The following is a 72089-nucleotide window of genomic DNA, read 5'->3' on the forward strand; positions in this document are numbered from 1 at the left end:
CCTGTCTATGGTTATCTTGACACAGGAAAAGAAAGTTCTCAGGTATATGTACAGCAGCAGGCCTAATCTGTCAAGGGCCTGGGCTCCTTGGCCTCCTGAGTTTTCAGAGCTGTGTGAAATCTATTTTTTAAAACCTAGGAAGGTAGCAGAGATGACACGCAGCAAGAGAGAATGGCTTTCCTTGGGGACACATTTGTGACAAAGTAGTCTAATGCATCACACAGAGGGAGGCGTGGGATGACACAGGACCGGAAGAAGCTCAGAAATGCACAGACAGCTTCCAACTGCCAGACCAAGGTCAACACACCAAAATGAATTTTCAGCTGCCCTTTCAGTTCTAAACTTGGAAAAGTGAGTCAGGAGAAAGACGTGAGAACATTTCTTTCTTGCTTGAAGAGAACATGCATAACTTTCAGGGGAAGTCAGGAAGCAGTTAAAATACCATCTCCTCTCGAAGAGGAGAAGAGACACATGTACATTATCTGGGTAGAACTTCCAGAGAGCTTAAGAGTCATGAAAAATAACTGAAGGAGCACACACCTAAATTCTACACTCAGCCACAAGTTACTGACTGCCTGAAAGAATGGAGAGCCTGTCTCAGCCTCTACTTCATAAAGTAATATGGGGCTTTTAAAGCTGCAAAAGTTTAGGTTTGAGCTTCAAATGTTTTCTTAATTAAGGAAACCCATAATGCTGCTTGTGTCTGAAGAGCTGCGCCCTACCCTACTGACTGAGTTTAACAGTGTTAACAGAGGGAATTGGTGGTGATATGTTCAACACTGATTTTAGTAAGTTAATTATTTCTAAGTCATTGTTCATGTGCTATGTTTTAATCTAGGGACTGAAATAAACTAAGTAATAGAGAAGACAAAACTCCTCCTTTCAACAGCTTACATTATTGTGGAAAGGTGGACAAAGAAACATCAAATCGTATAATACATACAGTCACTGCTACTGGTCAAAATAAAGAAGGGATCAAATGTTGACTAGAAGAAAGGGAATGTGGTGAAAAGCCTTACCAAGAATATGAAATTTGGGTAAAGACATGAAGAAAACAAGAAAGTAGGTCAGGCCAAGATCTTAGAAAAGCAGGGGCAAGGCACAAAGAGGGCTGATACCTGCCCTGTGAATTGTTCTAGTGTGGGCAAGGAAATGCTAAATTCAATGGAGAGATAGAGTCATGTAAGCTGATGAAGGGAAAGAAGAGCTAACAGTCATAAAACTTAAAGAGAAAGACATATAAAATAAAAACTAGACGATATCAAAGAATGAGTCACATTGACTCAGAATATCATTGAAAAAAAAAAAAAAGGAAAGAATCACAGACTGGGCCTTGTGGTATAGCTCAGCAGATGAAGGTGCTTATTGCAAAACCCAATGACTTGAGTTAAATTTCTAGGATCCTCATGGTAGGAGAGACCTGACTCCCAGAAGTTGTCTTTTGGTATCCACTAACACACCATGGAACACACACACACACACACACACACACACACACACACACACACACAGAGTAAATAAATTTAATACTATCTTTTAATTCACCAATAATAAAGACAGTTATAGCACACATGGAAAATACAAAGCCACCCTAGACTACTCGGAAATTATAGTTTGTCCAGTAGAGTTACTGTTTAAGACTCTACCTCATTGAGTGGAAGGGGAAGAGGAAAGAAGGGAGCATACAGCAGATGCACTATTTGAAATGCTTACCACTAGGATGGGGGATGTGATGAAGATGGTCCGCATTGTCTTCACTTCATTTTCAAAGAGTTACACATGGTCAGAAGATATTATTCCAGCACGGCACACAGTGTAACATCTAATGAGAGAAGTGTGAGATAGTGTATCTAGTGGAAAGCTATAGAGCAGAAATGATGGATGCAGTTACAACATTAGAGAGGAGACAAGCTTTAGAAGGGATAGTTACTTGGAGACTGGTGGTTTGAATAAAAAGTTTCCCCTGCGGGTTCAAGTGTTTGAACACGTGCTCTGAAGTTGTTGGCACTGTTTAGGGGGCCAACGGCTGGATGCCACTAATTGCTGTTAATATCAACTCTAGAATGTAGGATGTAGATGCTGCAGGAAAAACATCACTTTGACCCTAATAAGGACAAAAAATATGATATCCTATGAGTGAGCTGAGGCCATCTCAAAGCGTTAGATCGCTGTCTTCTTTATTTTTCTGTGGCTGCTGTAAAACACCATGACCAACAGCAACTTACAGAGAGAAGAGCTCTTTTGCCTTTTGGGTTCCAGAGGGATGAGAGTCTGTCATGGAAGGAGACATGGCTGCAAGCGGTAAGCATGGTGGGAAGAGAAGGAAGCCAAGAGGACATGTTTCCACACGCAAGTTTGAAGCAGAGAATGAGCTGGGAGTGGAGAGCGGCTTTTCAACTTCAAAGCTCCCTCCCAGTGACACACTTCTTGCAGCTATCTAAGGCTCTAAAACCACCCCAAACAGTGCCAGCAACTAGGGGCCAGGTGTTCAAATACTTGAGCCCACAGGGGACGTTTTTCATTCAAGCCACTGTCTCCAAAGTAACCTTCTAAAGTGAGAGGGAAGCAAAGTTACTTTACTTATCTGGTAGAGTACAGTAAGCCGGCAAGAGCAGCCAGGGAGGCTAATATGAGAGATTAGATAAGATAGAATCTGGACAGTAGGGTCAGCAAACTTTCTTCAGTCCTGGATATCGAGCTGCATGCTCCATGTTCCAACTACTCATTTCAGTATGAGGCAGCCAGAGGTGTGCCTAGGCAAGTGAGAGCACTCATAGCCAGGCTATGATGAAGCTAAAGATACCCCTCATCTTTAGAAGACAATATTATCCTCCCATCATGCTGCTACTGCGCACAAGAGCTCCCAAACTGCCTGTCTTAAACTGCTTGGCTGATATTGCAAAATGTTATAGGCAGATATTTCCTTCTCACAGCCCTGAAGGCAAGTGAGGCCAAGATCCAGCTCCCTAACAAGGGCTCTTCCGGGATTATGGACAATAGCTTTCACACTGGGTCTTCACATGCAATCAGAGGAGACAGTTCTAGCCTCTCTTTCTTTTCCACTTCCCGATAATCTCACTTGGGTGCCTGAACTTTCATGCTCAAACTGTGAAAGGACAGAAGCTGTAATCTCACTCTAAGTCTAGAGATAATATGTACAGTGTCAACTAGTCAGGGTTTCATCTCTGAGTGGACAGAGGATTCTGCATCCCTATGGACAATATGTGCTAAAAGGCTCCTAGCCTTTCTCCTGAAGAGCCTTATGGCCACATACTCGGTGACCACACTTAAGAGAGAAAATACCTACATCTCACCTCATGAAGACCAGGAGGAAAAAAAAAAAAGAACTGTGTGGCAACAATGGAAAGAGTGCACAGTGCCCTCATAGTGTGATTGCTGGACGGAGAATATGGTATATGGGAGGAATATGGTCCTGGCCAGACCTCTTTCCAGGTACACATTCAAGGTATCAGTTGGGGTTCAGGGAAGATGTCCCCAAAGCTTCTGGAAAGACTAGCAAAGATTTAGATTTAGATTTAGAATCTGTTGCTTTTTAATGGGTGCTGTTCATGGAGCTCCACAGACTCACTCTTGGTGGCTATCCTGTGTCTGCTGTTGGTCAGCAGGAGCCAACAGTGCAGACAGTGAGGCCAAAACAAAGTCTGTGGAAGCCTGCATGTATGTCAACATATGTTTCCACTATTGCTCCTTAAGGCCCTCTGTCTCCTCTGCCTTCATGCACCTCTCTGGAGCCTCTTCCATCCAGCACTCACCTAGGAATGATGCTTTTTTTAATTTTTTTATTTTTAGCTTGTTTAGTGCTCTGAATAGGGGAGGATTTTTCTCCTGCCCCACTGGCTTACTGATTTTGTTGTCTGCTTATTCACCGCAGACTCACAGGTGTTTATTTCATATACTGGATTGTCATCAGGAACTATCTTACTTTTCCTGCTCAGATTGCTCCAGACGAGTCTACTGGAAGCTCCTTCGTTAGGCTTATGTGTTGTTTTAAAAATGACCCTCAGCAAGTCTTCTTGGAGATGAACTACCATAAAGAAGACTCTGTGTAAGCCAGAACTTCTACAAAAACCGAGGGCCAATGCTATGACTTACTGGCTACTGCACAGCACGGAGGAAGCACTCAACAATTAATAGGCGATAACTTCTTGAATCTACTAGTTTCAAGGACATTGATTCCTCAGAAGAGATCTGCCTGCTATGGGAGAATAACCCACTTTTAAACGCATCTTACCTCAATTCTCAAGCAAACATAAGATTTCCAATAACTGTGAGTCTGTCTATCTGAGATCTGCTAAGTGATGACCCACTGAACTGCAGCTACTTAAAAAGTCCCGCCAGGATGTGTTTTAATGGCCTCTTTTAATTAAGACTCTAAGTCAATTCTTTATTCTAGGATGTAACTCTTCTTGAATGTACAGCTAGCGCTGTGTCCATTAGTGCAGACGAGGCTGTGGCTAGCAGGCTGGGTCTCCACTTCTCTTTCCAGAACTCCTAGAAGAGTCCAGAATAGTTATGAAGGGCAGATAGGCAGACTACTAGGCATCGCCAGCCACTAGCAGATCCACCCAGCCACAGCCTCCACCTTCCAGGGTATATCACTGCATGAAGAATCAAGCCTAGAGCCTTTGTGCGGAATACTTTCATGTAAGTTATCTCCATTAATATTCATACATGAAGAAGGAAGAACAACTATTTCCAGATTTTTAAAAATGTGCTGAATCAGAACAAGCAGGTTTGATCAAGGTCACATGCTTCATTAATTTCTTAAAACCTACCCAGCCTACATCTGTTTTTACTGTTATTCTTCTGCAAAACAGAAAAAAAGAGTCAAGGCTCCGAAAAAGACTGAATACTCAAGGGCTGTCACTGTTACACTCATCTTCCATTCTGGTAAAATAATTTACTGGAGTTTTATCCACATTCTCCCCTTAAATGCATTGTATAGTTACTTTAAAAAAATCAATAACCATTTAAATTATAGCAAAACTGTCTGCAGATTGCCACTTTCATAGTTAGCATGAAAGACTAAAATCCTTGAGCAATAGAAAACATTTAATATTCATAGACACAGTAAAATGGTCTACAGAACAATAATTAATAGTATCATGACAATCTGTCATGTTTTATTAGGTAAAAATTATTTGACTTTGCTTTTAATATCCAGATTTATATACGCTGATGGATGGAATATTCATAATGTCATTTTACTGTTAAACTCTCCAAGTTTCACTTCATATTTTAAACTAAACAATTAATTTTGTCTGTGTGCACCCTATCTGAATAGACTGACATGAATTTGTCACTTACTCTAATTATGCATGCAAAATAAGTTGCAGACAGCAACACAGTCAAGCTGTGTGTGGGGTGTTTAATATTCATGGATTCAAGCCATGATTAGGCTGCACTTGCTACAAGACGCCTGCTCCTCGGGGCACATCAGTTCTGCTAAACTTTGTAGTCAGGGTACCTTCTCCCTCCTCCCCTGCTGCTTAGCTCCCTGAGTCTGCTGCTCACATGGTTCCAGGTACTGACACTGTTCTTTCTGTTAGAAATCTAACTTCACTTTGTACTAAAGCTTTACTCTGCACCGGTACTTGCAGCCAGCATCTAAGAGAACACTCCAGAGGTCCTGGCTTAGGGGTGGGACAGGGGAACAATGTGGATGAGAGACACTAGGGAACCAGGACAAACTCAACTCCCTCCTGAAGAGAGAACTCCAAGTATGTGTCTTGTACCTTCAACTTGTGATGACAGTCTGCATGTTCCAAAGTGGTCCCTTGTCCAACCTCTACAGATCTCATTTTCAGTGATGAGTATTTCAGCAGATTTTACTCTTATTTTTGCTCTTGAAGCCCATCTTATTTAATGGAGACAATTGATAAAGGCCTTCAGAGGCACCTGACCAACAGGAACATAGTCTTATGTACACAAAGCCACCTTTCCTAGAGTCTCTTGGGATATCCTGGGCAAAGGAGAACAGAGGACCAGAAAGATAGCACAAGATTCATTTAATATAAAATGGTCACATAGAAAATAGCAGATAATGAACTTCAAAAACAGAGAATAATAGAATCTTGGGATTATAAAATCACATGAGGCTACTGAGGAAAAAAAAACAGGAAAAAGAGGAAGAGGAGGAGTCTGAGATGACTCTTAAGGGGAAATCAGATTTTACTAAGTGAAAGTGGTAAGAATGACTAGAAAGACCCTAGCTAGACTAGAGATGAAGGAAGAGAAATAACAGTAAGGAAAAATCCATAGTTCTGGTTTCTGTAATCACCGGGGAACCATAAATGGGGTACATGTGTAAAGGGGCATGTCTGAGCATAAGAGATGAAATGATAATCAGCTCAAGAGGTGATATAACAGCTAGCAGTGTTTGAGCATGCCTGAATGTCTATATCAGAGGTTCAAATTCGTCTTTCCATGTCAGAGTAGAGGGGGAAAGGAGAACCAAATGGGGAGAGGAGAGGAGGAACAGACTGGCACACGGGGTGGGGGAGCGGGGCAGACGGAGCAATCGAGACCCCTTCTTTCATCAACTGCAAAGAAGAAAGGATCTTCCTATGACCCAGTGAGATTCCAGGATGCAATATGCCCATACCAATGAGCAGGGGCACTCTCCCCAAAAGGAAACCCTCCTTCCATTTCCTTGGCTGTGGTAAGTAGGCACAGTAACTGGAACCCACCTGGTATTTTCCCCATCACTTTTCTTCCACCTAGGAGGAAGTTTCCCATGATAGCTCTGAGCCTGAGTAACAGACCCTGGCTTATTCTGTGAAGGTCTCACATTAAATCAGAAATGAAGTGCCTAGCAGCCATGATGGACAATTTCTTTTTTCTTTTGTCCCCATTCCCTGAGGGAAAGAAAGGGCTGGCTGGACTACTGCGGAGCATATGGACTAGTGCTTTGAATCTTAGTGATATACAAGGGGTTTCTCTACAGAAACCTCCCTGAAAGAACCAGCTTCCTCAAACCCTGGAGATGATAGTGAAATAGCTGGAAAATTGAATACCCCACACTGAAGAAACATGACCTTGATGGTTAGAAAGGTTCAGCTGCAGACAGGCGGGGCTGGAGCCATCTTGGTGGTAAGTAAACCTCCCCAACTTCACGAAGAGCAGAGGGAGGAGTGTGCCGAAGTTGAGAACAGCTTAAGTCTACAAATATTTCTCATTTTCAAGGATGATTGTACAGACTATAAGTAGATAAATGAAAATGGCAATTAAGGCAGTGGTGGGTAGAGTGCCAAACCCCATGGAAGGCAGAGGAACAGGGCAGGACACAGACGGAACAAATTCCCTAAACAACAACAAGAAACCATTTATGCTAAAAAGGCAAACAAACCAACAAACCAACAAAAAACAGACAACTAAAGGCACTGTTTATGCTTCATCCAAGTTGTTTCTTCTTGCTTCCATATCCCAACAGGAACACTGGACTAGAAGGATGTGTTTTCTTAATGGAAGTGGGAAGAAAGATAATGACAGAAAAGACCCTTTGGGACCAATTCCTAACAAGTTCCCTGTGTTCCCCAAGATGGGGTTTAGTCTTATGTTGCATAATTCAGATAAGGATACAGCAAACCTGCACTTGGCCCATCTAGCACTCTTCTTCACTGCAGGATCTAATCAGTGTTTCCCCAGACTCCACCTTTAGCCACTACCGCTGCGGCCTGTCTGGGCAGTCTCTTCTCCCAAGACTTTGGGACTGGATTGATAGTGGCCGGGTTCTGGTTCCAGATAGCTGACCAGCATCAGCTCAGTGTTGGGGCTATGTGTAGCCATTTTGAAAACCCTCCTATGCGGATCAAATATTATGAAGCATAAAGGGAGAAGCCCCCACAGGATTTCAAACCTCCCCTCCATGGAAAGATTTTCCTGTGTCAGTGGATATGGGGGAAGAGCTGTCTGTGTTGTTCAGCTGACAAGACTCTTTTCTGGGCTACAAATAATAGAGAGTTTTGGAAAGCACTTTTTCTAATCCTTTAGGCTCTAGGCTACCTACCCAGCATGGCTTCTTCTTTACAACTGTAAGTAACGATGTATTCGTCATCCCGACCCTTTTCACTCAGAATATTAGCTTTTTTGGCGTATGGAATTAACCTCTGTCATGCATGCATTGCCTGCTTGCTTGCTGTTGCTATTTTTAAACAGGGGATCTGTTTAGCTCTTTTACCATAAGGCTCTCAAAGTGTTATAAAAACTGCCACTCTGTGAATTTTTTTTTTGTTTCACATAATGTAAATATTAGAAAAAGTCAACCTCATTCAGCAATAGGCAAAGTTTTAGACATTTAAGAGCGTCCAGTATTCTACCAGAAACATTTTAAACCACTTGTGTTAAGCTGTCTTTTAGGTTTTACAAATGGATTGGGTTATTTTCTTTTTTAATACTTTTTTAACCTTTATTAATTACACTTTATTCACTTTGTATCCCCCATAAACCCCTCCCTCATCCCCTCCTAATCCCTCCTTCCCTCCCCCTTCTTCACATATGTGCCTCCCCAAGTTTACTGATAGGGGAGTCCCCCTCTGCCTTCCTTCTGATCCTAGTCTATCAGATCTCATCAAGAGTGGCTGCATTGTCATCTTCTGTGGCCTGGTAAGGCTGCTCCCCCCTCAGGGGGAGGTGATCAAAGAGCAGGCCAATCAGTTTATATCAGAGACAGTCCCTGTTCCCCTTACTAGGGCACCCACTTGGACATTTAACTGCCATGGGCTACATCTGTGCAGGGGTTCTAGGTTATCTCCATGCATGGTACTTGGTTGGAGTATGAGTCTCTGGAAAGACCCCTGTGCTCAAATTTTCTGCTTCTGTTGCTCTCCTTGTGGAGCTCCTGTCCTCTCCAGATTCCACTATTTCCCACTTCTTTCATAAGATTCCATGCACTATGCCCAACAGTTCGCCATAAGTGCTTTGATAGTCTGCAGGCCAGAGCATTTCAGAGGCCCTCTGTGGCAGGTTCCTAACTTGTTTCCTGTTTTCTTCTTTCTGATGTCCATTCTCTTTGCCTTTCGGGATGGGGATTGAGGATTTTAGTCGAAGTTCCCCCTCTTGATTAGTTTCTTTAGATGTACAGATTTTAGTAGGTTTATCCTGAATAATATGTCTATATGAGTGAGTATATACCGTGTGTGTCTTTCTGCTTCTGGGACAGCTCACTCAGGATGATCCTTTTGAGTTCCCACCATTTACCTGTAGATTTCATAATTTTCTTGTTTTTCATTGCTGAGTAACACTCCATTGTGTAGTTGTACCACAATTTCTGTATCTATTCTTCAGTTGAGGGGCATCTGGGTTGATTTCCAGCTTCTGGCTATTACAAATAAAACTGCTACAAACATGGTTGAACAAATGTCCTTATTGTGTACTTGAGCCTCTTTTGGATATATGCCCAGGAGTGGAATGGCTGGATCATGAGGAAGTGCTATCCCTAGTTGTCTGAGAAAGCGCCAGATTGATTTCCAGAGTGGTTGTACAAGTTTACATTCCCACCAGCAGTGGAGAAGGGTTCCCCTTTCTCCACAACCTCTCTAGCATGTGTTGTCACTTGAGTTTTTTATCTTGGCCATTCTGATCAGTGTAAGGTGATTTTGATTTGCATTTCCCCGATGGCTAATGAGGTTGAGCATTTCTTTAAGTGTTTCTCTGACATTCAATATTCCTCTATCGAGAATTCTCTGTTTAGCTCTTTTCCCCATTTTTTAATTGGATTACTTGGTTTGTTGCTTTTCAGCTTCTTTTGTTCTTCAAATGGATTGCTGAAGGAAGGCATGCCAGATCGTTTTAGTGCTGTGCTCCTGGCATGAGTGGCCTGAGGCTTGTCATGGACATGTGGATGACATGCCTTCCTTCCATGCTCCACCTTCTTGTTTCCCCCATCGTGCCTCCTCCTAGGGATATGCTTTCCAAGCAGCATCCAACCAAATCAACCTTAGTGCAACTACATCTCAACCCAGGCTCTCACATACAGCTCTATCTAGCACTGCTAATCATGTCAGAGCCGGTAAACTAAGGTGACTGTGTGAGCCAAAACACTCAAGCCAGACAATGCTAAGTCTGCCTGATACCCCTTCCTGATTATTTTCTCAAAATAATGTCACAGGAAGCTCTTTGTCCTCTGTTTCACCACTGTCTCCCTGTCCAACGAGGATTGTGCTTGAATTAGATTGTGCGCTTTGGCTATTTATTTGTGATCACATCTATCAGAACTTCCTCTCACTCTATGGTGACTGGAGACACATGGGTATTGAAAGCCTAACAACACAGCTAACTGACCCTTCTGAGTCATTTTACTTCTTAGATTCCTAGACTTAGTGAAAAATCTGACCTCCTCATTCACAGGGATGAAATAATTCTGTTTACTTTGCAGTTTCTTCTCCATCTCTTACTCCATTTGTTTGACCTCTATGTAAATGTTGCTAAAAGAAATATGATGTAATTGCCGTGTCTCATCAAAGGAAGAGGAACTTCAAGCATCACAGGAAAGATGAAATCGGCTTACATTCTGTGGGTCTTGGTGTCTTCTACAAAGGTAGATTTTATACTTTTGGGGATGGTGATGAGAATGTAACTCTTCAAGCCCAGGTACCATGGGAAAGGAAATCAGCTAGCTTCCTAGCTCCGATGTCCTTTGGTAGCCACAACGCAGAATGCTCTCAGACGTCTGGCTGACACTGATCCATTTATGCATTTAGTCTGAAAGGGAGGGTCGAGAGCATCCTCTCCAGCACACCTTTCCGGAATGCGCTGTCTGCACCATTTGCTCTGCTTTCTAGGATATCTGGGCTTTATTTCACCTTCATGTTTATTTATGACAACAGGCATATATGCATGCATAATAACCCCCTGGGTAGGGAGACCACGCTCACATAAATGTAAATGTTGACAATTACAAATGACTGTTGCAGAGATTATCTTAAACCTCGTGTTTTTACAAGCGTCTCTTGCTATCATTGCTTTATTTTACCTGGTACACAAAACTACCATTCTACATACTAATGGGGAGCATGCTGTTCTTCGATATGAACACACGTGTATATACTGTTAGTGTTTAGAGCAGCTAACATGTGCTTGTTAAGCTTCAGCCTCACAGAGGAAACCTCCAAAGCCCTTCTTGTCTGTACATTTTAGTGTGTAGGATATGACTGTTATCTGAAGCCTACCATTGTAATGGCACACCAGCACCTCTAAGCTCTATCTAGCCATAACTGTATCCTACTAATCAAACTTTCCCTATACAAATCCTGTCTCCCACACCAGGGAGCACACACATAGGTATAACCTCATGCTCCATTAACACCCCTCTCCAAACCACACACATACACACACACAAATAAAACAAATTATTTTAAAAAATGGGTTTTTTTTAAGAGAAGAGAGAAACATGGAAAGTTTAAGAGCTTTTGTTAAGATTTCATAAATTTTTCAGGCTTTTTTTTTTCCTTTTAAAGAGAGGCTTCCTATTGATTAAACTCCATAAACTTTTAATAAGCTATATTTAATACAAAGACATCAAATGCATGTATGGAAATCATCTTCCACTTGTTCTATTCCACTGAACTATTGTATCTAAGTCGAGGTTCTGGGGAATACTGCACAGTTCTGTGCGACCTATGAACACTGTAACTCTACTTGTGACAGGCAAGCAGGAAGCCTGGTATGAGCTATGATGACAACCTTTATACTATGCAAATCAACAAATTGCAAAGCTACTCTTAAGTTTTCATATGTATTTACTCTATATGTAAGAATGTTTTTCTTGTGTGTATGTGCATCACTTGCATTCTGGTGCCCACAGAGGTCAGAAGAGGGCTATTGAACCTTAGGACTGCGGGTAAAGATGGCTCTGAACCACTGTGTGGGTTCTGGAAATCAAGACCAGGTCATGTGCAAGAGCAAGTTATCTTAGCTACTGAGACATCTCTCTAGCCCTGAAAAGCTAATCTTAATTGTTGACCCTTTCTTTTCCTCTACTGTCTAGACATAAGTTTAAAAAATCAGTAACATAAACAGAAGCAAAAAGGAGGTTTGTTTGTGCCTTTATATTATAAATGGAACAAAACATTAGGTGAACATGCTTTTTACTATACAAAGCTTTTTTTAGTATGCAAAACATATTTTTCTAGTTGATAAAAGAAGGCACATATTACTGAGGTACTAATGACTTTCCTCATGTATCTTGGTTGTTTCTCTTCCACCTTCCTCATCTGTGTGTGGAAATTTGAGCCAGCACCACACAGAGATACACTTGTCACTCTAGTATGTATTTCAGGTGACCTACACCCCAGTAATATGGCCGTTCACAGTGGGGGCAACTGGGAAAGGAGGTGCCACAGCAACCCAAGGAACAAAGGATATCCTTGACTCTTCCGGACTTTAGAAGGGAGGGGTCTCTGAGGTCAGTGGTGTAGAGAGGGTAGAAGGTAGGCGATAAGGCCCTAATTCAGGTTGCCTTGGGCAACCTTGTCTGCCTTGTGCAGTTGTGTGTTGGGAATTCAGCAAAACTGGGTTTGCCTGGGGCCTGGGATGAGAGAAAAGCATCAGAGTGTCATGGTTAATCCTTCCCAAGTAGGCTGCATCTGCGATCTAATATTAAGGAGATTGTTTGCAAATCCACTGGAAAGATTATGTGTGTTTCAATTCAGTAAATGAAAATAACAAAGAACATTTCATATATTTTATTGATAAATTGTTACACATTTTAACAGTAAAATGTATAAAATTGTGTAAGTGTTTATCAACTACATGCCTTGCATTTACCAACAGGTAAGTGTTAGTCTGACAACGGTGACCTTTGTCCCTGATCCAGGAGTCTGTAAGTTCTCTGATGTCACTCTGTCCTGCAGTCAAACATTGCTTTCATTGCCATTCTGTATGGAATCCTCAGACCAATCCTGGAATGTCTCCAGACCAGACTGTCCCAGGAAAGGAGGTGGCAGTAGGGGAGGCGGCATCTCCACCCCACTGCCTCAGGCCCGGGAACATCTGATCGCCATTGCCTAGTTACCGCCTCTGAAGTCACAGCCTACAGAGGGAGGGCTCTACCAGGATGAGGGACTCATTGTGTTGGTGTCTCTCCTGCACTTCTGTTTCCTCAGCACTGTGCAGTTACAAGCCCTGTCTGTGAGCTATGACACTTTGTGTGCACCCAGGTCAGTCCGAGCCCCTGTTTTCCTGTGTAGACAAATCAGTGGGCCAGAAGGAGACTGGCTTCAGTTCTGCTACACTGATTATGCCGACACTCCGTATTTAAAGAGCACAAAGGTGTCCGGAGATGCTGGGAGACAGGGTGAAGGGAAGGGGTGGGGGGGTTGGCAAGGGCCTCAGATTAGCGCCGTTGCTCACAGGCAGCCCTGCACTCTGCAGGGAGGCCTTAGAAAGAGGAGGAGTCAGCAGTGCGTTCTAAACGCTTCTGAGAATCCACCCAAAACACACTCGGCACACACGGTGCACATGCACACATATAGACATAGACGCATCTATACGTGTACATATGTACATCTGTGAACTCACAGGAACTCACGTGCACTCCCACACTCACAACACCCACCCACACCCATACAACAGGCATACCAACACATTCACTCACGTACTCATACTCACGTTGTATTCACACATATTCTTTTATGCTCACACACTCATTCATGCTCACATACTTATTCACACTTATGCACATTCATATCTGCATACTTGCATATTCACACTAACTCACGTACATTCATCTACATTCATTCACATAATACCCATATACTCACATACTTATACTCATTCATATTCACACACTTGCACACTCATATTTGCATACTCACACACGCACACATTCTGCTGCTTGTTTTACTGATAACTTCTTAGAGAATTTTTAGTGAATATGCATTATTTATAAGAGACGGCGCTAAAAATATCTTGCTTAGTGGCATTTATTAGGCATAAGTCACTAACAAAATAAGTATTTGGATGAGAAAGGGAAATAATTAACCAAGAATATTCATTTTAAAACATTAGAAAGATAAGATCTAGTTTATCCTAAAAATTTAAATCAATTGCTTTAAAAACGAACACAGCATAGGGAGGAAAGAGGGGGATGAGGAAGGGTTATTGAGAAAGGGAGAGAGAGAGCGTGTGCTAACACCAAGGGCTATTTGAGAGACAGTATGGAAACTTGTAAGAGTAGAAGCTTCCTAATATATACACATATATAAAGATGATCTAAATGAAATCATCAAATAACAGGGGAGAGAGAGCCCCAGCTGGACATCTCTTGTCACCAAATGAAGCTTCAATACTGGGAATGAATTATATATAATTGAATTGTTGGCCAAAGGGGTCCTATGGGAACCCCAAAACAACACAGGCTGTTGTCAAGGCTATTTATTGGTTGTTCTCTAGAACTGATAGCAAGGCATCTGTTGCTGAAGACAATACCTATACAACTCACTAGACAGGGAAAATTGAGGCAGTGTCCGATAATGTTCTTGGTAGCAGAAGGTACTCTGCATGCTGTCACACAACAACTCAGCAACAAATCCTTTGATCTGCAGTGGTGGTCTACCTACAAGATATGTGTGCAACAGTAGAACAAAGCTTCTGGGAGTGGCCAACCAGTATCTGATTTTACTTAAGGCTCATTCCACGAGATAGAATCAGTACACAATGTTGCTTGGATGAACAAGAACCTGAGACTAGGTTGGCCAAAGACCTAGGGGAAAACCAAATACTACTGTTTTAGTAAAGGAATGTAGCAAGAAAATGACATTTTGCTATACTCATTGCTCAGTGACTTGCTCAGCCATCTTCACATGAACTTCATCTGGTAGCAGATGGAATCAAATACAGAGAACCACTGCTAGATAATATGCAGAGAGTGAAAGACCTTAAAACACTCAGCTCCAAATGGGATATCATCATCAGATTCCTCCCATCAGGGCTCAGAAAACTCATGTTAGAGGAGGCAGAGGAGTAAGAACCCAAGGAAACATGGTTCTGGGGTCAATGGGGACGCCATGTTACCTTCCTACTTGGACCAGAATATATTAAAGTTTTTAAAAGACATCAGTGGGATGCTGTTAGTCCTAAATAACAGGACTGAGAGGAGGTTCAGGAAATGAGGAGTCGCCAGGGGCTCACTGTAAAAAGCCCAGCACTCAGGACACAGAACACAGTATGTGTGCAGGCAGGGCTCAGCACAGGCAGCTCTCAGAAGTGACCCAGCTTTAGTCTCCTGATCCAGAAGCTTCCCAAACTGTGAGGCAGATCTCACACCAGGGAAAGGAGTTGTTCCGTTTCTAGTCAAGCATTTCACCTGTTACTGCTGCATGGCACAAAAGCCTCTCTGGCCTCTACGTCTTGAGTCCAGATAATTTCATGCTCTGCCTTAACCTGGGAAGTGTAATGAGGCTGAATGTTTCCTCTTAGGGTCGCATGCAGATGTCACTGACGGAACTGGATTAGACTAGACTCCCAGGTTTTAGAGCTTGTTACCGCTTTCCCCAGATCAGAGAGAAGCAAGAGCCTTGCTTTATCACTGCTCACTGTCCAGATGTTTTCCTATTCTGAAATGCATAAACCCCACAAGGAAAGATTGTCCATCTGGTCTACCAGCTGCTTTATGCTTCCTGTGACCCACAGCTGGACATGGCTTTGATAATGATACAGAATGTTGTGAGCAGCCAGGAGACCTGCTCAGGGTGTGGAGCATGCTGTAAGAAGGGTGGCAGTGGGCAGCCAAAGATTCTCTGAAGGCCAGACTCCAAGAGGTATGGCCCATTGAGCTAATGCTTCCAAGAGACAGAAGTGTGTGTGTGTGTGTGTGTGTGTGTGTGTGTATTCAAGAAAGAAAGAGAATGAGAGTGATACAAATTTTATGCCCATATATGTGTGTACATATGAGTGTGTAAATATGTGAGCTTTATGTACATGTATGTATGTATGAATATAAGTGTTTGAGAGAGTATATATGTATGCAGATGTGTGTTTGTATGTGTGTAGAATCTATTACTAGGATTTACTTTCTGATTTAGAATATTACAGCTGGAATTAAGCTTACCTACAGTAACACAGTGACCATATCATTTGCATAATGTCACTAAGCATGTTCCCAGGTATCTAGTGTGTGAAAATTGACAGGAGAGTGTCAGGGAAAAGGAACCTTGAGCTATGTTGACTTTATAAAATATCAACAGGATTGAATTAATTCTCCCATAATTATTATTCACAAATGCTGCTCTATGTCTTACTTGTATAAGAGTTCTGACATGAACTCATGAGCTTCCCCTCCCCCTGAAGGAGGAGCAGCCTTGCTAGGTCACAGATAAGGACTTTGCAACCATCCTGAAGATGGGGCCAGACGGAAGGAGAGGAGGATACCCCCTCTCAGTGGACTTGGAAGGGGGCAGGGAGGAAGGGAGGGAGGGAGGGGAGGATTGGGAGGGAAAGAAGGAGTGGGCTACAGCTGGGATACAAATGAATGTATAAAATTATTTAAAAATAAAAAAATATTAATAAAAAATAAAAGGAAGAGAAACCAAAGTCATTAGTAGCCTCTGAATAAAGGGACATTAAACAAGTGTTCAGTTAGATGGAAGATTGCATATTTAGACTATAGTCACAAGGTAATAATGCCCTCATGTCCTGTGTGTCCTAGTGGGACTTCTTACGAAGCTCCTCTCAATTCTAACACTATTATGGGGGACACCTATGAACATCTGGACTGAAAGGTATATTTTTTATTGATACATTAAAATATATTCTCACACCCAAACTTTGGACAGAGTGAAGAGAACCTTATGGAAGAAGGGGGATATAAAAGGACCCAGAGGGGATAGGAGCCACACAAGGAGACCAAGAAAGCCAAAATTAGCAGGGCCCAGGGAGTACTGCAGGGACTGATGCATCAACTAAACACCATGCACAGAGAGGACCTAGACCCCTGCCCAGATGTAGCCCATAGACAGCTCAGTCTCCATCTAGGGCTCCTAGTAAGAAGACAATATACAGTCTCTGACATGTTCTAGGTTTCCTGCTCCTTGATCACTTCTCCCTTATGGGGCAACCTAGCCAGACCACAGAGGAAGAGGATCCAGACAATTCTGCTGGGACCTGATACACTGGGGTCAAACCTTAGGGATGGACAACTTCCCTTATCAGTGAACTAGGGAAGAGGGGTAGGGTTGGAAGAGGAAGAAAGGGTGGGACGGGAAGGAGATGAGAGAGGGGGTTACAACTGGGATACAAAGCAAATAAATTATAAATAATGATGATAATGATAAAATGTATTCTGCTAATCAGAAAAAAAGGAATAAAAACAATGAAGGAAAACTCAGCTCATCTAATTAATTTGTTTTGTCTCATTGCCATCCCATTTCATCCTTTAAAAGTAGGATGTATTTCTTGCGGTTCCTTGTGGAAAGCACAGGTTGGAAGAAGCCAGACCACTTGTTCTGGTCTTGCAGCCCAGGTACTCACGGCAGACCTGGTCTTCTGTATCTGAATTCCTCCCCTGAAAACAGCACACTCTCTGGGGTAACCTTCCAGCCAAGAACTCCCAGGAATATTGGAATATGCTGAATAGAGCAATGTGGTGGGTTCTGGATATCTGACAAAGAAGAGAAGCTTAATGTTTGAACATCGCTGATACCCACCAATGATACAGATGAGTAAAACAGTTTTGCTATGAGAGCTTAATAGAGCAAAAATGGAACACATTTCTTAGAGTGCCAATCCATAGGCAAGACCCCAAGACCCAAGACCCCACTTGATTAGTGAGATCTGTGCAGGAACAAGGGCAAGCTGAGAGCGAGTTAGAGGAAACAATGCCAAGGTAAAGATGTGCTACCGCAGCCCCTCCCCCTCTTGGGCCCCTGCTGTTAGGGATAGGTCTACATTGCAATGGATTCTCAAAGAATGAATTTAAGGTATGTTATTAAGAGGGGAAAAAAATTAAACAATCCAAGGCCTGAGACGTGATCAACATGGAATCTTGGCTTTGGCTGTGCCTGTGAAGCCGGTACTTTACATAGCTCTCAAGTCTTGTCCCAAGGGTTCTTCTCAGGGATCCTTCACTAAGGGTAATAGACTCCATGTGCTCACAGTTACCAGGATGAGGTTCTTCTGTAGACTAAAATGTCATTATCTCTTTTTTTTACCCTCCCCCCCAACACACACACACACACACACACACACACACACACTGTTTCCAGCATGGAGAAGATGCGGCATCCAGCTCCCGAGCTCCCTCCCTGCATGACCACTGAACCATGTCCTTGAGCCAAGCCTCACTGAAAGCAATCCTTTCTCCACCCTTGCCGGAAGATGATGATGTGAAACTATCTCCCCACCCCAACCCATGTCTGAGTCTCTACTTCACAGCCTCCCCTGACCAGGCTGGGTTCTGCTCCTCTAGAGGAGGGCTGCCAATGGTAGAGAAGTTGGTTTCGACTCTGCCACCACTTTAAAACCTGCCCCACCTCTATCTCCTCTCCATTTTGTACGACCGACTGTGCTTATTGTCAGCTCACTGTTATGCAAAGCTCCTCTGATTGTTGTGCAGAGTTAAAAGGTACAAATTTGCGTAATTTCTGTCTATAAAGTGAGCAGCAAGCTACCATCTTCTTTTATTATAAAATGCTCACAGTTACAGTAGCCTCTCTGGCCATCGCAGGGTCTCCAATACAGAGCTTGCATGCTGAGGAATTATTTTTCTTGATTCTCATCATGGTATCTTGTTAGTCCCCAGGAGGAGTTTTTAGAGGCAAGGCATTTAGTTCTGTTCTTTGTGAACATGTCTGCAAGAGCTATTCTTAGACACCTTGGTAGGAGGCAGAGCTCCACCTCTGAGGAGAGTGATTCACTAATGCTCTACTAATTATGCGTCATTCCTGCTGTAGATTGCAGGGCTAAATATCTACAAAACCAAATCTGAGGAACCTGGAGGCTAATTGGGTTGCAAACAGCCCTTTGCCAAAGCCCAGAGGCAGAAGATACACAGGCAATTAAGTTCTAATGGGCCAACACAGGCAACTGCTGTTCTTCTTGCTGTCCACCACGGCCAGGCTCAACATGCCAGCTGCAGCGCACAGCACACCCAGAGCACGCCCACTTAGTTCCCATAAGCAATTTTCTGGTAAATTCAGATTCTGTTTGTTGGGCTTTCTTCTTACAGAATGTGATTGATTGGCGTTTCTTTAAAAAAAAAAAAAAATTACTGCCAGAGGCTACTACGCTGACTTCGGGCATAAATAAGGTATTTGCGTCACAAGAAATGTATCTTGTAATAGGGAAGAAACAGACCCAGGTACTACACCAAAAGGGAATGTCTGGTGGATGGAAAGCCCTAGCTCTACCAAGGGACTCCCACTATGCCTTGACTCCAGAATGGAATTCCGCAGGGCAGCTAACTGCTCTCTCAGGACCCTTGGGAGGGAAAGAACAACAGAGAGCTTCAGTGAAACAGTCTTTCCTGTTCCTCATTCTTAAGATTCATGTGAATTCTCTATGAGGGGACTCTTTTTGAAGTAGGACGTGTGCACTCCCCAGGGAGCATAGCCTTGTACCACACCAGCAGGATTTGCAAGAAACGAACTTCAGCTGATGGAAACCTGAGCCAGCATCTCGCACAGAGGCCAACAGATAGGTGTTTCAACACCGTTTACCAAGTAACTTCCAAGTCCTATGCCTGTGCTCAGGACTGGGGATACGGATGTTAATCAATAACACACTTTTTTTTAATGATCTTTTCTTGGTAACAGTGGGGTTGAGAGGTGGAGGATAGACACATAAAAGGAAATATATACTACTCCAGAGACTGTAATATATATGGTATTTTGATAAAAATTATTGACTTGGAGGCCCCTTCAGCAATGAGCACTCGATACATACCTATTCTCTGCCTTTAGACCAGTGAGGGGTCACTGCAGTACCCACTGTCCATTGTAAAAAGAAGCTTTTTGACCAAAACTGAAAGTAACGTTCATCTACAGGGATGAGCATAAAGATGCAGAAGATACTAGCCAGTGGTAGGCTACCCACGCACCTGACAATTACCTCTCACCAATCCTCCTTTAAGCAATCCTGATTAAATGTATGAATCCCCAAAACAGTGATATAAAGGTAGAAATGGGATTAATTGATCAGAGAAGTGGGCTGGCAGGAATGGGATAGGATGGGAGGGGGTCATGGTGGTGAGCAATATCAGAATAGATTATATACATGGATAAAAATGTCACAGTGAAACCCCTTACTGTATCTAATTAATGTGACTAATAACATAACAGCAGTAAAGGGCTCCTGAGCACCTTACACACTGGCTGTGATGGTACATGATGTAATCCCAGCATTGGGAGATAAAGGAAGAAGCAGAGGGATCAGAGGTTCAAAGACATCTTGGGTTATATTGTAAGTTCAAGGCCAGCGATGGATACACAGGACTGTCCCCTCATTATATAAAACAAGTTAGCTGAGACTGTTAGGACATGGCTGCACATAAAGGGAGGAAGAAGGAAAATTTGAGAAGTAGGAGACACTGCCAAGAAGATGACAGCTGTTGAGATGATGAAGGTGTCAGAAGTAATGAGAAATGTTTGGATCCTGAATATTTTTGAACATCAAACTGGACGGTTTTGTGTTAGTCACTTTTTGTTGCCTTGACAAAATACTTGAGGAAAATAAGCCTGGGAAGGAATGATTTATTTTGGTTCAGAGTTACAAGACTTAGCCCATGGCTGCCTGTTTCTCATAGTTTTCAGGTCTGAGAAAGGGAAAAAAACATAGAGGTAGCACAATGCAACATAGCTGATGGTGGCCAGAGAACACTGTGAGAAGGAGACAGAAGCAAGACACACCCTTCAAAGGAGCTCTCCACTTTATTTACCTAGGTCCACTTCCAAACAATCCACTAGGCCAGGAATGTGTAAGTTCATCATTGGTTAACTCATCAAAAAAAAAAAAAAATAGATCTTTCCTGATTTAATGACTTCTCGCGTGCCTATTGGTTAGATCCAAACCTTCAACATATGAGCTCTCAGGAGATGTTATTAAATTCACACCATAACAGAGCATCTTTCAAGGATTAAGTAGAATGACCCATGAGTCATTTGGTTCATTTGGGGACTGATGGGCGTACAAAGACAAAGACATGAGGCTTTCAGTGCCAAGCTTGGTTGTCCTGGTCAAGGTAGAAGAGGACACCTGAATCATCTCAGCAGTGGGAAGTGTGGGACTAGCCAAGGTGACTCAGATTTGGCCTAGAACAAAGTGAAGTTGGACTTGGAAATTAGCAAGACAGAGATGGGTAGAAGGTTGGAGGGGGAATCAAACAAACATGGAATCTTTCGACAATAAATTCAAGACACTTAATGAAGACAAAAGTGGGTATTCTAGGTGATGCTGAGAAAATACCAGAGGATCAGAAGCCACTGTCATTAAAGGCCAGTGGGGGTAGTGTGGCCATGTGTCTGAGAAAGCTGGGGAAGGGGGTATTATAGCATAATAAGGCTGCAGGGTAACTGGCATGGAGGCCAAGAGGGTATCATCTTCCCTGCCAGGCACAGGGATAAAATCTGTGCCAAGAAAGCAGCCTTGAAACTAACTGAGGGAATTCCTGCCTCAGGCCAGAGCTGCTGCTGTCCAGACATTGCAGAATGTACAAGCACTTAGTTCCCATCATGTACTTTTGATGACTCACAACTCCTTGTAACTCTAGTTGAAGTGTACACCGTCTTCTGGTCTCCAATAACATGCATACAATGTGGCATACATCTGTACTAATATACACCCATATACATAAGTAACAAAATACATATGTATTTGAAATAATAATCTTTAAAGAAAACATCACTGCTCAATGTCTCAGTTCCCTGATACATACTAGTAACAGTAATGTTCTTAGCTATTCCCTAACAAAACCCATGACCCTAATTTTCTGTGTCTGAGTCTTCAGAACCCAGGAACATTCTTTTTTAAAAATTTTAATTATTTCATAATTTATTCATTATATATCCCAATTGAAGGCCTTTCTCTCAACTCCCTTAATCTTCCCTATCCTCTTCCCCCTTTCTCTTCCTCTAGTCCACTGAAAGGGGGAGTTCTCCACTATTGCTATCTGCCCATAGCTAGTTAAATCTCATCAGGACTGCGTGGATCCTCCTCCTCCATGGCCTGGCAAGACTGCATCACCAGGGACTAATGATCAGAAAGCAGTCAACTGAGTTCATGATTAAGGCAGCCCCTGTTCCCCTCACTTAGAGATCCACATGGAGACTCAGCTGCCAATCAGCCACATCTGAGCAGGGGGTCTAGGTACTCTCCAGTCATGGTCCTCCATTGGTGCATCAGTCTCTGTAGGAACCCCCAGGCTCAGATCTTTTAGTTTTGTTGGTCTCCTTGTGGGGATCCTGTCCCCTCCATGTCACTCTAATCCCACCCCTCTCTTCCTCCATATGACTCCCTGCTCTCTGCCCAAAGTTTGACAGCATCTGCTTTGATCCCCTGTTGGGTGAATCTTTTCAGAGGACCTTCTATAGTAGGCTCCCATCCTGTTTCCTGGTATCTATCCTGCTTGCCATTCTGAATGAGATTTAAGCATCCTCCCTAGAGTCCTCCTTAGTTTTTAGCTTCTTTAGGGCTGTAGATGGCTATTCTATATTATAAGGCTAATGTTCACTTACAAGTGAGTGTATACCAAGCCTGTCTTTCTGTTTCTGGGTTACCTCACTCAGGATGATCTCTTCTAGTTCTGTCCATTTGCCTACAAATGATTTCCTTGTTTTTAATAGCTGAGTAGTATTCTATTGTGTAGACACACCACAATTTCTGTAACCATTCCTCCATTGAGGGACATCTAGGTTGTTTCCACATTCTGGCGATTACAAATAAAGCTGCTATAAACATAGTTGAACAAATGTCCTTATTGAATGGTAGGGGATCTTTTGGGTATATGCCCAGGAATGGTATAGCTGGATCTTGAGGTAGTGCTCTTCTCAATTTTCTGAGAAAGCACAAGATTGATTTCCAAAATGGTTGTGCAAGTTTGCACCCCCACCAGCAATGGAGGAGGGTTCTCCTTTCTCTACATCCTCACCAGGATGTGTTGTCACTTGATTTTTTTTGATCTTAGCCATTCTGATACGTGTAAGATGGAATCTCAGAGTTGTATTTCCCTGATGACTAAGGATGTTCTTACAGAATCCATGTCAGTGGAGGCACCAGATGTGTCTCGCCTTCAACTCATGTGAGTCCCTGTTCCTATATTCACCTGGTTTCTGTCACCACAATTTGAATTGTATAACAACAGTGGTTTATTTCCAAACACTCCTAGAATGCTGAAAGTCCAAAGTTAAGCCACTGTCAGAAGCACGTTCTTCCAAAGTCTGTGTGGAGATCTGTCTTTGCCTCTTCTGAGTCCTAGTGGCTGTGGCCAGTCCTCTGCTTGCAACTGTCTCTCTCTAGTCTCTGCCTGCATCTTTCTCAGGCCTTTTCCCCCTGTTTTCTCTGCATGGTCTTTTTTTTCTTTGTAATCTGCTATAACAGCATTTGTCATAGCACACTGAGGGCCCAACCTAATTAAGATGATCCACTGTAGGCAGAAGAGATGGTGTAAAGAGCCTACTGCGGCAGAGGGATGGGCAGTAGGAACTGAACCCTGCACTATTTGGTATCCAAAGCAATAAGGCCTTGGAGTCAAAAGCACCCCAAGAGGAGGACTTCAATATATGGAGTAGTTGAGTAGTTGTTGGAAAATAAAGAGATGGTGCTGACAAACACAGGCTAATTTTTCAGAGACTTATCCAGGATGTTATAGAAAGTGAGTGTGTGTGTGTGTGTGTGTGTGTGTGTGTGTGTGTGTGGTGTATGTGTGTAGTTCTGTATAAGAATTTTCTGTGTAAGAATTTTCATTTAATATTTAGTGGCTTAAACACAGGACACCTATTTATTGAAAAGAAACAGAAATGATGTAGAGCACAGATAATTCAGAAGTCAGTAGAGAATTTTGAGAGTCATGTCCTTGAATGTGCTGAGTAAGGGCTTCTCTTCTTGTCTACCTGGACATATTTCATACTAAATATATCCAGGGTTGAGCACCTTTTTCTCCTCTCCCTTTATATATCTTTATTAATCAGCACAGACCCAGTGCTACCATCCATCTAGAAGTATAAACTAGAGAACTAAGAGCTCTTCTTAGTTCTGCTGCTGTCTGTCTTATCTGGGGTTGGGTTTCTAGCCTCCAAATCTATCCCACTCATTATTGCTGGTGCTTTTGATGTTGGGAATGTAACTTTATTTGCTACCAACAATGTCTTTTCAAACAATCTACCCCACAATGGTATGACCTTGACTCAGCCATTCTCTTGTTTAATTTTAGTCCCAAACTCCTCTTAGCTCTTTTCCCATGTCATTTAGGATTATGGTTGATGGTTTGGCATGGGCTAATAGTGCTTCTGTTATTTGGATTTTGCTCTATCTTGGATTTTTACCATTTTTAAGTAAATGGTGATTATTTACCATTATGTTTCTCTAGCAGGAAGAGACAGAATAAGAAGGGAGGAAGAGAAGAGGAGGAAAGGAAAATGGAAGGAGGAAGGGGGAGAGAGAGACGGGTATTCACTGTAGAATGGACACAGACATCTCCAGACATTGCTGGATTCATCCCAGCTCTCTGCATCAGCTTCATTCTTCTTCCCCTGAAATGGAGACAAGAGCCTTCAGCATCAGCCTATGCCATTCCATGAGCTCCTCCAGCCAATCCTTGATGAGGTATCATGCACCTTGCGCAGATGCTGCCATCTCACTCACTGACTAAGTCCAGATGGAGTGTGGATCCAAGAGCATCTGTTGGGGCTTCAGGCTCAGTGCTGTCTTGACGACATTGAAGAGGCACTGCTTCCCAGCTGTCAGGAAATGCACCCTCATGTAGCTGATCATAAGCTTGCTTCTCTCTTTCTAAGGAAACTTAAATCAGTGCCTAAATGCAGTTACAGTTTCTGTGTATCATCCAGATCCTCCTCAAATGAAAGAATAAATGAGCTTAGGAATGAATGTGATACTGATGGAAAGAGATGAGATGATATAGAAGTCAGATAATGGATAATCTTGGAGTTAGCTTTAAATGCGATTTCCCTCCTCCTTCCTAACAGTACAAGAGAGAAAGGCTGTGGCTGTAGGTGGTGGGACAGTAAAGTGGGGTTGACATTAAGCAATTTCCTTTCAGAAGCCCCTATTGTCTTTGTGAGGTGAAACATGAGGTTATATATTAAAAGTCAGTAGTAAATAGAACCATGACCAGAAGAATGCAGGACTGGAGACAATAGCAGACTGGAGAAGAGTTTGAAAGCAACCGAGTTTTCTCCAGCAGGACCCAAGCCTTAGAATGTGGCTCTGTGGTCTTAAAAAGTGGATGTGCGAACCAAATTTAAGAAGTGGGTATCATGGTTGAATGCCAACACATGACAATGATGGGAGGAAAGGGTGGAGGTAACTGTCTGTGTGGAAAAGAAGGAGAGGGGAAGGGCAGTGAGGGGAAGGACTGAGAGTATTTCTACGCATGGCACAGACTCTAGATTAGAGTAGTACTGATGATTGCATACAGTGGGGAAGCAGAAACAATGCCTCCCACATTGGTGTGGGAAGGTTGCAGCCAGCACTCAGGTACCTGTATTGTTTTTCTTTGGCTGCCATAACTGGGTGGTTCAAACACTATTTTTTCCTTCATAGTTCCAGAGGATGAGCTGTTCTGGAGTACACTACCTTGCTTACAGATGGCTGATTTCTGCCTGTTTTCCTGTGGCCTTTCTTCAGGCTGTCCCACAAGTGTGCTAGCCTATTGGACTGGAGTTCAATCCTTATAGTTCTACTTGGTTTAATTGTCACTTTGCATATCTTATATCCAAATATGGCTGCAACACAGGAGGAGTGCAGCTTCAATACGTGAAACCTGGAGGATGAAGCTCGATTCATACCTCCTTGTCCACTGGCCTCTAAAACTGATGCCATCCTCACAGGCTAAGTGCAAATGCTAGCATCCCAACATCCCAGAGAGTCTTAGCCTATCCTCCTAACTTCAACTCCAGCTCTTTATCTAATGTCATATGTATCAGTGGGGCAGCAGGGCTGGAGGTAAGATGCGTCCCGAGGCAGACATCTTCTGCAGTGTTTATCCTGTGAACCAGGCATGCTCTGTACTTGCAACCAAAACACAATGTCAGGAAAGGGATACAGCAGTCTTGCCACCCCTAAGGGAGAAGATTGAAATAAGAAAGGAATGAGGTGCCCTAAGTACTTCATTGATATTAAGCCTGCTGTACCTATCAGTAAGGTGGCTGTATGTTCTCAGACTCCTATGGCTGAGACTTCCCAGGCTTGGACGATGGCCCCACCCCTGTGTTCCTATGCAGAAGCCTCTTTCTCCCTTTAGGTCTCAGGTAATGATTGTCTGGCTTATTGAAACTGAGGAGACAGCCAAGCCTGATAGTTGTAGGCCCTTGGAGGGATTAGCATGTGGAGTATCTCTGAGCTACCCTGAGAGCTATTCTTCCCTACCCTACAAATATTAAGTGCTCACAGCCAGAGAGATCCACTTCTTCATCAGAAGGAATTCCAGGATTCTGATTACCTTCCCTCATGTTGTTCCATCTTTGTTTTCTTTAGTAAGGGGGGCAGAGTTTCTGGTGAGTCCACACCACCTTCTCCATTCCTGGTCTCTGCTAAGGTCCTGCCTTGGTTTTGGGGGCTGCATCCATGATCTAATCTACACATCAAGGGATTCTCCAGCTGAAACACCTTAATGATGCTTGACTCAGAAGTTCCTTCCACTGACCTCTACTCCCTCCACCCCCCTGCCACCAAAATGAGGAGACTGAAAACTATCAGGTTCTGGTTCTTTCTTTATTCATTTTTTTCCCCTAGAGAATTCCCAATTCAATGAAGCTCTCTCCTCTGGTATTTTGTTACAAGCAAAAAGATGCTGAGCCATAACTCAAAGTCTTGCTTAAAAATGTCCTTAGCTAACCACTTAATTTTATCACAAGTGCTACTCTTCATTGAACTATACGACACAGTTCTGGCAAGTTACTTCACATTTTACATCAAGGATTATATTTCCTGGGATTTTCAATATGTTCCTCATTTCCTAGGACACCTTTTAGAATCATTTTTTAATCATTTTTTCTTCTAAAAATCTAGGACTTCAAATGTTCCTCTTAAGTCCCTTTCTACCCTCTAGCCATCATGCAGTTTGAAAGCCTCTTCTCTGTTAAGTGTCTGTTACAATAGCATTTTACCTCACAGGGCTTATGTTTGCCATTACAAAACACCACAGACTAGGTTACTAAATTGATAGAAATTCATTCACAGATTTTGAAGCCAGGAGTCCAAGGTTAAAGTGCTAGTACTTTAGTTTTCCCTCTTGGTGGTGGCCAACCTCCCAACCCTTCCTCAGATAGTTTGGCAGAGCCACAAGGTGTCTGCAACTTCTGGAAGAACATTGGGGGTGTTAGGCAGGACATCATTTAATCTTTACTGTTCTCTAAGGCTATATATCTAAGTACAGCACTGTTGAGGGTCCAGGGCCTCATTATATGAATTTGAAGAGGGCACATGGCCATCCACAACAGCTTCACTAGGACATTTTGAAAAGAGTTCAATGTCTAGCTTTCTAATGAGCACATCTTATCATGGCCATGGATACGTGAGAAACAGCGTTATTTTCTGGAGACTGTAAATTATGAGCTCATTATTTTGAGAGTCTAGGGACTGTGACAGAATTTTCTATGGGTGCCATAACATTGCCACTGTGTTTAAAATTCTTCAGTCATAGAATATTCCAGATGTGGTGGAGGTAAATATAAACTGACCTCTGAAAGTATCCTTCAAAGCTGGAAATCAAATAAATCTAGCTAAAGTTGCAAAGAATTCAAATCCAAATTCATAATCAGCCACATCCCAAGAAAACAGATTCTATATTGATATTTATCCCAAGTCACAATTTACTAAGTTACTCTAATCAGGTATTTGAAATTTTTGATGTAGATAAAATATATCTAATGCATTTAACAAATAAAAGTAGAAATTAAAAGCAATGATGATTGGAAAATAAACTGTCTAAAGTTAGAAGAGAAATTTAGAAAATAATGAAATTCTAGAAGTTAAAAGGTAAAATAACTAAACAAAATACTAATGTTGGAGAGATAGTAGATACTCATAAAAGTGGCAAAATAGCTTACCATGTCAAGACTAGTCCTGTTTTACACCAATTCTGAGTTTGACCTTGACATCTTTTAGTTGTTAAAATAATAATGACCAGTATTTTAGCAGAGATGCTCCTAGGTGCTCTGTACCCAGCTTATGAGAAATCCCAGGCTAACCTTTCTGAGAATAAGAGAAACATGGTCAAGTGATCCAATACACTCAAGGCATGAGAGGTTTCCAGGGGTCTGAGACACACAGAACTGCGAAGTGACTGTAGAAATCGAGATGAAATATTCCAGGCCAGCAGGATGGTTCAGTGAATCTAGAAAGTTCTTAGAGATGTGAGACATTTGCTTTTATAGTGTTTGTATAGTCACCAAATTCTGATAACGTGAGACACAGTTAAAGGTAAAATAAATGATATAGAGGAGCTGCATACAATTTTCCAAACTGCATCATATATAAAGAGACAAACAAAACAAAACAAAAAAGACCAGAGTCTGGTGTGTTGGGGACAGAAACGGTCCAACATATCTCTAACCTGAAGATGGTAGAGGAGATAACATTTGCAGAGATGATGACTGATGGCTCCCCAGGGTCCTAGAAGAGCATCAGTCCTCAATAAAACTTCAACTTAAGAAGGCATTTGAATTTAAGAAGGAAAAGAATGACATTAACACCTATATACATAGTGGCTAAAATGTAGAACAGCAGGAAGAAAAAGTCCTTAACAAATCCCACATGGAGTCTGTCCATGAAGTAATTGGGTTTACTCCTCAAAAGTGTGAAGGTCGAAAAAGACAAAGAGAGAAGGACAAGAAGTTCTTTCTCACTAAAGGAGACTAAAGGGCATAATTAAATATTAAAAGTCATTAGAACAGAATGTTTAAAACAACACTAATTAAGAGCTATGGGACTTAGTGAGGAGATTCTTGGAGCTTTGAAGTGTCTTTAAATAAGTTTATTAAGCAAGAAGGTAGACTGAAGGAATTGACTAATACTCAACTTAACATGCTTTCAAAGTAACTCCCAGAAAATAGAAAAGGGCCACTGTAGAAGCAGACATTAACACAATGGAGATCAAATATGTATAGATAAAATCAACAGAAGCCAAAGACAAATAATAGATGTAATAACTGAGAATGCAGCCATCAGCCATAAACAGCAAGTGGGAGAAGCTGGCAGTACAAGAGTCAAGAGTCATCCCAGAGGTAGCTAAGACTAGAACAACTACAAAGAAATCCAAGGACCATACTGCCTTTGAGCTATATTGACTTGTTTTTCATTACTATGACACCATACCTAAAGAAGGTTAATATTACATTGTAATATTATACTATATATATATATATTATAAAAAACAAAATAGAGGTTTATTTTGTTTCATCATTTTAGCAGTACCAGTTGCAATAGATCTGGTAATGCCTAATGGGGAACAATTAGAAGACAGAGCAAAGAAACACAAGAAAACATGGTGTGTGTGTGTGTGTGTGTGTGTGTGTGTGTGTGTGTTTGTATGTGTGTGCCTGTGTGCCTATATGTGTGTGTGTGTGTGTGCGTGTGTACATTCCAATAGGAGTCAAACATGGGCTCTTCATCACAAAAAAGACATCTAATCCTAATCACTTTCCAAATGTCCTGCCACTGAATGTCAGAATGTAGTTAAATTTCCTCAGTTTTAATAGTTACAATGTGGATTCGATTTTAACTCATAGAGCTCTGGGGAAAACCTTCGAACTACATCTAGACCACAACATGAGATAAAGTGAAATGTGTTGAGAGTGAGAGTATTTAGGGCCCTAAATAGGATGTCAATATCATACTCCTCCATCAGGGCTCAGGGCTCTATGCTAAAAGGGACACAGAAAAAGTGTAAAAGCCATCGCTTGAGTGACTCCAAGGAAAATGTCATTCAGACATAATAGTATTGAGGTACATATGAACTCAGAGAGACTGTGGCAGTACATGCAAGATCTACACAAATTCAAACCAGACAATCCCAGCACTGAGAAGAGGAAGAGGGTCCCACTCCCACCAATTGCTAGCTGCTGAGGAGGAGAAAATCAGTTTTTCTAATGGAGTATCACAAAGCATAAAAACCACACTGCAGAGCAGGCCACATGCCCAAGGGTAGTTGGTCAACACAAAATGGACTCCATGTTTTATGGGGCAATTTTTATTGTTGTTGTTTCATTATTGTTTGTTTTGCTGTTTTTGTTTTGATTTTTATTTTGTTATTGCTTTTGTTTTGTTATTATATAGAGAGAGAACATGAAGTTCGATGGTAGTAGGTAGGATTTGAGAGGAATATTGAGCAAGGGGAAAATATGATCAAAATATATCTTATGAAAAATTAATACAAATTTATTAATTTTATAAATATTTTTTTAAAAACAGTCAAATCACCAAAATTGATTTAAAAAAAAATTGAACCCACCCTGAATTTTTTTTTTCCTTTCAAAAACAAAGGGGCTTGGGAGATGACTTAGGAGTTAAGAACCTGGGTAGTTACAGGGCCTATGTTCAGTGCCCAGCACCCACAATGCAGCTCATAGCTACCTGTAACTCCAAATACAGAGAATCTGACACTATTTTCTGGCCTCTGCAAACACCAGACTTGCAGGTACTATACACACACTTATGCAGGCAAACACCCATATATGTAACACTGAAAACTAAATGTGAAAAGAACCAACAAAAATGCAGAGGCCAATCAATCAATAAACCAAGGGGAGTTCTAAAAGGAAAATCTACAAACATTCAAGGAATGATTACTTCCAAAATTATACAAGCTCATTTAAAAAGTAGAAAAATAAATCCTTATCCTGATAACAAATTGTTTAAGTAAAAGAACAGCTGGAGAATGGAAATAAAAGAAGTTACAGGCAGCTTTCATTTTAAGAGTAGGTACACTCATCTTAAAGAAAGTATTTCACTAAATTTCCTGATACCTAAACAGATCATGATCATAGCTGTATTGTTATACAATATAAGGTATAAATATCCTTTCCCCACTCCCTCTTTCTCTCATTCTCTCTCTCTCTCTCTCTCTCTCTCTCTCTCTCTCTCTCTCTCTCTCACACACACACACACACACACACACACACACACAGAATCCTTGCCTTCATGTCCTATGCAATGGCCATCCTAGAGGTACCTGGTGCAAGCCAGCTAGCCTGGTTACCAGGCAGCTACTGGGAAGGACCAGCTGACTGGAAGGCACAGCAGAGTTCCCCCAGCTACTCACTCACACAAGCTCAGGGTCAGTCTCAGCCTTGTTGGCTGCAGGGAATCAACTTTCTTATTTCCTCTACACTGATGGAAGATAACTTTCTCATTGCATCCAGGATTTTGAGTATCTTAGGGAAACCAGCTGCCTCCTTGTTCCCCTCCCCTGGGTGGATCATGGGTACCCTCAAAACCTGCAGGGAGGTAAAGAGCCTTGGGATGAGTCATGATCCATAAAAGAGAAAATTAAAATGACAATAAACAAGTCTGTTTTCACAAAGAGGTTAAGAGGGCTCCAAATTTTGCAAAGAAACAGATGGGTAGAATTTCTTCCTGGACTTGTAATTGACAGTTCAGTTTTCTGATTTTGCTAATCTAAGGAGAGTTTGGCAGAGTGCAGATACGTTTGGATTGGAGATAATTCCTTCCCTTTCCTTCCTTCTTTCCTTCCTTCTTTCCTTCCTTCTTTCCTTCCTTCTTTCCTTCCTTCCTTCTTTCTTTCCTTTTTCCTTTCCTCTTCTTTCTTTCTTCTTCTTCTTTCTTTCTTTTCTTTCTTTCTTTCTTTCTTTCTTTCTTTCTTTCTTTTTCTTCCTTTCTCTTTCTATTCTTTGAAAGTTTCATGTAAGTACATACAAAGTTAGTCCATTAACTCATATTACCTTTTCCCATCTCCCAATCTTTCTACTACAATTAATTTTCTCCCTAATAAGTTCCCTCCATACTTTCATGAGCAGGTTGTATGTGTGTGACCTGCAGAGTTTATGGCTGTTTACATGAGCATGTGTGGAAGGTTATTTACCAGGCAGTTTGCTGGTTGGGGACACAACTGGAAAGAATAACACAGCTTCTCCCAGCCATTAGCTTCCAATGTTCCCTCAGAGAGGGGGAGACTCTCATGGGCCCTTTTTCATCTATGGTGGAATGTTGATGGACAAGCCCAGTCATGTTCAGGTCTTCTGCAGGTTACGATGGCAGCAATGAGGTGATTGATGTATTGTCAATGCTGTCTGCAGAAGAGCAGTCCAATCTGTTATAGAAAAGAAAGGGATCTGACTCTAGGTGGAGACACAGTGGCCTCTGGTTTCCTGCTTTATTTAATCCAGTTAATCCCCTGACCAAGGAACCACCTCTTAGGAAGTAAGGCCCACCTTAAGCCATGCTAAAAAGAAAGGAGGAATACTTGCCCTTTAAGGAGATACTGTAGTTCCCCCCACCCACCCAAATCCCTGCACAGTAGTTTACAGTCACCAATAGGCAGATAACTCTGCCCACTTTTCTGAATTACGCACAAAAAATAACTTTTCCTTTCCTCTATTCATTTTCTAAGTACCATTTCCCTACAACTTCAGACCTTTCTACCATCTTTTCCAGGCCCTTTCCCTGCTATGTGGCTGTTGTCCAGCCTACGACTAGTGTCCATGTCATCTTAACTCAGAGAGCACGCCTTTCTCTCTTTCTATTCTCCATCTTATTCCTCTGGGCAGCTCCCAAGATTTCTCTTCTAAATTCTAATAAAATTGTCTTTGAGATTCTGCTAGAGTCTACTCATAAACTCTTTAATGAAAAGGACCAAGAACTCCAATAAGAGATCACAATTTCTTTAGGAATATGTGGTAACTCTGTTGGGAGAACTCCCCCAAATTTCTAGTATCAGTCCCAACATCTTTCTCTAAGCATCTTTCTACCTCCATTTCTGTGTCTCTTGAGCTTTGGAGGTGGATGATTTAGATGTCCTCTTAGGTCTGAGCCCTCCACAGGCACTTACTCTCTACACTTTGACTAGTTGTGTCCGCACTAATTGTGTTCACTGTGAGTTGAGGCTTCCCTGATGAAGGCTGAGAGTGAATCTGTGGACTTGAGCTGCTTTTTATTCATAAGCAAAACTAAATTTAATTTGTCTTTCTCATTTCCTGGATATGTTTTTACAGTTTTTAAAGACTTTGGGTCTCTGAGAAAGCATTCAACTGTCTCTAATGAGGGTCAGGCCAGCACTGGCTTTTTACTATTATCTTGTTATAATAAACATGCTAGAACCTGTTCTTTAAAAAAAAACAAACAAAAAAAAACCCTACACAATCAATTCAGCTGCCCCCACCTATCACAGATTGTTCAATCCAAGACATAATTTTGTCAACCACCTCTATTACTGTATAAACTGAGGTGTTATATCTGTATGGCACCTCATGGTTTCTGAAGCATTTCTCTCACACATTATTGAATGCTATTACTCATTTATTGCCATACATTGGCTGGGACAAGGACTTTGTGATACTATTCTGAGAGAGAGAGAGAGAGTATGAGAGAAAGAGGGAGTGGGGAAAGGATACTAATCTCTGAACTAATCAAGGATGAGGAGGAAGAAGAAAGGAAGACACAAATGTCCCATGGTTCTTGAGCTTTTGCATTCCATGAAAGATACCAACTGCTCTGTGTGCATGTGCATACATCCACACAAATAAGGTAGTGATTATGTTATTATATCATCACTGGATAAAATGTTTAATCCCGGATGTAGCCAAAACCCAGGGATAGACTGTTTTCTTCCAGCCCGACAAACACTGCACCTAGAACTAAACCCCCTCCCTTAATGATTTTTGGCTCACTAAAATGAGCTTAGTAATTTTCCCAGCTATGATGACTGGATATATTACTTCATTTCTGCTCTCTGACCAGTCAGTGGGGTCCCCAAGGGTCCTGTGAATGCATTGTGATAGTCTCTGTCACTTTCTCCTGCCCTGGAAAGTGACGCTAGTCAGCCACTAAGTACACAGGACCTCTGTATGAGAACCCACATGCTGTTAGTTAGTTAGTGCGGTCTGTCCTCTTTGTGCTCCAGAAGATTCAAGGAGGAAAGGATTCAAATGAAACTTTGAGAAGGTGGATAGTTAAGGCAGGATCAATAGTAAGGAGGACTTGAGCACAGATGGAAACATACCAGGCAAGTTGAGGAACTCAGAGATACGGGGTTGGGGTCGGGGAGGGAAGGGGATTAGATGACCTTCCACATTTTCAGGCAACAGGGAGAGGCTCTGCCTGTTTTTTGTAATAGCAAATTCACAAAAGGTGTCTCTGTCTTTTATTAGCCCACATGCACCTAGTTCTAAACAACTTCAGTACTAAGGTACTTCATCTCTTAGAAAAAGCACTTGGTGGTCTAAGTATTTTTTCTTTTTTTAATTTGTTTTTATTAATTACAGTGTATTCACTTTGCATCCCCCTATAGCTCCCTCCCTCTCTCCCCCTCCTCCACCCACGCTCCTCCCCAAGTCCACTGATAGGGAAGGTCCTCCTCCCCTTCCTTCTGATCCTAGTCTATCAGGTCTCATCAGGAGTGGCTGCATTGTCGTCCTCTGTGGCCTGGTAATGGCCTAATTATTTTTAATTGCCAATGAGCAAATGGCATTTAAGAGTTTGTATTTACTATTCTGTGTGTATATGTGTGTGGGGGGGGTACGTGTACCCTCATGAACATGTAGAGGCCAGAGGACAACTTGTGGTAGTTTGTTCTCTCCTTCTACTGTGTAGTCCCAAAGGACTGAACTCAGGTCTTCGGGTTTGGTGGCAAGTGTCCTTATCTGCCGAGCCACCTCATTGGCCCTTTATAAACTTAGCAATCCTACATGCTTGCTACCTCAGAAACTGCAGGTACACCTATATACAGAGAAAGTTTGCAACATCTGAGAAGCACAGAATGTAGCATTTGACAAGTCTTTAAATTTTACTTGTGTGTGTGTGTGTGTGTGTGTGTGTGTGTGTGATGTATTTGCAAGGTTTCGTGACAGTTCTTATGAGTTAGATATGCCTGTCTGCTTTTCCGTGAGTTCAGGGGAATGCAGGACGCCAAGCATGTAAGGCGGAGATTTTACACACCAAGCTAACTTGTTGCCTCTGGTTGGACAGTGGTCCTGAATTAGAGTATGACAGTTACAGAGGAAACAGCGAGTCAAGGGGACTCGTGTGGCCCCACCCACATCTCTGCAGTGGCTGTCATTTCCACTGTGTGTGACTGTGAAGCAGTAGAACGACGCAAACATAAAAGGCTGGTCCTTTTACTTGAAAAGTTTTAGTTCCTGGACGAAATATTTCAATGAATTTGAGTTGAGTAGCATTGGTCTTCAAGGAGAATGAAACAAATCTTTTTTAAAAAAAGTGTTTTTAAATGTCAAACCCCTCAAGTTACAAGGGAAGCAATTAATTGCAGTAACCACAAAACATAGTAAAGTGAGCATTACAGGGCGAGAAAGCACAATCTGAAGAAGCCCAGACCGCAAGCAAGACTCCAGTCTTATATGAACTGAAATAATTACATGATTCTCAAGAACTTCATTCTTGGCAATAATTAGACTTTTCTTAGTAAGTAGCAAATAAATACCAGTTTTATTTTTCTCTAATTTTTGGAGAAAATGAAAATTTTAGATTTTAAGCAAAAAAAAAAACAACCAAATGTATATATGTATATACATATATGTGTTTACGTGTATATACTTGGTAAAATGACTTCCTCCACAGGGACATTCAAAGCCTGGAAGAATCAGATCTGATGAAAAGACATGAAGATATGGACAGTACTTTAATTTCTGAAACTTCCTGCGTAATAGAGGTTATAATGAAATCTCTTCCAAATTTAGCATTATTTTGAAAGCCTTGGCTATGTCTCTCACGTTGAGTGAAAGAAACTTTTAAAATGAAAGCAAACAGAACTCTTTTGACTAGCTATCAGTGAAGATAAGCAGGCAGAGCTGCTTCTTTGAATGTGCAGCAAAGATAGAGGGACTCTCAGATAGGCAGAGGGTGATACTCAAAAAGTAGGAAGGGTCTGTCCTGTGGCAAAGTGATGGGCTCCCTGATGCCTCAGTGTTTACCATGTGTGTGTTCTTGTGCATTGCACATTTGTTTGCATATCAAGTTGTCCACAGTTTGCATTATGCCACAAAGCATTTTTCTCTGAAATTATGCCTAATTATGCCTAATCTCTGCTCATGGGAGTACCTGTGTGACACATACAGGGCTGTTCTGTCACTTTGGCTACACGGCCATGCTCCATAGCATGGACATGGCTTTAATTTTTGCAGTGGGTCTTCCTGGGAGTGAATGTTTCTTTGAAAATTTTTGTGCCACCTGAGAATACCCAGGCTCATGTCTCCTAGGCTCATATCTATATTCCTACCAAGGATGTGACTTGGAAGTGTGGGACAGGTCCTGTATAATACTCAACTGGCATTTGCTACCACTGGGAACATAGTTCCTACAAATATGAGGTCTGCCATCATTTCCAAGTCCTAGTGAGGTCAAACATCTCTTCATTGTGTGAGCTAAATGCTCAATGCCCCTGTATATTTCACTGCTTCCATGTGTCTTTTAACAGCCCTGATATTCTCAAAACTGTACAAGTTACTAGGTTTAAATTTGATGGAAATTCTATTTATTAGTGATTATAAACCTCCCAAAATATGAATGATGAGAATTTTAATTGTTTATTACCAAAAAGCTGATCCTTTGGAAATCACTTGTATAGATGTCTGCTATTAGGTTTTACGTAAATCTTTGAATTTAGAGTGACTTATGTTGCAAACTATTGTTAAGGGAAGAATACTGAGAAATAATACTGCATTTTGCGGTGACATAGAACTACTATCTTGGGATACAAAAATAATTCAACCACCACAAAAAAGTCATTTAAACTTAAGAAAATACCAGTAGTATTTGTGAAAAACAGCTTTATTGTGTAGTCCGGTATTCATAAAAAGAAAACACTTTGCTATATTGCTTTTCTTCTCAAATCCCTCCTTCTTTTTGGGGAAGAAAGCCACCACCCCCTCCCCAGCTCTTCCCTCTCCAGAGCGCACCCAGCTCACATCTGCTTCAGAGGGCATGCCTCTCTTCCTCAAATCTTCTGTTCAGGTTTTTATCGGAGCCTAAAAAAAAATCACTTTACCCTATTTCCTCCAACCTGTTTCCACCATCTCCATGTCTCCTATCTCTCTCCTTCCCCCATTTCTTCCTTTGTTTTTAGATATGTTTTTTTTTATTGATATGTTTTTGTTTTATCTTCTCATCTATTCCACCAAAACACAGCTCCAAGAAACCAGGACTCTTGTATCTTCCAAAACCCCAGAAAAGCAGTGATATGCCAGTGCATAAATGCAGTCTGAATGCTAGACTGAGTTTGAAGGAGGCACGGATTTTAGATCAGTTAGTTCATTGATGCTAGGAAATGTAAAGACTGAAGGTAACTTTTATGGCTATTACAGTTCCCTTTCTGTAGTTCGAGCCACAGACACAAGCTTCTGACTTGAAGGTGGTTTGATACCATTAAATGATAAGGTTGTGAATTACAGATACCAAGTGTTTTGTATATGGCAAAAGGTGAGTGGAAATACAATTGGCCACAAGACAGCATTAGCCTGCCAGAACTTTTACAGGTGTTATTAGCCAACAGTGATGCCTTTAGTTTTCCTTTTTGTTAATTAAGGAAACTTTAGTAAAGCAAGGACATTATGATCCAACTCATGGTCCTTGCTCAGTTATCAATTCTATTACTTAGAACTGATACCTGGAGAGTTACTTGAATTACAACTGAAGTAAGAGATGCTTTAAATTTTTGCACTTTGCTTAAAAAAAAATCATCTCCCCAAAGTCTCTAAAACATTAATTTGCTATTAAATTTCACTGTTTCTTTTATCTGTTGTCTTAAACCAAGTGCTCTAGGGTTTACATGCTCAGCAGACCTGGCACTGACTTGGCCCAGAAGATTACAATTTCCTTTCCTTTTTTTTTTTTTTTTTTTTTTTAGTTTCTATTTTGCTTTTTGTTTTCATAGTTCTTCGATGTCTAGACGGTTTTCTTCAGTGAAGCAGGAAGAGTTTTTGTGCTTTCTTCTGCTCAGCTTTAAGTGGTTGGGACAGCGGCAACAGTGCTGACTGCCTGCTGGGGAGAATCCCCCGCTCGGTGGGCTTGCAGGACAGCTATGGCTTCATCAACTTTAGTGTGGAGACACTCTGGAGACTCAAGCATGTGGCGTAATTCTATATTATCAATTTCCAACAGCATACCAGTGATTTTGCCAGCGAGGGCAGGGTGCATGGCTTGAATGAGAGAAAATAGCCATTCCCCTAACATTTGCTTTTGGGCTTGAGGAGAAGCAGATGCCAACATGGAGGCAGTCAAAGATTCTTTACCTTGGACAGGAACAGCAGACCGCTGCATGGCGACTTGTGCCTGTGTATTGAGATGCTGAGGGGGATTTCGAACTCCGGAGGTATATTTGTACTGGGTAACGGCGCGGGCGGCAGGGGCGGCGGCAGCACAAGCGGCTGCCGAATGTGGGCCGGTCATCTGTGTGGATGCGTTGGCAGCACGATGGCTTGACACACTTCGTAGAGCCTGTGAAGAGGCTGGTCCAGAAGTACTGAGCGAACTGGTGGTAGACGGGTGGGGGGCACTAGAGATACTTTGGAATGGATGAGCCGTGGCACGCCGAGCACTCCCACGGGGACTGGGTCCTTGCTGAATGGTTTGGTTGGGAGCGTAGTATGGCCCACGGCTCTGAGTCTGTGGCGTCGCTGTCATGAAGTAACCTGCAGGAGCCTGTGCCGGCTGGAAAGGGTTGATGGCTGGGCTGGGCACAGCACCGGTGCCCGCCATTCTCTGCATGTACTGGCTACTGAGGTGAGCCTGGCGCTCCTCTTTGCGTTGAGCTAAAGCTACATAGAGGGGTTTGGTGGCCACAATTCTACCATTCATTTCTGTGACTGCCTTGGTGGCTTCTTCCGGAGAGGAGAAACACACGAAACCAAACCCTTTGCTGCGACCGCCCTCCATCGTAACCTTGGCGCTAGTGATAGTACCAAACGGAGAAAACTCCTTCCGGAGACGGTCGTCATCAATACCGTCGTCAAGGTTTTTCACATAAAGGTTAACACCTTGGCATCTGACGCCTCTGTCTTGCGGCACCTGCTCAGGTTTGTGCTTCTCTTGCTTCATCTGCCCGAATTTCTGCTTCAGTTCAGTCTGTCGTTCCACTTTTTTCTGAGCTCGACCAACATAAATTTGTTTTCCGTTGAGGTCTTTTCCGTTCATCTCCTCCACGGCCTTCCGCGCATCTTCATGCCTTTCAAAGCTTACAAACCCAAATCCTTTGGATTTTCCACTCTCGTCGGTCATGACTTTAACACTTAAGGCAGGCCCAAATTTGCCAAAGAGATCCTGGAGCCTCTCGTCATCCATGTCTTCTCCCAAATTCTTGATGTAAACATTGGTGAATTCTTTGGCCCTGGCACCAAGTTCGGCCTGCCTGTCTCTACGTGACTTAAATCGCCCAACGAACACTTTGCGATCATTAAGAAACATCCCGTTCATTTTCTCAATTGCTCGTTCGGCTTCTTCCTGTGTCTCAAAGTGTACAAATCCATAACCCTTGGAGCCATTCTCATCACACACCACCTTACACGAAAGGATGTTACCGAAGGCAGAGAACGTGTCATACAGCGCTTTGCTATCAATGGATCTGTCCAGGTTTTTCACGAATATGTTGCCTACTCCACTTTTGCGCAGCGATGGATCCCGCTGAGACCACATGATGCGAACCGGCTTGCCCTTTATCACATCGAAATTCATGGTGTCCAAGGCCCGCTCGGCGTCCTCCAGCTGCTGGAAGTTGACAGAGGCATAGCCCAGCGACCGACGGGTGGTCCTGTCCCTGTAGACCCGGATGGAGAGGATGGGCCCGGCCGGGCTGAACTTCTCATAGAGCATTGCTTCAGTCACATCAGGGTGCAGGTCCCCCACATAGAGTGAAGCCAAAGAGTAGCTGGGGTCGCTGGGGTTCATGTCTGCACAAGGCTGAGCAGGGAGAGAGACCAGCGCAGGAACAGAAGTCAACCGGAATGGAAAGACCCTCAACCGCCAAGAACTTGGAGGTAGCACGGGAGGGTGGCTTCCGGTTGGGAGCGAGGCTGGGGTACCATAAGCTGCTGTGCCCAGGTGGGAACCAACCTGCCTATCTGGGTTCCGGACATTGGTGGCTGGTTGCCCATTATTTTATCAAAGTATCTGGTGGAGAAGATGGGGAACTGAGGATTTCTCTTGTTTTTCTTAATGGTGGGAGGAGGTGTTCTGAGTTTAAAGCAAATACTTCACACATTCTGCGCTAATCTCAGGGGAGGATGCGGATACTTTTAAAGGAACTGCTCATCTCTGCGTGCAAAAAGAGTTCAAGGTCACAGTGCCTCCATGAAAAATCTAGTTTAGTATATTCTAGCTCAACATAGAATGTTTATTAAACATGAATAAAAATAAACACCACGCAAACACACATGAATACAAACACACATCCATGCAAACACCCACACAGAGAGAAAGGGGGAGAAATAAAAGGAGGAGAGAGAAAGAGAGAGATTCCCTTTGAGGTAGCTTTCTACTCAAATTACAAATGAAAACTTTGAATACAGACCCAGAAGATAGTGGAAGATTCAGTCTTCGCAAATGATTTTGAGAGCTTAGAAACTGAAAATCCCCATCCAGGTCAAGCTATAGCAAATTACTGTCAAGTATAGATAGAAGAAATATTCCCACTTGGAAGTTCAAGATCAAGATGTCAATAAACTGTGTGTGTGTGTGTGTGTGTGTGTGTGTGTGTAGGGGTGTTCTCTTGAACATAGGTGAGACCCCAGTACAAACTCAAATGGTGAGAAGAAGTAAAACTTTCTGGAGGCTGTTGAGTAAGGTAATAATTAGTGATTATATTTCTTTTTTAATAATTTTTATATTAATCACAGGTTATTTACTTTGTATCCCAGCTGTAGCCCCCTCCCTCATTCCCTCCCAATCCCACCCTCCCTCTCTCATCTCCTCCCTGCCCCTTTCCAAGTCCACTGATAGGGGAGGTCCTCCTCCCCTTCCATCTGACCCTAGCTTATCAGGTAGCTTCAGGACTGGCTCCCATGTCCTCCTCTGTTGCCTAGCAGGGCTGCTCCTCCCTCAGGGGATGGGGGGAGAGGTCAAAGAGCCAGCCATGAGTGACTATATTTCAATATATAACCTTTGAGGAGAAAAACATTTGGAGCACAGCAATATTATTTGGTTTGGCTGTCTTACTCACCTGTTTGTTTTTTAGACCACTAAAAGTGCTTCACATTAGTACATCAAAAATAAGAATAAACCACAGGCTCAAACTTCATACTTCAGTCTAATTAAAATACTCATAATTTACAGAGCTATGAACTGACTCTCCACTGGCAGCTACTTTATTCCAGATGCAACTAATTAGTAATAGGAAGATAGTGGCTTGGGGATGTTTATGGTGTGTGGTGGTGCGGGGGTAGTGTGGTTAATAAGCTACCAAGGGCATAGCTCTGAGAGAAGACAAGATGTGGGAAGAGCATCTCGCCCTCATCCTAAGCATCCCCTCTGCCCCTTAATGGGATCATTTATTATTATCATCAGTGCATGTGTGTGTTAATAAATATTTACGCTTTCCAAAATATTTTATATGCACAATGGCATGATGGGTCTTCAATGCCACCAGTAGCACCACCTGTTTCTTAACAAGACACTGAATTTCTAAGAAGCCAACCAACTTGAAGAAGGTCACTTTTGTTTGCCAATTATGAATCATAACTTACTGTTTCATAAGCCCTGAAGACCTTTGCCTGAATGTACATTTTGTTGCCAATTTAATTAATTAGAAATTAGAATCTCTCAATAGCTTCTAAACTGGTATAAAAAGCGTAAAATGATATTCTTTATTTCACCAATATCAGTCATTACAGGGCTCTCCACTGCCTCTCCCCTCTTTTCTGTGGTACTAAAGAAGGTACTCAGGGCCTAGTGCTGCTAAGCAGGTACCCCACCTATCACTAGCTACATCCTCAGCCATCAATGATGGAGTATCAGTCAGAGGGTATCTTGTGTACAGTTTCAAAGCTCTATTTCCACCACAACCAAATTTTCAGTAGTGAAACTCTTGTTGGTAACAATCTTTCAGGACAAAATTGATGTATAGGTGCTGTCTTCTACAACATGGTCTTGCAGAGTTTTTCTTCTATCATGTGGACCTAACTCAGTCCATAAATCACAGCGAGAATCCCTAAGAGAATAAATAGACAAAGTAATACACACATAAAGTATTCAAACTGGTTGTCACCAAAGGAAGGATCATTGACCAACCTGGGCTAAGACTAAGCTGCAGCATAGAATTCAGTAAGTCAATTTTCTCTTCTAATGGCAAACAAACAAACACACAAAAAAGTAGGTTGTTCATATGGAGAGAAAAAACAAATAAAAACAAATGTCAGCAAACACTCCTCCCATGTCCAGGGACAAGCAGCCACTTCACATGCTCCATATGCTCCCTGTACTCTGTGGATTCTGCTTCTGCTGAATTCTCAGTGTAGACTTCATGTCTTTAGGTGGATCTGCAGTCCTGTTGTTTTCATCTTTAACCACCTTCATCGTACAGATTGAGAACCCGAAATTTTCCAAACAAGCTGCCAACATCACCTCTTCTAAAATTTCCAAGTGATAAACTGAAGACAGTTAGTATGTTGCTTTAGCCAGTTGTGTTTGTGAAAAGAAAATGACTGCATGGAGACAATTACAGTCAAATTAAGGGAGACAGGTATTATATTATTTAAATGTGCAATTTAAAACCACATGTTGAGAGTTATGGCCCATTAATGTAAATTATTTCACGGTGAAAAATATCTAATTATCTCTTCCAGATAAGAAGTATAAATGTAAATGCTTCAACCTAATCATAATAAACTGCAGGATGAAGAGTGGAACAATTAGAAGCTCAGAATGTACCCCAAAGTTGAATTGTCTGTCATATTTGCCCGTGTGTCTCCAGTGTGTGATTTCTCAACGATGTTTTTTTTTTTAAGTTTATTTTTCTTTTAGAACAAGGGAGGAAAATGTATTACCTTTTACTGCATTGGAATTACATTTTTATATGGCAATTATTTGGTGTGGTAAGTGGTGACAATGACTTTTTAAAAAATACTTGGCTATCACGGTTCTCAGTAAAACATATCCATAAAAGTTACTCTACATAAATTAATGTCAGGGATGTTTCACTTTCAGAGTCAGGTCAGAACTACTAACCTCCCTGTAGCTAAATGTGAGCAGAATTTTGTAAGCTTTAAAATATTGCATATTTTTAAATATATGCTGAAATGGTTCTCTAATACAAGAAATGCTCCTGAGACCTTTCAAAGTGTACTTTGCCAAAATGGTTCGTTTTAGGCACTTTTAGGCTAGGGTCTGTTCTTTTTCTATTTAGACAAAGCTGAGTTCTGTTGTTAAAGCAACAAAATCTAGGAATGGGCATGTTAAAGCTTGGGTATGCAGCCAAATATGCCACTGCTTATAAAGAATCATTGATTACCAAATAAAGAACCAAAAAACAAAGTGTTCTGATTTGTTATTTGCCAAGTTGACATATCCTAGAATCATCTCAGAAGAGTCTCCATAACAGATTGTCTACACTAGGTTGGCCAGTGGGCATGTCTGTGGGGAACTGTCATAATTAAGTTAATTATGTGGGACCATCCTGCCCACTGTGAGTGGCATCACTCCCTAGGTATGAGGTTCTGAACTTTGTAATAATGGAGAAGCTGCATTGAGCAGAAGTAAAAAGAAGGGTGAGCACACAAGTGTCCATTTCTCTCTGCTATTAACTACCGGTGTCATCAATTCCACCAGAATAACAAACTGGAATCAGGAACTGTGAGTTAAAATTAACCATTTCTCCCCAAAGTTGTTTTCTTGTCGGGGTGTTTTAGTACAACAACAGAAATGAAGCCACAATTATCAGGGCTTCTGTTACCAGGACAGGATAACGTTTCCACATAGGAAGAAATCATTTTCTCACTCACCCTTCCCTTCAGCTTAGGGCTAATTATTCCACAATAGTTAATTGAAGGACATAAAATCAACCTTACTGTGTTTTAGAATTTTTCTCTTGGCTTTGGTTTAATGCAAAGGCTATGAATTTATTTCATGGTGCTTCATGTATTCTTAAATTATTAGAGATCCTTTTGGTAGCAATAAGATTGGTGCCTTAGGTTAGATATGTTTTCAAGAGAGATGAGAAAACCACCACCACACACTTTTTCTATAAAGTCACATCCAATGGGCTCATGAAAACCAGAGTATGTTGTGGGGAATGGGATCAAAGCTCAAGACACCTATAGTTTTGATAATGACTTCACCGACATTGTTACTTCCAGCCAGAGTTCATAGTGCTGGAAGTGCTATACATTCTACTGGAGGAGAAAACCAGTCTTACCCAGCTACAGACTTTCAGAGTTAGAAAAATACCTGCCTTTCTTTAAGATATGCCATCCAGTACAATAAGGCCAAGAATGTTGTAAGAGTGACTGTACATTTTTTTAAATTAGATTTAAGGACAGCTCCATTAAATGGGACCCATCTCTTACACAGTCAATGAGGTTAAGGACCTAAGGCTAGATAGATCATATGTTCTAGTGGAAACCTACCCACAACTATTCTGCTAAATAGAAATATCAATAAAATGACCCTTAATGATATACTGTTATACCCGTAGAGCAAAGCATCACTCAGCCCTCATCAAAGAAGCTTCTTCTTGCAGTTGATGATAATTAAACAGACATGTACAACTGGACAGCATACAACAAATAAAAGATCCTGGAATGTTCAGCCCTAAATAGGATGTCTTCATTATATGCCCCTAAGGCTCCAAAATACATTCAGAAGTGGTGGAGAGATTATAAGAATCAGAAGTGGTGGCTTACATCAAGGAAGCAGCATTTTCCAGGCACAGCAGGGCAGACACACATATATGAACTCATAGACATGGTGACAGCCTGCATAAGACCTGCAGAAGCTAACGCCAGACAAAATCTGAGCATGGAGGATGGAAGGTGGATATGAAGCTCCACCCCAAGGTAAGGAGATACTGGCCTTTGATTGCTGCTGGTAATGGGAAAACAAGATTTTTTCCCCCAATGGTATGTTATCTAGTGTATCAAACTACAATCCTGAGCATGTGTCATGCTCAGGAATAGTTAGCCAACACACACTGCACCCCATGTCTGTTTTGAAAAAGAGAGTGAAGTCCTTAAAAAGAACATGAAGTCATGTGGATAGGTATGTGGGGAGCCTGGGAGAAGTTGGATAAATGTGAACAAAATATAGTATATGAAAATCTCAAAGAATAAACAAAGCACCGTTTTCTAAAAGGAACTACAAAAATGAAAGTTTGGAGGGGGATTTGCTGTACGTTCTTATGGGATTATATTGGGAAGCTGGCTGGCTGCCTATTGCATGAACTGTCTGCTATGACCTGGCCTAACGCACATCTGACCTGTAAGCCTCCTCTCTGGAGGCACAGTGTCCACAGCAAGGCTGCAGCTGGCTGTTACCAAATACGGAAATGCTGTACAGTGTTCTTTACGTGGGTTTGAAAGAAGCTGTTAAAATAGGAAAATAATGTCTTTCAATTTTGAGGCCCAATGCTAAAATCTTCCTAATTCAAAATATATCACTGTCCCTGAACTCCAGCTGCAGCACCTCAGAACTGGGTAGAAGAGGTCCAGGACAGGGGACCTGTAGAAGCTCTTGGCCACGGTGGGTGGGCCAATCACTAGGATAGTCAGTCACTAGCATCTGATTCTCTCTCTTTCACCAATAGATGTCCCTGTAGCAAATGGAAACATTTTGAAGAGAGTCCAGGGGTGTAATTAAGTGAGACAATACAGATGCCAGAATTTAAACACTGCCAGTTTTATGTAATTTAATTAATACTGTAGAGAGGGTGAGGAAATGCTAGCCTGTGCAGGATTTTGTGAAGGAAAGAGCTGCTGACTAAAGGCCATCCACCTGACAGGAAGCCGGGAGGCAATGAGCGCTCCATAGGTGGCTCTACTGCATTAGAAACAACAGCCAGGCCCACGGTCATGTTTACTATTTCACGCCTGACATTTTACAAGTCCGTGTAATGTAATTATCTACAGAAACTCCAGCAGTATGCCAGTTGTCTCTTACTGGTGTACCTGCCTCTGAAGACAACTTCACAGGCATCTATTTCTCAAGATGCCATACTTCTCAGATGGCACACAGCACTTAGGCCCAGGAGGGAGGAAAAGAGGGAGACTTGAAGCCAGAAAATGAGCCTCTTCCTTCAAAATACAAATAGGCAAGCCATGTCATTACTGGCTCTTGTTTTGTTTTCTTATCCAGTTCAGACATCTTGATAAATGTTATGTTTCATCTGCCTCAGAAAAGTGGTGGCTGCAGCTTTAGGTGAGCTCAAAATCAATTTTAGTAATAACTGTGGGTATGGCTCACAGCTCCCTAAATGAAAATCAGAGGACATGAAAGGAGAGAGAAAGCTACGAGCAGCAAAACACTTCCATAAGTGCCTTATGTCTCAGGTGGGTCCTTGATGGCAGCTTATGGATTCCGAATGAGGGAAAACTATGTGAAATTTCAAAGAGTGAGGGATTTGTAAATTGTCTTTATTTAAATTGTTCCCCTTTCTCCACTCTTTGTACATCAGAGTTCTTTTCAAAACTTTCATCCACATCACATCACATAGTAAGCACGCCTCTGTGTTCCACACATGAAAGCAGGTTGATGACAAAGACGTTAGAATAAGAAGCTGCCTAGCTTCAAAGGGCTCCTTGGCTCCCTCCTTTGCCTTAATCACAGCATCTTCTCTCTACATGCATGGTCTTAAGAGTTGTGTTTGTTGACTACCCTTTGTCATCAAGTATAATCAGAACAAAATATGAGCAGTCTCAGTTAGAATACATGTTCAAAATGAGGAATTTTTATTCTTGGCACAGTAATGTGTATGTCACACAAGGCAAACTTAGTGGCACGATTCCTTTATTTTTTTTGTTCTCATCCCCTCTCCCACCCCCTACCTCATTTGTTTTTAAGTGCTAGGTATTGAACCTAGCATGCACCAATACCAGGCAAGTGCTGAGCCAGCATATTCTAGCTCCAGAACAAACTACAACCCATTCTTTTCAGTTATGTACATGAAACTTAAGCACTTCCATCATGTCCAGTAATGATGAGGTTTTCATCTAGAGGGGTGTGTCTGAGGCAGAGAAAATCCTTCTACATATTGTCACCTCTACATGGCTAGCTTGTCTGCTTCTTATTAAGTTAAAAACAAAACCCTATTCTCCTTTTGGTTATTTCAAAGGCAAGCCTTATTTATTTACAATATTATTCATAAGAATAAAATGTTATTCGTAAGAATAAAATGTTATTCACAAGAAATCCAGACAGGGCCACGAAAAAACATTCTTTTCAATCTGCAAGATGGTATCCAGTGTATACAGTTGGGTGCCTTCATTTGTATCTCTGCCATATTGAGGGAGAAGCAACAAGAATAGGACTCCACTCAGCCAAGTTGCTGACCTTGATTCCGGGGAAAGGTCAAGGAAGACAGCTTAGGAAGCTTAGCTGCCAAGTTTTCATGGCACACACTTGACCAAAGTTCAGGCAAAGGACCAGGTCTCATCCAAAAGGTGTTCCTTAAAGAACACTAGGAGTTTAGTTATGAAATTATATATCTAGTCCACAGAACAAAAATTCACATACTCTTTGAAACTAACTTCTCTGTATTTTGGCTGAGAGAGAAAATTAAGGGAAATGCCATTAAGAATCTTTGGATCCTGAAGAACGAATGGCTTGTTGCTCTAGCCACAGGCTCCTTCGCCAGAGAACCAGTTTGTACTTCCCATCACCCAATTGTGGCTCACAACTCTCTAGTTCCAGGGGATATCACAGCCTCTTCTAGTCTTTGCAGGTACTGCGCACAGACATACTTGCAGGCAAAACAACTCACATGTTTTTAAAAAAGACAGAAATTTTGTGTATTTTATGGCCTTTTCAGACTTCCTGGGTTCTTCGTGTAGTCATTTTGCTTGCATTCTCTTGGTGTGACCTTCCCTTCTAGACTGTGCCTTAATGATAGCATCTGTTTTTGATCTTTCATGGTAGTCACTTCTTCTATCAGAGCCTTTATCAACATGATAGAGGAGAAATAAGAAACAAATGTGTTTTTCAAACCTGCAAGGACCAAATTGGAATATCATCATTATGCCTAAAAGTTCTCCTAAAATCTATCTCATCTTCCTCTTCACATTTTATTATTAAAAACCCAAAGATTGATAGCATATCAACACTCCCTGGGAATTTTCTAAGCCAAAGCCATGGGTTCATTTATGCATGTGCTGTCTTCCCTGTTCCTGCAGATATCAGTTTTGTCAAAGGCTTCTTAGCTACAGAGCATGCTTCCATTTTCCAGGTGTTAATCACAGATTAACATGATGATGGTCATGACAGTCTTCTTACTAGCTTCCAGGTTCCTGTTCCCAAACCAACACCATTTTTTTTCTGGGTTTCTGTTATGAGTTACCCCACTTCTGATACCAAATTCTGTTTCAATTTTTCAATTACTATCTAACAATCTACTCCAGAATATTGTAGCTTAAATAACAATCTGTTACCGATTACAACTCTTTGTGTACCCAAGAGGTTCTCTGATTCCCATAGGGTCATGGGACACCTGACAATGGAGTCAAAATGCCCTGGTCACACAGTGCCAATTTGCTTTGCTTAGGCAGGGTTGGAGTATGAGGCTTGGCTTCAGAACTCTCCTAAGAGGTCCTTTCAGTGTAGAAGCTTCAATTTGGTCACAAAGTGGGGGCTAGATTCCCCTGGAGGACATTCCAAGATGAGAAGGTAGAATTCTTCATCCTGTAGAGTTTAGCCTCGGGGTTACTGTAATTGAAGGGAGATGAAATACAATCTGCCTGTTACTACAGAATAGATGGTATTGCACAGCCATACTCTAGAGACACTCTGGGTGCTGTGATCAGCTAAATGTATGATACAGTTGAGAAGTGTGCACTGGCACAATGCCAGGAGACTGGGAGGAAAACTGCATTTATTGCAAATTCATACATTCAAGTCTTAAGTGCCACTTCTTCAGGAATGCTCTTACTTAGACATTTAGTTAGATGTGGTTTACACTGGGATAATGTAGGTCCCTGGCCCAGTATTGTCATCCACGTAAACAGGTGAAACTTGGACACACAAGTGTGCACAGGGAGGATGTAGGGTTAGGATGGAGGCTCAAATATCTGTGAAACGGGGACTGTCAAGAAATGCAGTGTGCCAACAACCTAGAGTCAGGTAGGGTTAGACTTAGAGAGAGATGTAGATTATCTTCATAGCCTCAGGAAAAAAAATCAGCTAATGCTTTGCTCAGACTGAAGCCTGGCAAATATAAGTTCTACTATCTAGGCTACCTGATGTGGGGTAGTCTGTCATGGCTGCCCTCAGAAGTACAGACAAAGCAGCCGTTGGCTGAGCATCAATCCAGGCAGATAAAACATGCACGCAATGATTTCCCATGGCTAAAATCTCCTGAATTCTTCAGGGATCTAGACAAAGAGAAGTAATCTATTTTACTCATAAAATTTCCACTTTTTAAAAAGTGAAAAAAAAAAATCTAAGTTTTCACTCCAAATTTTCACATGCTGTATTAAGGAGTGTGACATATGAGTTTGTGGCTGTGACTCATGAGTGTGTGTGTATGTGTGTGTGTGAGAGAGTGTGTGTGTATAAATGGGCACATGTATGATATATGTGGATATATGTTTATGTTTGTGTGTGTGTGCATGAGGGTGCTGTGGTTTCCTTCAAGGCTAATGGCACAGCCACACTCAACAACCTACAATGGAAAAGCTTCTGATATTGGCACCGCCATCAGTTCCGTTTTATGCTGCTAATCAACAGACTCACACCAATATATCTACTTCTTCAGGGTACACTCCTCCATAGAGCCAGGAGGATCCAGGTGCCTGGCATTGGTGCAGCATATGAATGGGTAGTCAGTGGTCACTGCCATCTTTGAAAAGCAGAAGAATTTAGAAGCTACTTTATTTTGGTGACCAGACGTTGTTCTTTGCTAGTTTACCTCAGAAGGGTTCTGCTCCCTCAGGCCAGGGCAGCACACTGCACCTCCCCTCTAGATGCTAGAATATGTATGAGGATGTGACAAAGATTGATCTGTCCACGGAGGATTGAAATGTGAGCGTCTGCTGCAATGGTACTAAAAGGAATTAGACTCATCAGCTGGAGTGATTCATAATGATGGCTGTGTTTGCGCTCAGAATGCTAAGGAAATCAACCACCCACTTAATCGTCAAATGAACTTTTTTTTTAAATTTTACTCTACAACCCCTACCCCATTCTCTCAATATATAGATTTTTATATAGATATATCTCCAAATGGTACCACCAGCTCAAGCAAAGAAAAATTATAATGAGCTAATATTTTTTGATTAATGCTAGTTTTTGTGCCTGAACTTAGGAGCATAAATATCCCCTTTAAAGTGATGCTGCCTGCAAATAAGATCAAATCAAATTCCAAAGCACTTTGTTAATGAAAAGTATCGATTTTTATACCATTTGGTCCAAACCACTGCCAATTTCCATGCATTTGCCATTCCTTTGAACAATGAGCTTATGCCATTAAGACCTGCAGATGCCCTTTCATTTTTCTTTCACAGTGGCTCACTCTGCTCTCCTCACAGGCTCCAGGTCTCAGCTTGAAGTCTCTTTGCACTCTTCCCCATGGATCTCTGTCATTCTCTAGAGCACAGAAAATCGCTCCTAGGTAGATGGTTTCCCAACCGTCATCTCTACAAAGCACTCACTTGGGTGACTGATCTTTTCTAGCCTGCTCTCTCATTCTGATCACTCTCCTTTTTCTACAGTTTGAGGTCTGAAAGCCTACTGTCAAAGTATGATTGCCTTGAGAAACCAGGATAATCATCCAAGTCTTACTTTCCAACTCCCACTGGATGTGGTAACCACCTGGCTTGCAATACAGACATACCAGCTGTCATGCTTCAATTTAGGAGTCCCCATACCAGGTTTTGAGAGGATACGTGAAATAGAGTAACCTGGGGAGGTGATAGAGCATAAGTAGACTTGGTCAAGTAAGTGCAACCCATCAAAGCTAGATCAGTGATCATGGAAAAATCAGAGAAATCATTGTATTGGTTCACTATGTGTGTGTGTGTGTGTGTGTGTGTGTGTGTGTGTGTGTGTGTGTGTGTCTGTGTCTGTGTCTGTGTCTGTGTCTGGCTTGCGGATAGGCTAGGTTGGCTGGCCAGGAAGCCTCAGGGTTTGGCCTTTCTCTACCTCTACAGTGCTGGGATTTCAAGCATGCACCACCACTCCTGGATTTTTTTTTCTTAATGCTGGTTTGACTTGATTTCAAGTACACATGTTTGCATGGCAGGTACTGGGCCATTTTCCCTAGCCTGGTGCCATTATTCTCTTAAGTAGTAGCTACATACCACATGTGACACCTCATGTAAATCTAGCACTTAATTGGTTTCAGTATGTTTTTCTTTTTTCTCCCTAGTTAGAAAGAAAAGATGAAACAAAGGTTTGCTTAGACACCTGAGAGGGTATGCTGGCTAGCACTGTCAACTTGACATGAACCCAGCTGTATCTGGAAAGAGAAAATCTCCATTGAGGAATTTCCTCCATCAGATTGGCCTGTGGGGCATTTTCTTAATTGCTAATTGATGTCAGAGGGCCCAACCCACTGTGGATGATGCCAACCCTAGGAAAGTGGGGCTGGGTTGAATAAGAAAGAAATGAACATTTTAGCAATAGTCCTCCCTCTTGATTAGTTTCTTTAGGTGTACAGATTTTAGTAGGTTTATCCTATATTATATGTCTATATGAGTAAGTATATACCTTGTGTGTCTTTCTGCTTCTGGGATAGCTCACTCAGGATGATCTTTTCCAGATCCCACCATTTACCTGCAAATTTCATGATTTCCTTGTTTTTTATTGCTGAGTAATATTCTATTGTATAGATGTACCACAATTTCTGTATCCATTCCTCCACTGGGGGTATCTGGGTTGTTTCCAGCTTCTGGCTATTACAAATGAAGCTGCTACAAACATGGTTGAACAAATGTCCTTATTGTGTACTTGAGCCTCTTTTGGATATATGCCTAGGAGTAGTATAGCTGGATATTGAGGAAGCACTACTCCTAGTTGTCTGAGAAAGCACCAGATTGCTTTCCAGAGTGGTTGTACAAGTTTACATTCCCACCAGCAGTGGAGGAGGGGTCTCCTTTCTCCACAACCTCTCCAGCATGTGTTGTCTCTTGAGTTTTTTTATCTTAGCCATTCTGATGGGTGTAAGGTGAAATCTCAGGGTCATTTTGATTTGCATTTCCCTGATGACTAATGAAGTTGAGCATTTCTTAGGAGCCTGCCACAGAGGACCTCTGAAAGGCTCTGCCCTGCAGACTATCAACACAGATGCTGAGACTTATGGGCAACCTTTGGGCAGAGTGCAGGGAATCTTATGAAAGAAGTGGGAAACAGTAAGATCTGGAGAGGACAGGACCTCCACAAGGAGAGCAACAGAATCAAAAAATCAGAGCACAGGGGTCTTTTCTGAGACTGCTATTCCAACCAAGGACTATGCATGGAGATAACCTAAGACCCCTGCACAGATGTAGTCCATGGCAGTTCAGTATCCAAGTGGGTTCCATTGTAATAGGAACAGGGACTGTCTCTGACATGAACTGATTGGCCTGCTCTTTAATCACCTCCCCCCCCCCCCAGGGGGAAGCAGCCTTACCAGGCCGCTGAAGAAGACAATGCAGCCACTCCTGATGAGACCTAATTGACTAGGATCAGAAGGAAGGAAAAGAAGACCTCCCCTATCAGTGGACTTGGGGAGGGGCAAACATGCAGAGGGTGGAGGAAGGGAGGGATTGGGACAGGAGGAGGGAGGAAACCAGAGGGGGGATACAAAGTGAATAAAGTGTAATTAATAAAGAATTAAAAAAAGAGTATAAAAAAAGAAAGATGAACAAGGCACAGGAAGTAGGCTAATGAGCAGTACTCTGACATGGTTTCTGCTTCAAGCTTGTGCCTTGACTTCCTTCAATGATAGACTATAATTTGTAAGATGAAATATATCCTGTCCTGCCCAAGTTGTTTTTGATCAGTGTTTTATCACAGAAACACAGAAAGAACAATAGAAGTTTATTTCCTCAGAAGATTCGGAGTTGGTTTTATCCACCCTCAGGAATTCACCAATACTGTGCAGTGTTACTAGAATGCAAAGGTGTCATTAGACTGTGTGCCCATGGTAAAATATAGGAGCAGAAAGCATCCTCTGAGAACTGTTTGTACCAGTACACAGGGGAGTGAATGTGCCAAGCAAATGGACTTCTCTGACAACAGGAGGAGTAAGATAAGTGGGAGGGGGGAGGGAAGAGGAAGACAAGGAGGAGCATTCAGAAGAGGAGAAGCAGTAGTGTTTATCAATAACCTATATTTAATGAGCTCCCTTTAGCAACAAGAGTCAAAGAACTGGTTGGTACTATTTTGTGGAGTAGAGCATGACTCTATAAGAAACACTGTTCAAAAAGGCCATTCCATTGGAAAATAGAGGGATTTTGCTTGCCAAACAGTATCTTTGACTGACTGGGAGGCTGATGTCTGAAAACAAATGAATATGATACTGATGGACTCCAAGAAAGGATGTGTCGTTCTGCAGAAGCACTTAGAGCAGAAAATGCCAATGTGGGTGACAGCTACACTGCAAGGAAAAGGGAGGCCTTTGAAAGCCAGATGTCAAGGTGAATGATTCCTTCCCTACCTACTTGCTCTCTTCATTACACAGAAGTGTGTGGTTTGGTCAATTTAACAAAATGAGTTATATTTTCTGGTCAGCACACTGAAAGCCTAGCATAAATCAATCATTGTTGGTGTAATGTAACTAAATAATAAGGGGAAGGGAATAGGAAATGAGGGAGGCTAATGCAACATGTTTTTAAGAGAGCAGTGAAGGCTAGAGGGAAACAGGGCATGAGAAGCAAAACCTGAAAGCCTGTTCTCTTTCCTCACCAATAGGCTCTGGAATTAACCAATAGCACAGGCACTCTGCGGAGCTAGATATTAGTCACTTTGCTTAACCTGGCACCTCATAGCTTCCAAAATGACTGAGCTGTAGGATATAGGATTATTAAATAGTTGAACTTTCTATGTGCAAACCCTGGCCATTTTTTCCTGTATTTTTTTTTTTCCTTTCGCGTGTCTTCATCTCCCCTTATGCTGGGATCTCTGCAGTAATTATAAAGATGGTTGCCTCCGTGTCTGCACTGAGAGAGACAATGCGGCATTGCTGGAGGGATCTTTCATGAAGGGTAAGGCTGGAGGAATATCAGGGGTGGCCACAAGGAAGTAAATCTCATAGACATATGGCCTGCTTGCCACCCGAGGCAGAGGGACTCTGTCTTCCATTTTAACTCATAAAATATGTTTTGAGATGCAGACATTTTTCATGCACAAATCATCAACACCGGAAGTTCAATCTTGTTCTCTTGACTCTGGAGTTATTGCAGGCTATATGCCACTACTAGAACACCCAGTGCAACATAGGACATGTGGGATTCCAGAAGGGGAAGGCAGGAGAGCCAGGAAGTCACCACCAAGGAAATAAATAGTAAATTTATATCAGCTGTCTGCAATGCTTATGTATCCTGGGTTAATTACTGTGACAACTAAGGAGCAGAAACCACCAACCAAAGATAGAAACCACAAGATCAATCGCACCAAGTTCTCATGGGAAAGTGCCCATGAGAACTCCTATCCATACACTCAGTGAGATCTAAGCTACAATTGTTGTTATTCTGTTTGCTGTTCTAAAACTCCAGGATCTTCGGACCTACTCTGACCAGATTGTTCCCATTTAACAAATACTCTACCTTCCAAATGATGAGATGAGACAAAATTGTTCCCTCTACATCATTCATTTCCTCAAAGAAATACATTATTGATGAGAGTTTAAGACACTGGGTAATCATAAGTAGATGAAATTTGGCAAAAGCAGAAGCAAAAATACAGAGCTAAAATGCACAGAATTAAAATTAATTTCATTAAAAATATATGTACTGAACACCTGATGAAGACCTGTACTTCTGATTCCTTGTGGTCAAAAGTATAGGTCTGAAAAGAAGAATGTCAGATGAAGTGGGTTTTGCAGACTGTCTAATTGCCACATTCAGCTAGTTAGTACACCTAAACACTTGGGAGGTGGGAGGAGGAGAAATAATTGAGGCAGCCTGACACAGGAATTGTTTGCAAACTACAGCTAGCTCCTTAATTGTTGTATCAAATACTCTCAAATCTTGACTTTTTGGTCATCTACTCATCATTTAACTGTTTTCTCATCAACAGAGAAAATAAAAGACACACTCAAGGGTCCCTTCACAACAAGAAAGATTTTGGGGTTTAATTTCTGTTCACCCAATCACACAGATTGCACTAATTCAGTCTGATGTCAGTTTGGCGGGATTAAACACCTAGGAAGGTATCGTCTACTGGCATAATTGATAGGTCATTAGTCCCTCCATGACTTCATCCTATCACAGTGATACTCAGATGGTGGGGGAAGCAGAAGGTCCTGTAATTTGAAGAAGGATGTCACTGGCATATGGGAGCTTATTTTGCTCTGGCCCTTCCCTTTCTTTGCTCCTCTTTTTTTCATTTTCTTGTTTCCTGGCTGTGGTGATATGAGCCACTCTGATCTTCGATGACCTCCCTGCCATAATGGATAGACGTCACTGGGACCAAGAATTAAAGTAAATCTCCCTCCTTTTGTTGTTTCAGTGACAGAAGCAGGAAACCTAACAGAGATGAAATCTAACAGCCCCTTCACACTTTCTACTTATCTTCAGGGTAAAAGAATGAAGGAGCTCTTCTTGACCTTCCTGCTACCCAGGAAGGTCTTACTGGCAGGGCCTCTAACTGTATCCTGTGGAATAACCTAGGTCTGCCCAGCCTTGGGATCAAGCTTGGTTACTGTGAGCAAAGCACCATGTAGCCTCTGACCAGCATGCAGATTCACAGAAGGACCCTCTATGGCTAAGTACTCTTGCTTAATACTTAGTATGGGATGCAGCCCTGTAGCATCCATGTCATTAACCCTAGAAGGCTGGCTGCACCCTGCAACACAGAGCTCCCATTCTGGACAATGGGCAAAGGACAAAGAAAGATGCCACAAATGGAGTATGGACCATCTTTCTCCAAACTGCAGGATTTACTCAAATCTGAATGAAGAGGATTTGCTGGTGAGGAGCTGGGATTAGAAGTTAGAAAAACCTCAGAGCAAATTGCCAAACTTTATGTTTTAATTCTCGATCTTAATTGTATGATAACAAAGCTTCCTGGCTCAAAGTAATAGGATGTAGTTAACGGCCCTCAGTGGCAATATTTCATGCAGGCTTGATGGGGCAATTTGAAAATATCATTAAGGAGACATGTTGTACAATAGAGCACTGCAAAAGTGTGATTATCTTAGGAGATTAAACCCTCAAACATCATGCGGCCCCCTCAGTGTACCGCCCCTACCCATTTAACTCGTGGCTTAATGCTGAGCTCCCAGCCACTGTTTCAGACACGGAGGCTGGGGGTCTTCTGTCAGAGTTTCCAACTCTATTGTGTATTCTCAAAAAGCACCATCTGATGCAATGACCTGCACAATAAAAATCGGATGGTTTTCTTTCACTTGCCATATGAAGAAGAGATGGAGGAGGAAGCAGAGAAAAGAGGTAGAAGGGAGCAAAGAAGGAAGATAACAATGAAAGAACACAAAGAAAGGAAATTTTTCCCAACCTCTTGTGACTCAGACCAAAGCACTGTTTTGAATCATTCTCATCTTCCAGTTCAAGAGCTGGAACAGAATAGGACACACCAACAGCACGCCACACTCTCCAATATGGAGTCCATCTCACATGCTTCTCTCCGTTTTCCCTTTCAGTAGATGTCAGGGCATCTTTTCAAGTTAATAGCTGTATCTACCTCACCACTGTTCTTGTTATTCTGTGTTTTTATGTATCACATTTTCCTTATCCATTCATCTGTTGATGGACATCTAAGCTCTTGTCACTTCCATGCTATTGTGAAGAAAGCTGTGATGTTTCTAGTTCTTTGCTTTCATTTCTGAGGTATTACTTCTGTGGGCTGAAGAGAACAGTGCCTGTAGAGTCTGTAAACATGTAATTTAGCTGACATTTTCTCCAGGAGTTCATGTCATACTCATTGAAATTAACTCAGTGTGATCAGATTTGAGTTCATAATATGTAATTTGAATGCACACATGACCATACTAAGTATTTATTGTCATCTCCAGGGGTCCTTTAATACACATAGATGTCACTGTCTCTGAAGTCAATTCATGAAGAACCTTGAGAAAGAATTCATTTAGCTGAAAATGTGAAAATTTAAACATCTCTAAACAAAGGTTGTTCTTTCCTTTTTTTTTTTTTTATAAATCACGTCAATCTGAGGCTCTGTTCTCATGTTTATCGAATGATGTCCAACACCGATATTCAAGTAATTGAATCTGTTTTTAGCTCTTATGGGTAGAAGAGTTGAAGCAGGTGCTTGTGGAAATAATTGGATCTTTCTACATACAGGATTTAGTCTTAATTATGTGCATATTTTTACATCCTCCTCATAGTTGCTAATGACTGGAGCCTGTTGCTTCATGAAAGTGCACAAATATGCAGAGCAAGGCTGGAAGGTCAGCCAGGAGAGTCATTCTCTTCAAGACGGAGTTACCCCCAGACAACCTACAGGGCAGAATGTGTTCTACAGGGTCCTTTCTAAGCATTATTTTGATTTGTAGCCATGTTCTCAGTTATAAAAATAAGTGCCCAACTGTAGAGGGTATCAAAGATATATGATCAAAGATGTCTTTTGTCAAGGATTCATCAACCTTCCAAGTCATTCTTTCCAATGCACCTACTAATTCTTCCCCCCCATTTCTGGCAATTTCAATAAAATGAGCAAATTAATTTGTGTTATTAATCAGTTATGTTCTGGGAAATCGTTGTGTGTGTGTCCTACTTCCCATGGACCCCAGGAATTAGACAAAAGAGTATCCATAGTGGAATCTCATGGGAGAAAGATTGTCAAAGAAAATGCTTTTCCCAGGTTAGGGTTCCCTAGGACATGCCTAGGAGACTGAGACATTATATTCTTTATTTTTCTGTTGTGATAAAACACCTCAACCAATGGAATTAAGGGTTTACCTGGCTTAAGGTTCCAGAGGCTTAGAGTCATGGTGGAAACAATATGACAGAAAAAAAAGCAAGCATAGTAGCTGGAACAGGAAGCTAAAGCTTACGTCAACACGGGAAAGAGGGGCCTGAGAATGATACATGGCTTGGAAAACTCTAAGCCTGCCACTGGTGATGCAGAAGGCCACACCTGCTAGACTTCCCCCAACAGTATCACCAACTGGGGATTAAGTGTTCAAATACCTCAGCCTATAGAAGACTTTCTCATTCAGCTCACCACACATTGCCATGTGCTGCTGTGTAGTTCAGACGGGACACAAAGGCATCTATTGTTCAAATCACTCAACTGTGAAAAAGAGGGGTTGGGAATGTGGCTGTGAGGGATCGTTTGCTTAGCCTGCACAAAACCTTGAGTACAATCTCCAACAAGGGGAAAAAAATCAAATATAGATTAGACAGTTTCTCATAGAGATGGTTTGACTCTATGAGGGGGTCAGGAACCAAAGAAAGGGAGATGAGGCCACACCAAATCCCGGGATTCATACTCCACAGACCAGAGTCAAGGTGTAGGCCTAACTTTACTGTGTAGGCCTTTATACAAATGAAGGGCCAATCAGTGCATCCCACACTAGCCTCCACAACACCAATAGCAATCAGGTTGGTGCAACTGTAAGGAAATGTCAGGAGACAAGTTCACCTCAGCAAACTTCTGTAAAGAAGGGGGAAGCAGTCGCAGCCCGAGCCTTGGATCCATTAGGAAACTTCAGCAGTGTGCTAAGAGTCCCTAGTAGATCAACACTGTGTGCAGTGGATCAGGACCTTTTGAGGAGTCGTAAGAACCTCTGACGCCTCACTCGCCATTCCCTATGGGCCTCAATAAGGCTTATCTTGACACTCCCCACAATTCAATTATACATTAAATTGAAAAGTGATGTTTAAAGTCTTAGATTAAATGAAACCTGAACTTGAATGACATTTCCACCCATCCATAGTTCAGGCCATACTAAAGAGTCTTATATTTGTGTGTGTTCCAAGTCAGTGTTTATAAGCTCGTCTGAATGAAATGAACCATGAAACCATGTGGAAGCGAACCCCTTCTCCCTGCATCTTCCTTTGGTTCTACAGCTGTTGGTCTATCTAGGCCAAGGACAACAAGAAACAACAGAAACAGAAGTCACTCTCCCTCATGCTATGTTAGTATGTCACAGCAGGTTTCCTACTATTCAAATCTCCCAAGTGTATGAAACAAAATGAAAACTGAGATTCCAAAAGGGAAAAAAAACATACACATGAAAAGCAAGAAACAAAAACAAAACAAAACAAAACATGCACGCACACACACAGAGCAAACATTTCAAAGTATTTCCAGATTCCCAACAGAATCTAGGTTGTCTTTACTTCTCTGTGACGACTTTAGAGCCCGCCAGGGTCTTCTGTGTGGATACACCCTGTCCCACCTGTTTGAATGTAAAATGTCACCACATGAGTCTGAGGCTGCACAGAGACACCCTTATTACACACAGAACTGAAATGAGGGCAGACGTGAGAGCTGAGAACTTGATGGGGATGAAAGGTCTCTGAACTGCAAGCCCCGTCCTGGCCCCCCGCTAGCCCCCCTCCACTCCCCATGCCATCAAACCCCGTGGTCTTCCCTGCTTTCAGTACACACATCGGAAGAGTTCTCCAGAAGCTGCTTGGCACTAAGGGTACTAAGAGGGAAAATGTAATGTATACCCTCGCTCTTCTGATCTCATCTAATGCCCTCCTTTAAATACCGGGGTATTAACAGATAAACCGTGTGGAGAGGGGTGAATAGATGAATTGCTTCTTCTACGGCATTACATGGGGGATTGGACTGGATTAAAATTTCATCATTTATCTTCCACAGTCCCCAAAATCCAGTGTTATTTTTACCATTCTACATAAGCCAAGCGGATGTGCTTACATGACTTATACTTTTAGGCTGTGAAATCCATTTGCTTTATCCATTATACTTCAGAGATGACTGATACAGAGCAAATACACAATAAAATACAGTAATTAAACAGGGGAAAAATTCCTTGCTTAGGTAAGACTAGACTTGAAGAGAAGCACCGTGCCTATTTTAGCAGGTGTGTGTGTGTGTGTGTGTGTGTGTGTGTGTGTGTATGTGTGTGTGTGTGATATGTGACTGTGTATATATAATATGTGAATATCCTCAGAGCTTTACCAGGAGAGAAGTGTGATCTAATTGCTTCAGTTATGTTATGTGCTCAAACTTGAACAAGACCACCTGTGCTCTGGCTGAACTATGCATCATCTTCTCTCCCCTAGCTCTTGATCGAATTAGAAGTCCGTGGGGGATAGCACATTTAGTAAAGTCCTTCAGGCGGAATGAATTCCCCATTATACTCAACCATGTGGACAGCATCTCCTCCTAATGAAAATGGTGGAAATAAACCCATAGGCATCATGCCACTGGATGTTTGTGCATTTGTCCTAGATTCTCGGTATGGAGAGCACAGATAACAGATGTTTCTGGATCTTTCAGATCTTCCCTTTCAAATATCTTCAAAGACTAAAAGAAGCATGTAAACATTTTTTTTTCCCTCAGAATGAAAGTAGATGAAAGCAGATGTTTACATCTTGGCATTCTGATGAGGAAAAAAATTTCTGAGAAAATAAATTATCATTGAGGAGAAAATAATCTTGGGGTAAACTCGCTATTTCAAGCATATTTCCTGTAGAAAATCCACACAGCAAATATATATTTAAGACACCTTAGAACAGAGTAAGAACCTGGATACGCAGACACAAGGGTCAAGGATATGATCGGCTGCATGTTAACGTGCAGCAACTAACAGTCAGGAAGAAATCTGTAGGCAGCGTCCCTTCTCCAGGGCTCTTCATTTGGACCTGGTGATTTCCTGGCTTCTGAAGACCCACTAACCAGCAATTCCCAGGTGGGAAAACAGCATTCTCAGTGGCTTCCTGTGGAAAGATGAGCCAGTGACTTCTGTTTCCGTGTGAGATTCTATGCTCAGCACATGAATGTTGTGGTCAGATTTCCTTTGGTATTTCTTTTCAAAGCCATTCTTAAAAGACTCCACCCAGAAGGGCATTGAAGTAAATACTGATCCTCACAGCCAAACTTTAGACAGAGAACAGGGTGTCTTATGGAAGATCAAAGGGACAGAAGGATCCAGAGAGGACAGGAGCTTCCACAAGGAGACCAACAAAGCCATCAAATCTGGGCCTGAGGGGGCAGGGGGCTCAGAGACTGATGCACCAACCAAGGACCATGAACAGAGAGGACCTAGGCCTTCTGCTCAGATGTAGCTGATAGGCAGCTCAGTCTCCACGTGGGTTCCCTAGTAAGGGGTGCAAGGGCTGTCTCTGACATGGACTCTGTTGCCTGCTCTTTGCTCATTTCCCCCTGGTGGGTTGGCCTTGCCAGGCCACGGAGAAAGAGGATGTAGGCAGTCCTGATGAGACTTGATGGGGGAAAAGGGCTCCCCCTTTCTGAGGACTAGGGGAGGTGGATAGGGGGAAAAGGTAGGAGGGTGGGATGAGGAGGAGATGAGGGAGGGGACTACAATTGGGATATAAAGTGAATAAATTATATAATAAAAATAAATTACAAAAAAAAATCCTGGAGGATGGATTTGAACACTCTACCACAGACATATGTCAGAGTTTCTTTATTCCACTGAACTGAGTAATAGCTGCTCTACCACAGAAGGACAAGGAAAAGATGCGGCAGTGTTTTTTCAGTGGGAATATCTTTTCCAGTTAGTCAGGAAGTGAGCTGTAGGGAAGGGGGGCGGCAGGTTAAAGCTCTTCTCTGCCTTTATATGTACTTTCACTCCACATTCATTTTAACTTAAGCTATCCTTTTCTTAAGAAAATTACTTCCCATTTCTAAAAATCTTAAGAAACGCTAGGGAGTTCTTTGCGGTTTCATAGCCAGAACACTCGGTCTGCAATTTGTCTTCTAGTCCATGTTAACTTCTAGGATTTTCAGAAATTGTGTGGTTAAGGAAGGGCTCATACTTTTTTTTTTAAGCCACTGAGGAGAAGAACAGGAGCTATCCTATCTGAAAATATAGCTCCTGATGCTGTCACAGATACAGTGACAAAGAAAAGGAACATTTTCTTTTTTTCTTTTCTGCCAAAAGACTGGCCCAAACTAAGCAGTACTTCATGAGCACAGCAGCAGTGATATGGGTGTCCATGTGCCCAGCCACTGAGTCTCCATGCCACTGGCTGGAAGGTCCTGGTGAAACAGTCCTACAGGATTAAGGACTCTATTGTGAACCACTGGTGACAATTCCTTCTCTGGCTCTGCTCTTGCGTTCTCACTGAGGGATGGCAGGCAAAATTAAAGAGAACCTTCTCACTGGTAGAAACCATCATCCATGCCTGGTATTTTCTGCTATCATTAAAACATGAAAAGGGAGCTGGGAAGATTGTTCAATGGGTAATGCACCTGCTTTGCAGACATGTGGACCTGGCTTTGAGTCTTCCAATCTCATGCAAAGCTGGGTGTAGCCATGTACATCCTTGGAGAGATGGAAGGCAGAAACTCCATGAAAACTCACAAGACGGTTAGTTTGGTGTTGGTCTATACCATGGTAAGCTATGAAAAAGAGACCCTGTCTCAAGGTGGAAGAGGAGAGCCAACATCCAGCATTGTCCTCTGACCTGTGACCTTTGACCTCCACACACATGAACTACCACACATACCCAAACTCACAAACATGAACATGCCCTTACTTGTACATAGACAAGTACATAGAGACCTCTCTTCTATGCTAATTTAGCATTGGTGGCTGTCATAAAGGGCCCCCGTTCATCTTTTAATGCATGACCTAGAAATATGACTCCTCATTAAGATATTTATCAACCTCACAACACTGTAATACAGCCCAACATTTAAAATAAGTACAGAATGTGTCATCTCCAATAAAATGGCCCAGATGAAATTAGTTTCCAAGTCAGTTGCCTCTGCAGTTGGGCAGGTTTGTTGGGTTGGCTTCCAAAGCTTCCTACCTTGATTATCTTAACAAGCTGATCTTTGAGTTTACAAGCTTCTGGCTTTTAATAAGATATACGTAAGCAGAAGGAACACTCGTCAGGAAAGAAAAAAGGGAATTGGAGGGTGGGGGATGAAGAGGGTAATGTACTGAATGTGGCCAAATCCACAACCTGCATACATGAAAACATTATGTTCACAAACTCACTAGGTATAATTAATAGATGCTGATAAAAATGAAACACAAGAAAGTCCTACCTATGCAGACTCAGTGTCCGAGATGAAGGAGAAGGCGCCTCTAGTGTCGGGTGCAGAGGAGCAACACCATCAGGCTTACAACTTAACCGAAGAAAGCGATTCTGCAGCCACAAAGTGGAGGCACTAGCAAATTCCTATTTGGCTAATTCGTGCACTCCTACAATCTTATCAGCTAGGAAGGCAACTGGGCTACTGAGAAATCCCATTTTAACACAGAGTCAGTCTCCAGTCAGGATTTTATTCACACAAATGTGAATGTGAAAGTGTGGGCACTGGGCAAGCAAGTGAGCACCAATGTCTCACACTGGAACCCAGAGGACAAAAAAAGGTAAGGGCGCGGAGGAGGAAGAAAACAGACATTGAACCAGTATGCGTACCTATGCACGAGTCCAGGTGGTGCAGCGATATGTGCGTGAGGCCGTCCATTTCACACGGATGTATAAAGAGAGCTATGCAGGCATTTGTCTCAGCAGTGAAGACAGCGGCCTTAGAGAGGAAAGCAATGTACTTCTTCTGTCTTGGTGTAGTTTTAGATGCAAATGCATGATATGCTTCAAAAAAAAAAATAAGGTTATTTCACTGTGATAAAGCAATCAGTGTGGGAAGTACCCTCCACCAGCAATATCCTGTTGGGTGAGAATCTCTACAGATGTAATTCTTGACAAAATATGTGAAAATTGAAAAACGCTCACAAAGCCATGAAATCTGAAGGCTCTGGTCTGCACTCACAACGTAACAAGGATGGGGGGGTGTTTCTACTTCATATATATAATGCCACAAACATGGTGGCCCTGAGTCACATTCACAATGGCTCTGCATTAAGAACAGCAAATAAAGGATGCTAGTCAAGCCCAGAAAATTTGAACTTGTCGTCAATTCGGGTAGTTAGAGCGAGAGTTTTGACAAACTCAGCAGCATGTAGTCAATTCATTACATCATTCGCTTTCTTGGAAATCCAGTTCAAAGCTAAGTTAAGTGAACTTGCATTATATCACAAATTTAATTATCAGGGCTGACTTATCTCTGAATACATACTGGCCAACGGTCAAAAAAAAGGTATTTTTGAGTGTAAAAAAAAATTGTAAAGCTTAGTAAATGTTTTAAATTGTTTAAAACAAGTCACCCATCGTTGACATTTTTATCCAGTTTGTACAGTCTCCTTATCTAGATTTAGGGATATGTGTTCACTGAACGCGGTGGTGGTATCTGTACAGACACCTCCAGGCTAGTCAGGGAGGACTCTGAGCATATTCCTCCCCGCATCCTCTCCTTTCTCTTCCTCCCTCTTCCCGATAGCCACCTCTTCCACGTTCCCACAAACATGAATGACTTTATGCATCTCCATAAAATCTAAGATCCGCAAATGAGAACAAGCATGCTAAGGCTGCTTCCCTGACTCGAGCTTATTTTCTTAATACGGGGATCTCTGCTTGCATCTGCTTTCCTGATATTTGGATGATTTTGTTTGTCGTGGCGCAATAGAGCTACACTGTGTATATGAAACACAATCTTATCCACACGTGTGCTGGTGGAGGCCCGGGCTGATCCTAGCACCTGGTTATTGTCAACAGCACTTCTATAAACAGACTGCATGTGGCTCCGAGATGTGATGGTTTCAATTTCAGCAATTCTCGGGTAGGGGGTACAAACAGGCTTTGGGCTGTACATTTTATTATTCTTGGGTACGTCTTTCAACTTGGAGATTTTAGTCACTGGGACACATGGCACTGTTGATGCCATCTCTCCAGTGGCGTTGGTTGTTTACCTCTTTCATTCTATATGGCTCAGGCACACATAGGTCCCAGCCATTTCTCTAGTTTGCTTTGTGTCTCTGGATGTTGGGAACAACTTCACAAAATCCCTCTGTTGATATGAGTGCTGACTGAGAGAATTACTGTGCCAGTACAGTGAGGAAAGCAGCACTTCCTATTTCATGCCCTCATGGTATAGACTGCCTTCCTCCAGTGTCAGCTTTGAGCAGCCGCAGAACACATGGTCAGTGTGACGCGTGTAGAGGAGAACATGGCTTCCTATGATGACCAAATCCCAGAATTTACTCTTCATTAAGCTCTCGGCTACAATCCACTAGACCCTGTTTGTTTTACAATTAATTTGTAAGGCTTTGCTAAAGCCAGGGACAAGATGAACAGGACTGTCTTGGGAGGAGGAAGGAGCTCCAGAAAGAGGGGATTGGCATAGCTTCTGCTTTTCTGAGTCAACCTCAATGTGGAAGGCTTAAAGCCATGCTATTCCCTTAAGGAAAAGAAAGGCTCCACCTCACAAACACAGTAAGGCAGTTCCTACATGCCAGGGAAGGCTCTAGGAATAAACTTGTGAGAAAACAGACCACACAGGTTACTGCAGAGAGTGGTCATTGTGCTTCAAAACATGGATAATTTGATAATTACTCACATGAGTTGTGTGTTATTTCTGGTGTGTGGTCCCAGATGAGCCAGGCAGGCCTGGGAGCTGTGACAGGTGGGGCTGTGATGAAGGCCTCTCAGGGCATGTGACAGGCAGATCTCTGTGCAAAAAAGTACTCTGACATGAAAGGGGACAGGCATGTTATTTCCATCAGAGGAGAATTGACATGGGCATGCCCAGGGAAGAAAAGGAAGGGAGAAGTTTCCTGAAGCCTGAAGTACATGGGCGGTACAGGGTGGATGTTAAAGAAATACTTCAGCTATAATGAACCTGGTTTGGATGCAAATGGCTCCATGCATTTACACTGTACTTCTTAAAACTATGCTTGACTTTCAGATTTCAAAGGAAAAAAATAGTTTGTGAACCAAATCTTTTTTTCTTTTATCTTTTTGTTTTTGTTGTTTTTCTGTTTTTTTTTTTTTTTTTTTTTTGAGACAGTGTTGTTTCTCTGTGTAGCCCTGGATGTCCTAGAACCTACTCTGTAGACCAGGCTTTCCTCAAACTCATGGAGATACGCCTGCCTCTATCTCTCCAGTACTGGGATTAGAGGCATGTATCTACAGCTTAGATCATAAACCATATCTTAAAGGAAGAAAAATGTATCTCTCAGGAATTTTTCAACAATGAGTGCAAAAAAAAAAGTCACTTCCAAGTGTGTCATTTCCTGAAGCTGATAGAGTTTTAATAACTCTAAATTGAAAGCACCACACCAAAGCAGTGTGTTTCTGTCCACTTTGTTCCTGATTAGCAAGCATTTCTGAAGCAACTCTATACAAGTGTTCTAAGACATGTCTTTACAAGATCTAGCAACTGCATAGTGGACTGTAAGTGGCAAAGCAGATTCAACAACAACGGCAGTTATTACCCACTCAAAATTCTCCTTGGATAACTGTAGATGCATCTGAAGAGTATACATCTCTTACATATTAATGTGTGGAGTGGAGGCACCAGGCTCCAGTTAAGCCCAATTAAAAAATAAGGAATATATTATCTTCCCTGTTTAGATCATCATTAAAATCTCTGTGCAGTCAGAAGCTATGAGAAAGCATGAGCAACTCAACAATCCTTTTTGTAGATTCTGTCATGATACTAAACACTCGGGGATGATTACTTTTCAGGGATGACGCTGAAATTAAGTGCTAAAATCACAACAAACCTGAGCCATGGCTCCTCAAAATGAGATGCTGTGGGCAATAAGAAGTGTGAAATGTATCATCAAAACATCTATGAGGAGCTGGATAAGAACATAATTAGCAGTTGACGGTGACAATTGTTGGTTTCAAACTATGTCCAACAGAAGTGGATTTGAATGTCTTTAACAAGGTAGGAATCAACTCTTGAGCCCTCAGCAGGGCTGTTTAGTTTTCACACACTATATCTTTAAAGTGATTATATTTATACTCAACATGCTTAGTTGGATCAGTGGGTCCCAAATCCAAAAGGAAGCCCATCATAATATGTGAGGAACTCATTTCAAATATGAATTCTAAGATTTCAGTTCAAACTGGTTCTTAGTTACCTCTCTGGATCCTCTGCCTTCTATATGGAATATACACAGATTAAACATATGGACATATGAATACACATGCAGATACACAGTAGACAGACAGACACACGGACACACAGAGAGGGGGGAAGAGAGAGACTGTATATACAGAGAGACAAAGAGGCATACACCAATTAAATACCAGCACACACATCAGTAAAGCATTTCAGAAGAGTGAGTATTGCCAACAAGGTGGCATGCTGAGTGATTTTAAGTGGAAAGGTTCAAACTGAAATGGGAACACAAGGATTAAAATTTCTATAGATCTTGTCATAGAAACTCCATATAAACTGCAAGGATGGAGTCAGCAAATGTTAAGATATATGATAGATAGATAGATTGATTGATAGATTCAGATAAAAGAAAGAGATAGATGATAGATACACAAAATAGATACATAGATAAATGGATGATAGATGATAGATAAATAGATAGATGATAGATACAAATGATATAGAGAGAGATAGATTGAGAGATGATAGATAGATAGATAGATAGATAGATAGATAGATAGATAGATATAGATTTATTCAATCAGTTCTATTTCCTATGAAGAACCCTGACTAAAACACCCTTAAAGAAAGTTGCCTTTGTCTAAGATCATCTACCACTTGAGAGACATGAAGGGAAGAGAGATATTTCTGGCTCCCAAAGCCTTTTTTGCATTACAATTTTGGAATGGTAGTGATGGACTCGACTAGGAGAGCAAAGCCAGCAGGCCAGTATGTGGTTCTACTGCAAAGGAAAGGTACAGCCCCAGTGACCAAATAGAGTATCAAGTAGAAGTCACACACAAATATGTCCAGAATTTAGGATGATGCCACACTCTCAGAGGGAGAAGGGAAAACAAGAGTATTACACAGCAGTAGTGACTGCCTTGGCCTCTCTGATTCTCTCAGTGGTCATTCTATTTCCAGTCTAACATTTCATGTGATGAGCCTTGTATTCAGTTATCTGTTCAAATATCTTTCCCTGATTATGAATGCCCAATGAGCATTATTCAGCTTAGTTCATTTTAAGACCCACTTAAGTCAATTTCATCTGTACTTAGAAGATCTGGCACTCAGTGAGGGGACAGAAAGGCTTTAGATCAGTGTCCAAGAGAGACACCCACAATTTTCCCATTCAGCGTATTCATTTCTATTGAGTCCTATGCAAAAGTAAGTGCAGTTCTGTAATAAACAGGATATCTGTTGGCATGGCCACTCATTTGCATGCAGAGTACATGAGAACCTGGCAAAGGAGATGCTGCCAATCCCCTGAGATCTGGGTGACAAGGCCTCTCAGAATGCCTGGCTCAGAATTATTAATTAGCACTCTCAAGGATGGTTTGTTTGCACATCAGCCACACTGGTGTCCCATACATAATAAGACAGCCTGATTAGGCCTACTCATTAATTAAGTGTCTTTGCTGTGAATAAACAGTGAAATCCCCCAGTCTGAGGGCTCCTCTGGCGCAGCAATGAATATGCAGCTGTTGACACTCCCCTGACATGGCTTGACATCTTCATCAGTTAGCAGGAGCTCCCTCCCCAGGGACGCCAGACACAAGTCACAGGAACAAGACACTCTGCTGCACTCAGCCCTTCAAGTTATGTCGTCCGGCAAGTTTACAAATACCCTTAACTGAGAGTAAACAAAGAGGGGGGTCTGCTCCCACCTTCACCTTTGATCCTAGGCTGTCACTTCGGAATGTCTGAGGCACCCACACGTTTTGGGTGCACAAATTGGGACAGAAAAATAATACCACGCTTTTACTCGAAGGAGACTATATAAGTCTATTATTTTATAAAAGTCATTTAGGGTCTGGGAGATGACATGGTGGTGAGAATATTTGTTGCACAAGCTTGAGGACCACAGTTCAAATCCTTGAGAAACAGGCAGGTCTGCACCAGCAACAGTAATGCCAGAGCGTGCAGCCAGGCCAGCCCTGGATGCACACTTGCCAGCATGCTTACCCAAACTGGCAAACTTCAGGTTTGGTGAGAGACCCTGCCTCAAGGGACTAAGGCAGGGAATGATGGAGCAGGACCCCTGACGAACATGGGTCCAGCCACCTATGTCCCCTGCGCCCTCTCATATACGACCTGCTCAAGGAAAAAGATGGTGTTTTTAAAAAGCAACTTAAAATTCAATTATAAACGTTTCCAAAAGTGTTTTCTAACCTTTTCTAAGATGGTTAACAATTCCCTTCGCTGGGAACGGTAAAGAAAACCAGTGTTTACTGTGGCTGCTTCACTTGAGACATCCAGCACTGCCAAGTCCCCTCCATTCTGCTGCCTGCGGAGGAGTTCTTTTAAACCACAGAATATGCACAAAGTGAAGCAATCCACTTCCTTATCCTGGCAGGTTCGCCTATGAGTTTTGGTTACTCATAGGTTACAGTGTAGGCAAATAGGGAAATTTCCTAGAATTGAAAATTTCTCCTTATTTTCCCAGTAGTTGCTCCTAGACCTCTCATCAATGGTGGAGTGTGACCAGAACTTAATTGTGAGTCAACTAAAGCCTTATTCTCTGAATTGTTTTGCATTAGGTGTTTTATCACACAGCAGAATGAAGCTAGAACAGTGAACATTTAGTATTCTTAAAGCATTTATAATCCTTACCTGCCACCTGTGCTGTCCCCAAAACAAATAAAAGCTAAAACTGAAAAGGTTGGTCGGTTCTCTTCGCCATTCTAGACACCTTAACACCTTAACTGAAACCATGGCGAGCTGGCTACAGCAGCCATTTCTCACTTTTCTACAGGTAGAAAGCCCAGAACCAAGGAGCATCAGGTGTGGGGTCTTGGGGACTTACTTGCTCACACCCAAATTCTTACTGTGTCCTTACGAAGTGGGAAGGGTGAAGGGCTATCCCAGCCTTTTTTATAAGAATTCTAAGCCAACCCAAACCATTGTCCAATACTGTCACCCTGGGAGTTGGCATTTTGACATCAGAATCTAGGAGAGGCAGGTGAAGGCTTATAGTAATAAAGTAGTCTACACTCTTCAAGGGCAGGACTTCCTATACGGACTTGTCCAATCATCAACCATCTGTTGGCATCTTGGAAAAGCAGGAAGAAAGCAGGCAAACTTGGTCAAGAAAGACGAGTGCTTGCCCTGAGTATGAAGGAACTCAGCTGTATGTGGAAGCTTTGCCCATGCTTCATTTGTCATGATCCTTTGTTAGGATTCAATAGCTTATGATCATCCTACTGGAATTAAACATTAAAAGTGTGAATTGATGTGTTACATCACTTCATCCTTATTCTTCACCCCAACAGGGTCCCAGAGGGAGCATCACTCAGAATAGGCCACCAGCTGCCACTCCCTTGAACTCTCAGGAATATAATGCTGTGTTTTCTGTCACACACCCACTGGTAGGCAGAAGGGGTGTGTGAACAAAATTCCATTACCATTACTAGAGTCTAAAGCCTGTGCACATTCTGACCTGGTTGCTTCTCCTTGGCTCACAACCTCTTTCCCCTCAACAGCAGTTGTATTCCCCATGCCATTTGCTCTTTCTGTGAGATCAGAGTCATTCAGCCTTCTGCAGAAGATGATGACATTCATCTCTTCACATTAGAGAACAAGTCAAGAGATTGGAGCTCTGGAAATGGTAGCTCCAATTGGTAAATACCAAGAGTCCCAAGAATAGAACTTGAGAAAGAACCAGAAACAGCTGGGAAGATGCTCCTACTGATAGAATCCTTGCTCCTTTTTTACCCACAATGACAATAGCTGCAGATACTGAATTTACCTAATCTTTAAAACCAGGTTTCATTCCGTAGGCCTCAACCCAGCAATGTGGTCACAAGTGCATTAAAGTTTACCAATTTTAACTCACAGTTGTTCCAAGTCTGGGATGATGCATACAGGAATGGTATATCAGAGTCAGTTTATGAGCTCTTCTTTCCAAGGCAGTTTCTTCCAGAAGGCCCATGGAGAATGCAACATGAGATACACTTCCACCATTTACTGTGGATTCACACTTCACATCTCAGAATAGAGGAAGAAAGGGGATGCCGGTGTCAGTGGGCCCCATCCTTCCTTGGTTCTCCTGCCATTTATCTCCCTGCTCATGAAAAGCTTCTATTGAAGTCAGAACTGCAGGCATACAGCACGAAGAAATTTGTCAAGAGAATTGAATTCAGAAAGATTAAAATGTGGAGTTTTAATATAGCTGTTGCTGACACATGTCAAGGAGATAAAAAAGAATATTCTGGATTCTAAGAACAGTGCCAAGACTATGAAGTACTACCTTTAAAATACATATTATTTTGATTGAAATTTGTGGA

General features: G+C 42.0%; 1 protein-coding gene across 1 annotated transcript; it reads right to left on the reverse strand.

Moving 5' to 3' along the window:
- Nucleotides 1-38316: 38316 nt before the first annotated feature.
- Nucleotides 38317-40257, reverse strand: LOC110560616 (polyadenylate-binding protein 1-like). The gene has a single exon (XM_060373384.1). It carries the CDS (start codon nucleotides 40255-40257, stop codon nucleotides 38317-38319), a length of 1941 nt encoding a protein of 646 aa, XP_060229367.1.
- Nucleotides 40258-72089: the final 31832 nt, after the last annotated feature.

The sequence above is a fragment of the Meriones unguiculatus genome, chromosome 20 (assembly GCF_030254825.1).
Source record: "Meriones unguiculatus strain TT.TT164.6M chromosome 20, Bangor_MerUng_6.1, whole genome shotgun sequence".
Taxonomy (NCBI): domain Eukaryota; kingdom Metazoa; phylum Chordata; class Mammalia; order Rodentia; family Muridae; genus Meriones; species Meriones unguiculatus.

What these genes read in the sequence shown, in the direction of transcription:
- LOC110560616 (XM_060373384.1), bottom strand. Translation starts at nt 40,257, where the DNA reads ATGAACCCCAGCGACCCCAGCTACTCTTTGGCTTCACTCTATGTGGGG.